This window comes from Sapajus apella, unplaced genomic scaffold, assembly GCF_009761245.1.
Source record: "Sapajus apella isolate SASKATOON/1434 unplaced genomic scaffold, GSC_monkey_1.0 scaffold160, whole genome shotgun sequence".
In the NCBI taxonomy this organism is placed as follows: domain Eukaryota; kingdom Metazoa; phylum Chordata; class Mammalia; order Primates; family Cebidae; genus Sapajus; species Sapajus apella.
The window spans coordinates 1,965,252-2,033,758 of NW_022437100.1; the positions used below are offsets into that span (position 1 = coordinate 1,965,252).

The window sequence follows — 68,507 nt, forward strand, 5'->3', positions numbered from 1 at the left end:
GAGCTTGGGGTGTGTGGGTCAAGTTATCTTTGGATCTGACACCTGTGCACTGGAAACTGTATCCATCTTTGTATTATCTGAGACTGTTCGTATTTGGCAATTTTTTTCTGTTGAAAATATCAGCCTGATGGTGGTGGCAGAGATAAGGGGCTCTGCTCTGTTGGACCAGTTCCAGCTACCTAAGAGACTTAGCGTTTACCTCAAAGCAGCAATTCCATTTCTGGAAATCTCTCCCAAGGAAGTCATGCAGAATACCCGTTCATTGTGGAGATCTTTTTTTTATTTTCTTTTTTCCTTGTTTTTTTTTGAGATAGGGTGTCACTCTGTTGCCCAGGCTGTAGTGCAATAATGTGATCACAGCTCACTGCAGCCTTTGAACTCCTGGCCACCTCAGTCTCCTGAGTAGCTGGGACTACAGGTGAGCCCCACACCTAACTAATTTTTCTCCTTTGTAGAGATGGGGGTCTCTGGCCGGGCGTGATGGCTCATGCCTGTAATCCCAGCACTTTGGGAGGCAGAGGTGGATGGATCACTTGAGGTCAGGAGTTCAAGACCAGCCTGGCCAACATGGTGAAACCTCATCTATACTAAAAACACAAAAATTAGCTGAGTGTGGTGGCACATGCCTGTAGTCCCAGCTACTCGGGAGGCTGAGGCAGGAGGTTAGCTTAAACCTGGGAGGCAGAGGTTGCAGTTAGCAGATATTGAACCACTGCACTCTAGCCTGGGAAACAGGGTGAGACCCTGTCTAAAAAAAAAAAAAAAAAGAGAGAGAGAGATGGGGTCTCACCATGTTTCCCAGGCTGGTCTTGAATACCTGGGCTCAAGTGATGCACCTAACTCAGCTTCCCAAAGTGCTAGGGTTACAGGTGTGAGCCACTGCGCCCAGCCCATTGTGGAGTTCTTTATAATGGGGAGGGTTGTGGCTAGTCTAAGTGCCCAGACAAAGGGGTGGATTAACAGAGCAAGCGCACAATGGAACATTATGCAAGCATTAGGTTATGTTTACAAACAGCTTATAATAACATGGAGAAATATGTTACAATAGTAAGAGAATAAAAGCAGGTTGTCAGTGTGTGGTGACAGCAGGGTCACAGCTGTACTTAAAAGTAAGACTATGCACAAGGAAGAGTCTGGAAGGAAAATGTTCACTGGGACTATTTCCGGGTGGTGGCACTATGAGGCTTTATTTATTTATTTATTTTTAAGTGAATAAGATGGGGCTTCACTGTGTTGGCCAGGATGGTCATGATCTCCTGACCTCGTGATCCACCTGCCTTGGCCTCCCAAAGTGCTGGGATTACAGGTGTGAGCCACCGTTCCTGGCCGAGGCTTCTCTCTCATCCTTCTGTTTTCCTGCTTTTTAATATCTAATGGGCTTATATCACTTTGATAAAGTTTCTTCATTTCTTAAAAAGTTCCCATTTACAGGGCGTGGTGGCTCACACCCGTAATCCTAGCACTTTGGGAGGCCAAGGCAGGCGAGTATCTTGAGACCAGCCTGGCCAACATAGTGAAAACCCATCTCTACTAAAACTACAAAAATTAGCCGGGCATGGTGGCGAGCACCTGTAATCCCAGCTACTCGGGAGACTGAGACCGGAGAATCGCTTGAATCCGGGAGACAGAGGTTGCAGTGAGCTGAGATTACACCACTGCACTCCAGCCTGGGAGATAGAGCCAGGTTTCGTCTCAGAAACAAACAAGCAAACAGCAACAACAAAAGTTCACATTTGCTACAAACCACAGTGCTTCCATTATTCATGTTAGAAAAAAAAAGTTCCCATTTGCAGTGCACGGTGGCTCACACCTGTAATCCCCACACTTTGGGAGGCCAAGGCAGTGGATCACTTGAGGTCAGGACTTCGAGACCAGTCTGGCCAACATGGTGAAACCCCATCTCTATTAAAAATACAAAAATTAGCTGGGCACGGTGGCATGTGCCTGAAATCCCACCTACTCAGGAGGCTGAGGCAGGAGGACAGCTTGAACCTGGGAGTCAGAGGTTGCAGTGAGCTGAGATGGCGCCATTGCACTCCAGCCTGGGCAACAAGAGCAAAATTCCATCTCAAATAATAATAATAATAAAAAGGTAAAAATAAAAATATAAAAATTAGCCAGGCATGGGGGTGGATGCCTGTAATCCCAGATACTCAGGAAATTGAGGCAGGAGAGTGACTTGAACCCAGAGGGTGGAGGCTGCACTTCAGCCTGGGTGACGCAGCAAGATTCGAGACTCCTCTCAAAAAAAAAAGTTCCCATTAGTTGAGCATCTACTATAATCTAGAATAAGCCCCTTTCATGTAATCCTTGCAATAGCCCTAGCGTAGGAATTTTTTTTTTAATTTGGTGCCATGACTCAGATTAATGAAAGGTTATTATTTTATTTATTTAGTTAGTTAATTTGAGATGGATTCTTGGTCTCTGCTCTGTCGCCCAGGCTAGAGTGCAATGGCACTATCTCGGCTCGCTGGAAACTCCTCCTCCCGGGTTCAGGCCATTCTCCTGCCTCAGGCTCCCGAGTAGCTGGGATTACAAGCATCTGCCAACATGCCTGGCTAATTTTTGTATTTTTGTAATTTTTGTATTTTTGGTTTCACCATGTTGGTCAGGCTGGTCTTGAACTCCTGACCTCGTGATCCACCCAGCTTGGCCTCCCAAAGTGCTGGGATTACAGGACTGAGCTACTGTGCCTGGCAGGAATTATTTGCTTCATGTTACAGATGAGGAAACGCAGGTCTGAGAGGTTGATTCCCAAGGTCACATGCCTAGAAAGGGCCAGACGCCTTTCTGCTCTAAGCCCAACGGGGCATCTTAGGTGGACTTCTGTTTAGACACCAGGCTAAAAGGCCACCAGCCTCTGTCTCCTGGGTTCAAGCAGTTCTGCCTTAGCCTCCCAAGTAGCTGGGATTATAGGCATTCACCACCACGCCCAGTTAATTTTTGTATTTTTAGTAGAGACAGGGTTTTGCCATGTTGGCCAGGCTAGTTCTTTTTTTTTTTTTTTTTTTTGAGATGGAGTTTTGCTCTTGTTACCCAGGCTGGAGTGCAATGGCGCGTTCTCGGCTCACCGCAACCTCTGCCTCCTGCGTTCAGGCAATTCTCCTGCCTCAGCCTCCTGAGTAGCTGGGATTACAGGCACGCGCCACCATGCTCAGCTAATTTTTTGTATTATTTAGTAGGGACGGAGTTTCACCATGTTGACCAGGATGGTCTTGATCTCTTGACCTCGTGATCCACCCGCCTTGGCCTCCCAAAGTGCTGGGATTACAGGCTTGAGCCACCGCGCCCGGCATAGTTCTTTGGTAACTTTTTTTTTTTTTGAGACAGTCTCACTCCGTTGCCCAGGCTAGGAGTACAGTGGTGCAATTTCGGCTCACTGTAACCTCCGCCTCCTAGGTTCAAGCAATTCTTGTGCCTCTGCCTCCCAAGTAGCTGGGTTTACAGGTGTACACTACCACCCCCAGCTAATTTTTTTTTTGTATTTTTAGCTTACACAGGGTTTCACCATGTTGGCCAGGCTAGTCTCGAACTCCTGACCTTAGGAGATCCACCTGCCTCGGCCTCCCAAAGTGCTGGGATTACAGACATGAACTACCACACCTGGCCAACTTTTGAATTTTGATCTATGTGAAAATATTTTCCATTCCATAAATTGAATTAAATTAAATGACAGATTTCCCCATTTTACAGAGAAGGAAACTGTGGCTGGGCGCGGTGGCTCACGCCTGTAATCCCAGCACTTTGGGAGGCCGAGGCGGGTGGATCACGAGGTCAAGAGATCGAGACCATCCTGGTCAACATGGTGAAACCCCGTCTCTACTAAAAATACAAAAAATCAGCTGGGCATGGTGGCGCGTGCCTGTAATCCCAGCTACTCAGGAGGCTGAGGCAGGAGAATTGCCTGAACGCAGGAGGCAGAGGTTGCAGTGAGCCGAGATCGCGCCATTGCACTCCAGCCTGGGTAACAAGAGCGAAACTCCGTCTCAAAAAAAAAAAAAAAAAAAAAAAAAGAGAAGGAAACTGTGGGTCAACAGCGTCTGCAGGTGTCTCTTCCACAAGGCCCAGGGTGATGGCAGAATGGTGAGGAAAGGGGACCCACCACCAGGCATCCCCAGGAGGGCATGCCCCTTGGTTTCCCGATTCCATCCTCACAGCAGCCTCTCAGTTTGCAGATGTGGAAACTGAGGCACACAGTGGGAGAAGGACACCCAGGCTCACTGGCTGGGGTGCAGTGGGGAGCCAATGCCCTCCCTGAGCCCTGTCACCACACAATGCCACCTCCAGCTAGGTGTGACAAATTTCTCATTTAACTGGAGAGGGGCCTTACATAGCGTGAACTTTCTGGTTGTTTGACAAAAGTGGACCATTGTTCCCCTAAATTACACTTTATTAAAAAAAAAAAAAGGGCTAAGCCGATGGAATGAGAGGTCACAGGACTGGACGATTTCAAAGCAGAGCTATTGGGGGCTTGACTCCGCTGGCTGTCCCATTCATTAGATTATCTGGGGAGTTGACTTTAAATGGAGTAGGCATTGAATTCACTGGCTTTCTGAATAGGCCTGGATTTGGAAAGAAATTCAATTAACTGGTTCTTTGACTAAATTAACAGGGTTCTTTTTCTGACGGAGGTATGGCAGTTTCTTGCAAGACTTCACTTGCCTCTTCCCTGAAGCTGCTGTGGACCTTACCAGGGAGTCCTGGGGGCCATAGAGGAGTCCCACAGCTTCAGCGACTGATTCAGAAGGCTGCTTTTTTCTCTTCTCCTGGGAGTCCCTTCTTCATGGTCCACACTGGGTGTTAGCAAGGTCTTTCTTTTTCTTTTTCTTTTCTTTTCTTTTTTTTTTGTGGGGGGACGGAGTTTCGCTCTTGTTACCCAGGCTGGAGTGCAATGGCGCGATCTCGGCTCACCGCAACCTCCGCCTCCTGGGTTCAGGCAATTCTTCTGCCTCAGCCTCCTGAGTAGCTGGGATTACAGGCACGCGCCACCATGCCCAGCTAATTTTTTGTATTTTTAGTAGAGATGGGGTTTCACCATGTTGACCAGGATGGTCTCGATCTCTTGACCTCGTGATCCACCCGCCTCGGCCTCCCAAAATGCTGGGGTTACAGGTGTGAGCCACCGCGCCGGCCTGCGTAGTGTTTCTAGGACTGTTTCCCCAGCAGGTTCTCAGCTCTTTGGGGACAGGGACTGTGGGTTCACCTGGGTGCCTGGCAGAGGTCCTAGCTCAGAGCAGGGGCCAGGCCAGAGTAGGAATGAATTCAGTGGAACTGACCCCAGGTCCTCTGATTCCAAGGCTGAGGGACTCACGCTTTCGTCCCACTGGGACATCGAGCTTAGTTCTTCTCTCAGAAAAGGGAGATGCTTCCCAGCTGACTCCAGCCATCCACCACCCCACCCCATTCCGGCCGGCATGGCGCACCCACAAGGACAGATCTCCAAAGTGCACCATGCTTTACAGTTTACAAAGAGCTCCCACCTTCTCTCTGTAATCCTCAGAGCAGCCCATGAGGGCAAGGGGAGGGGAATCTCTTACCTCTTTTACAGCAGAGGGGCCCAGGGCTCCCAGAGGTGCGGGGCCTTGCCTAAAGTCACATGGCCAGTGGGCAGGGAATGTCAGGACTCCAGGCTGGGCCCAGAGGTGTGCAGAGATCATAGCGGGGGCCTCATCCCATGCTTGAAGCAGGTAGGGATGAGGGCTGGAAGATCTCAGCTCATGGAGCACGAGGCTCAGCTGAGCTGGGGTCAGCAGAAGGTCAGAGAAGATGCCCAGCACTCCTAGGAGGTGAGAGGTGCCCACGGGAGTGGGAGGGGGAAATGGATGGGGACTTGCTCACTCAAGCGTCAGCAGATCTGAGGGCCTTCCATGGGCATGAGCAGGCCTGGCCAGACACCCTAGACTGCTGCCCTCAAGAGATGCAGGGCAGGGCTGGGCATGATGGCTCGTGCCTGTAATCCCAACACTTTGGGAGGCCGAGGTGGGCAGATCATGAGGTCAGGAGTTCGAGACCATCCTGGCTAACACAGTGAAACCCCGTCTCTACTTTTTTTTTTTTTTGAGACGGAGTTTCCCTCTTGTTACCCAGGCTGGAGTGCAATGGCGCGATCTCGGCTCACCGCAACATCCGCCTCCCGGGTTCAGGCAATTCTCCTGCCCCAGCCTCCTGAGTCGCTGGGATTACAGGCACGTGCCACCATGCCCAGCTAATTTTTTGTATTTTTAGTAGAGACGGGGTTTCACCATGTTGACCAGGATGGTCTCGATCTCTTGACCTCGTGATCCACCCGCCTCGGCCTCCCACAGTGCTGGGATTACAGGCTTGAGCCACCGCGCCCGGCCTAACCCCGTCTCTACTTAAAAATACAAAAAATTAGCCGGACGCGGTGGTGCATGCCTGTAGTCCCAGCTACTCGGGGGGCTGAGGTAGGAGAATCACTTGAATCTGGGAGACGGAGGTTGCAGTGAGCCGACATCATGCCACTGCACTCCAGATGGGGTGACAGAGCAAGACTCTGTCTCAAAAAAAAAATAAATAAATAAAAGACGCAGGGCCAGGGGCGAGGGGGAGGCAGGGAGGCCACTCACTCTTGCCTTGCAGGATGAGAAAATCTACAGAGGAGGGAGGGGGCAGCTCTGCCTGTGATGATGTCTGGGAAGGCTGTATGGGAGGAGGTGGCGTTTGCCCAGTGGGGAAATGATCCTTCTCCTGGTCAACCCGTACCGCTCTCTGTCCTACATGATTTTTACACTCTGCCCCTGGGAGACTGGTGCTATTAATATCCCCACTTAACAGTGGCTGGAGAATCCTGGTGGCAGGGTCAGTGACTTGCTCAAGGTCACATGGCTAGCCTTGAACCCTCACAGGGGGGTTCCAGGGCCTGGCTCTTGACCCCAGCTGCCTCAGAGCACAGAGGACCCCCAGGCAGGGGACAGCAAGAGCAAACCCATGGGGCTGTGAAGGGGCAGCTCTCGGAGGACAGGATTTTCGTTCATTTTTGCTTTTTGCCTAGAAGCAGAAGGAAGCCCAGCTTAAGCCCCACCCTGTGAGCTCCCAATGGGGCAACTCCACCTCCCCAAGCCTAGTCTTCCAGTCTGTAAGATGGGGCTAAGATTCCTGCCTTGAAGTTTATGGAGACAAAACCCAACACCTGATATACCCCAGCTGCTCAGGAAAGTGGGTCCCTATCCTCCTTCACACGACTGGGGAGGTCAGGGCCACCTTGTATACAGAGAGCAGGCTTGTCACTGACCAGAGGCACCCTCCAGAGAAGGAAATTCTTTGAATCTTCAGATGCTGATGGCATGGGGGTGACGGCAGGGATGAGGAGGTTGGGGATGAATATGAAGGTGATGACAAAGAGGGTGATGCTGGTGACTAAGTTGTGGCCACTCCCTGACATTGAGGCAGGCCAGGACAGGCTCGGCTAAGCACTGAGCATAGCTCTAGGGGGCGGGAGGTGGTGAGTGAGTGTGAGCACCCAGGTAACTCTGCTATGGGAACGATGCACCTGTCACTCTGTCACCTGACCGTGCCCCACCCTTGGGTCGTGGCCTTGATAATTCCCTCTGTCCTCACCTTTGCTACTCTGAGGGAGCACATACTGTGGGATTGGCTATCCAGGAGGCCACATTTCCAAGAAGGGTACCCCAAGCCCACGGAGGGGAGACACCTCCCTGAGTTCACACAGCCAGGCTGGAGCAGGACGGGAACCCAGGGCTCCCGACTCTGTTGGGTTGTCCCTACCAGTCCCACCTTCTCCATGGGGTTCAGAGGTTGGACAGGAAGCTGCAATGAACCAACCCCTCGGCCGATTCCAGCTCAACCTCTACTCCATGCTGGCACCAGGAAGGCCTGGACTTTGTCAAGACAGGGCCTTCAGAGGATGCCCCTGCGAGCCATCCAGGAGACAGAGGAGGGCGCAGGGTCAGCCTGCCAGGCTGGGGAAGAGCATTCCTAGAGGAAGGCAGGGCGAAGGCCAAGGGGAGCAGGGACGGGCAAGGCATGGCGGTCTAGATGGAAGCAGAGGCTGCTGCAAGGCTGCTCCATGCCTGCTCCTTGAGCTGGGCACAGGTGCCACAGGGCTAGTGCAGGGCCTGAGCAAGGAGTGCTGGGAGAGGTCAGCAGGCCTAGTGCCAGGAGCCTTAAGTGCCACATCAAAGCATCTGGATTGTGTCTTGTAGCCCACAGGGGTCCTAGGAGGTTTTTAGCAGAGTGCAGAGCTAAGGGCCTTCCCAGATGGCAGGGGTGCATGACAGCTGCGGCAGGGCACGGGGACTGTGAGACTCTAAGGCCCTCTGAGTCACAGTGACCAAGGGGCCTTGTGAGCGAGTGGCATCTTGTCCCCCACGACTGCGTGGGGAGGGCTGGGAGGTGCCGGGATGATGGGCCCCTGGGCAGAAAGACCTCATCTCTCTTTTGTTGTTTTTGAGACAGGGTCTCGCTGTCACCCAGCCTGTGCAGTGGCGCGATCACAGCTCACTGCAGCCTCATCCTCCCAGGCTCAAGCAATCTTCTCACCTCAGGCTCCCAAGTAGCTGGGACCGCAGGCACACACCACCACACCCAGCTGATATTTGTATTTTCTACAGAGACAGGGTCTTACTCTCTTGTCCAGCCTGGTGTCACACTTCTAGCCTCAAGCAATTCACCCACCTCAGTCTCCCAAAGGGCTCGGATTAAAGGTGTGAGCCACTGCACCTGACCTCTTTTTAATTTTTCTTTTTTTTTAGATGGAGTCTCACTTTGTCACCAGGCTGGAGTGCAGTGGCTCGATCTCAGCTCACTGCAACCTCCACCTCCTGGGTTCAAGCGATTCTCGTGCCTCAGCCTCCCAAATAGCTGGGATTACAGGCACCTGTCACCATGCCCAGCTAATTTTTGTATTTTTAGTAGAGATGGGATTTCACCATGTTGGCCAGGATGGTCTTGATCTCCTGACCTCATGACCTGCCTGCCTCGGCCTCCCAAAGTGCTAGGATTACAGGCATGAGCCACTGCACCCGGCCAGCCTGGCTAATTTTTTAAAATTTTTGTTGAGATGAGGTCTCACTATGTTCCCCAGGCTGGTCTCAAACTCCTAGCGTCAGGGAATCCTCCCACCATGGCCCCTGAAGTGCTGGAATTATAAACATGAGTCACTGTGCCTGGCCAGGAAGTAATTAATTTTGTGAATTGCAGTAAAATGCCTATCATACAAAATTTGTCATTTTAGATGGTTTTAAGTGTAGGTTTTGTGGCACTACTGTTTTTTTGAGATGGAGTTTCGCTCTTGTTGTTCAGGTTGGAATACAATGGTGTGATCTTGGCTCACTGCAACCTCTGTCTCTCAGGTTCAAGCAATTACTCCTGAGTAGCTGGGATTACAGGTGCCTGCCACCACTTCTGGCTAATTTTGTATTTTTAGTAGAAAAGGAGTTTTACTGTGTTGGCCAGACTGGTCTCAAACTCCTGACTTCAGGTGATCCACCCTCCTCGGCCTCCTAAAGTGTTGGGATTACAGGCGTGAGCCCCCGCGCCCGGCCAGTACTAAGGATTAACACAATCACATTGCTGTGCTTCGCCCCCCACTGCCCGCCCATCTCCAGAACTTACAGGGAACCACACAACCAGTCCTTCCTGAAAGCTCAGAGGACAAGCTGCCTCCTCCAAGGAGCTGTGCTGACTTCCCAGGCAGAGAATTCCTGCAGTAAGCTTAACGCCTTACCTATCCCCAGATTCCTGCCCAGAACCCAAACACGAGTGGAGCCTTGACAGGGCTTCCCACTCAGCCTCCTGCTTCCATAGAACAGGCTTCACTCTGGCCAGAGGAGGAAATTCCTTGAACTTCTTTGAAGTCCATGATGGTGATGATGGTGATGATCATGGTGTGATGATGACGGAGATGGTGATGATGGAGAGAAGGAGGAATCTCTGGCTCTCCTGCTGATGTCTTTTTCTGACCCGGGCAGTCTCTGGAAGCCAGGATCATCTTTTCCCACCCTCAGCCAAAGCTGGGACCAGCCTGGGTTGGAATGCGGAGTGGCAGGAGCATACCACAGCTCTGTCACTATGATGGCAACAGCTCATCCCTGTTCCTCACAATGGCCCTGACTGTGGCCCTGGTTGTCTCTGCCTGTGTCCTTCCTTGTCCTCCCAACCTGGGAGCCCCTGGCAGACTAGCCTGGGGTGCTCCCATCACTGGCTCCCCAACATAGCCCCAGATCCAGCGTCTGGAGGGCCTTCCCAGCCTTGGTCTCTCCTCCCAGCTGAGGAAGCTGTTCACACAGGCTGGCTGAGCCCGGGCCCCAGGCTCTCCGCAACATCAGCACTGGAACTGGGGACCCAGGTGGGCTGAAGGGCCCTCTTCAGTGTTCCTTTTCGTGCTGTGAGTGGGGAGGGCTGGGGAAACTGAGGCATGGGACAGTGTCTTCATTTGCCCAGGTCTCCCTAGAAACCCACTCCCCTTGCAGCTCTCTGGACTCTGGGGCCACAAAGGGAGGCAGCCTGCAGGGCTCCTGCCCAAAAGCCAGGTCAGACCTGAAGCTCCATGTCGGGTGTGGAAGCCGAGGTGACCTGGGCTCAAATCTCATCTGCTCACTCCTGTGGTGGCCACAGCACCTTTCTCATCTGTCAGTGGGGTGTATGAGGGTGCAGCCTCTCACACTGGCTAGAGCAGCCAGTGAGGCAAACACCCCAGGTCGGGCCCGGGCTCGAGGTGGGGGCTCAGCAAATATCCCCTCTAGCTTCCTTTCCTGCCTGGAGGTCTAGAGAGGGCAGCCCAGTGGTATAGACCGGCCTGGAGACAGGGTGGCTTAAGCTGTGTCTCCGCCTCTGGCCCTCTCTAAACTTCAGTATCTGTCTCTGCCTCTCATGGCTACTGGATTGTATATGCAGGACAGCATTCATTCTCAGGGGCTGCAAAGGCCACCCCCAGCCTGGTCCCTGCCTCCTGAGAGGGTGGAAGGGGCTGGTGAAGGTTAGCCCTGAGGAGATCTTAGAGTGAAAGGGGCAGAAGGCCCAGGGCTGGCTGTGGTGGACCTTCCGGAGGTGATGAAGCAGGCGGTGTTCCCGGAGTCCAGGGCCTCTGGCGCCTCTCACTCCTGCTGTGTGCACGGGTCCATAAACAGAATGGACTGCCAGTTCTGGTTCCATTAAACATCAAAAAATCAAGCCGGGCGCGGTGGCTCAAGCCTGTAATCCCAGCACTGTGGGAGGCCGAGGCGGGTGGATCACGAGGTCAAGAGATCGAGACCATCCTGGCCAACATGGTGAAACCCCGTCTCTACTAAAAATACAAAAAATTAGCTGGGCATGGTGGCGTGTGCCTATAATCCCAGCGACTCAGGAGGCTGAGGCAGGAGAATTGCCTGAACCCGGGAGGCAGAGGTTGCGGTGAGCCGAGATCGCGCCATTGCACTGCAGCCTGGGTAACAAGAGTGAAACTCCGTCTCAAAAAAATAATTAAAAAAAAAAAAAAAAAAAAAAAATCAAAAAATCAGGCCGAGTGTGGTGGCTCACGCCTGTAATCCCAGCACTTTGAGAGGCCAAGGCGGGTGGATCACCTGAGGTTGGGAGTTAGAGACCAGCCTGACCAACATGGAGAAAACCCGTCTCTACTAAAAATACAAAAATTAGCTGGGTGTGGTGGCCGGCGTCTGTAATCCCAGCTACTGGGGAGGCTGAGGCAGGAGAATTGCTTGAACCTGGGAGGTGGAGGTTGCAGTGAGCCGAGACCGTGCCACTGCACTCCAGCCTGGGTGACAGAGTGAGACTCCATCTCAAAAAGAAAAAATCCAAAACACGTTAAGTGAAGGGGTTGCTGAGTCCTTAGACCTAGAAGGAGGCTGTGTGGGTCAAAGACTCAGGCTTGGCTCTGCCCTGTCCTCCGTGTGAGGGCTTGGACAAGTCCCCATATGGATTGGGCCTCAGTTTCCCATCTGTACATGAGGATTTCCACTGGCCCAGAGCTGAGCTGGGAGTCGCGTTGTGACCTCAGGGGACTCACGGTCCTCTCCCAGTTCTTGGTCTCCATCTGGGCCTGGACGCTTCTGTGGGACCCAGGGGGGACCCCACGCTGCCATTAGGGACACCCGGCAAAAGCCCCTTTGTATTCGTTTTATTACATTATTTGTTCGTTTGTTTTTATGTCTTTTTTCTATTTGTTAATAAAGCTCCCTCGGGGTCAGATTACTAGGACCAAAAAGGCCCTGGCAGACAGCCTAGTCCATTAGATAGATGGGGAAACAGGCCCTTGGGGCGAGGCGACCCACCAGCGCCCTCCTGTCCAGCCCAGGCAGGGGCCCGGAAACTGGCGGCGCTCGCCTGCTGCCCCCGTGTGGCCGTCGCGGGCGCTGCAAGCGGGTCGCGGTCACGCGGGACCGGGCTGCTTCCCGTTGCCAAGCCCAGGGCGGACATGGGGAGCATCGGCAGGGAGAAGGCCTGCCTTGGCTTCCTGAGCCTGCGACCCCGAGAAGTGCCCTGGACGAGTTCACCTCCCAAGGGAAACCAGGGACGCTTCCTGGAGGCGGTGTCCTTGAAACAGGTGGTCGGGAGTGCTCCGGGCGCCCCACCTGGAGGAGTCCAGCCCAGGGCTGAATGCCGCGCTGGCTGGAGAGCAGCGAGGGCCTTGGAACCTGGCAGAGGGGTTCCAGCGGCTTGGTTGCTGTGGACTCCAGAGAGTGCCTTAACCTCTCCGAGCCTCCTTTTTCTCAGCAAGAAATTAGCGTGTAACACACACACACACGCACACACACACACGCATGCACCCTTCACAGGCTGTTGTGACGATTAATTAAGTTGGTATTCAAAGCATCTGGCCCAGCTCCGGTTGCAGAAGGGATGTGCTTAGCCTCCCGTCCCTCCCTTGCAGGAGTTTGGGCTGGAACTGCACCTCCCAGAGGTGTCTCCAGGGAGAGAGCTGAAACTAGGCTGGCCACACAGTGGGAGAGCTTCCTGGCTTGTTCTGTTGCCCAGGATGGAGTGCAATGGCACAATCTTAGCTCACTACAACCTCTGCCTCCTGGGTTCAAACCATTCTCCTGCCAGCCTCCTGAATAGCTGGGATTACAGGTGCCTACCATCAAGCCCAGCTGTAGAGACGGGTTTTTCACTGTGTTGGCCAGGTTGGTCTCCAACTCCCGCCCTCGTGATCTGCCCGCCTTGGCCTCCCAAAGTGCTGAGATTACAGGCATGAGCCACCAGGGGTGTCCAGCTACAGCACCTTCTTACCTCCCTCTTCAACAAAGAGACAGAGGCCGGGTATGGTCCTGTAATCCCAACACTTCAGGAGACTGAGGTGTGCAGATCACTAGAGCCCAGGAATTACAGACCAGCCTGGGCAACATGGTGAAACCCTCTTTACAAAAAATACCGACAACAACAACAACAATTAGCTGGGCGTGATGATGCATGCCTGTGGTTCCAGCTACTTGGGAGGCTGAAGTGTGAGGATCACTTGAGTTCAGGGGTTCGAGGTTGCAGTGAGCCAAGATCGCACCACTGAACTCCAGCCTGGGCAACAGAGTGAGACCCTGTCCCCCAAAAAACAAAACAAAACCAAAACACAAGACAGAGAGGCAGGTCCAGGGCCTTGGGCTCAGCACTGACCAGCAGGAGTACCTGGCTAGAATAGAAACTGCTTGTTTGACTTCATTGTATTTTCTTTCATTTTGATCTTCCATATGTGGCAAGTTAGTCATATGGCTAAAAAGCCAGAATTTGGGCTGGGTGCAGTGGTTCACACTTGTAATCCCAGCACTTTGGGAGGCGGAGGCAGGCGGATCACCTTAGATCAGGAGTTCAAGACCAGCCGGGCTAACATGGTGAAACTCCATCTCTACTAAAAATACAAAAATTAGCCAGGCGTGGCAGCACGTGCCTGTAATTCCAGCTACTTGGGAGGCTGAGGCACAAGAATTGTCTGAACCTGGGAAGCAGAGGTTGCAGTGAGCTGAGATGGCACCATTGCACTCCAGCCTGGGTGACAGAGTGAGACTCAGTCTCAAATAATAAAATTGTTCAAGTAAAAAAAAAAGCCCTGTATTCAGCAGCCTCCTCAGGAATTTTGAGTGAGTGAATAAAGGCATATATGGATGACAGTCCAATTTAGGTACAACCCAGAGGCATTGCCCTAAGATGTAAAGATGCAGCGGATCTGAACAGCTGCTGAATTCCCTGAGGACAGAAGGACACACACAGTGGCTCACGCCTATAATCCCAGCACTTTGGGAGGCTGAGGCCAGCGGATCGCCTGAGGTCAGGAGTTCGAGACCAGCCTGGCCAACACGGTGGGCACCTGTAATCCCAGCTACTCAGGAGACTGAGGCAGAATTGCTTGAACCCGAGAGGCAGAGGCTTCAGCGAGCCAAGATCACGCCACTGCACTCCAGCCTGGGTGACAAAGTGAGACTCTGTCTCAAAAAGAGAAAAGAAAGGACACAACAAGGAATTGGCGCCGAGGGTTGCGTCTGGGAAAGGGGGTGGGAGGGAGACGTGCTTTTCTGTGTGAATGTCTGTGTTATATATTATAATGCGGTATAATTATAATGCATCACCATGCGCAGGTCCATGAATGAATGTGGAAGTCAGTCATCTCCCGGGAGCTCCCTGGGCATGTGAAATCCTGGACTCTGGCCCCAAAGGGAGGAAGCAGCGGGGCTGTGGGCGGCAGGGGCCAGGATGAGCTCCTGGACGATTCTGTCACAGGTGGCCCTGGAGCACACTTAGGAACAAAATCGCCAGCTGGGTCCTCTTCCCACCGGCCACCCAGCCAGGCTCATTTGCATGATCTTTTGCATATATTTGCATGACTTCTCTGGTTCCAAATAAAGCCTGTTAGTCCTTTATCCTCACTTCTGCTGGGTGCTGAGCAAAGCTTCTCCCATCCTGCCCTCCCCTAGCACTGCCCCCTACCACCCCGCAGAGCTGGCTGGCTTGGGCTAACCCTGTCCTCACCTCCTGGCCCCAGTCAAATATGTCATCTCCACCTTCTCTTAGTCTACCAAGACCTGGCACCCACACACATCACCTCCCCTACCCAAGAGCCGAAAGTCTGTTCTCAGTCCCATACTCGTTTTTTTTTCGTTTGTTTTGCTTTGTTTTTGAGACAGGGTCTCACTCTGTTGCCCAGGCTGGAGTATAGTGGTGCGGTCTCAGTTCACTGTAAACTCTGCCTCCAGGGCTCCAGTGATCCTCCCACCTCAGCCTTCTGAGTAGCTGGGACCACAGGCCCTTGCCACAACACCTGGCTCATTTTTTTTTTTTTCTTTAATTGAGACAGAGTCTGACTCTGTTGCCCAGGCTGGAGTGCAGTGGTGCGATCTCATCTCACTGCAACCTCCACCTCCTGGGTTCAAGAGATTCTCCTGCCTCAGCCTCCTGAGTAGCTGGGACTATAGGCGCATGCCACCACGCCCAGCTAATGTTTTTGTATTTTTAGTAGAGACGGGGTTTCACTGTGTTAGCCAGGATGGTCTAAATTTCCTGACCTTGTGATCTGCCTGCCTCGGCCTCCCAAAGTGCTGGGATTACAGGTGTAAACCACCTCGCCTGGCCATGCCTGGCTAATTTTTGTATTTTTTTTGTAGAAGTGGAGTTTCTCTATGTTGCTGAGGCTGGTCTCAAACTCCTGGACTCAAGCCATCTGCCCACCTCAATCTCCCAAAGTGCTGGAATTACAGGAGCGAGACATCATGCCGGCCCAGTCCCATAATCCCTCCTCTGAACTCCCAAAACACTGGTCCCCTCTTTTCAGTGCTTCTGTGTCCTCCTAAACATCCGCTGAGCACCCAGGACTAAGCCAGGCCCCTTGCCCATCTCATTCTCCCAAGTCCTCCAGGCACCCTGTGAGACAGGACCCCAAGAAACTCAGCCTCAGGAAGGTCCCATCACTTGCCAGAAAGTGGCGGCTCCTTCCATCCCACCAACCTGCCTCTTAAAATGTCCCTGTGGCATTTTCACTCATCTCAAATTAATGTCATTTGGATTTTCTTTTGCTTCATTTGCTGTAATTAGGTCTTTGAAATTATACAAGCCATACACACTTACTGTAAAAACATTCAAATGATCCAGAAATATTTGGGTAAAATATGAGTCTCCTCCTTGCATGCACCAGTCCCCCAGTAACACTTTCTAGGAAGAGCCACTGTGAAGAGTCAGGGTCTCCTTCCAGACCTCTTATCCACTTACATACAGACAAGATATATGCAAATATATAGACAGAATTTTTATTGTAAGATATGCATGCAAAAGAGATACAATTTTTAAAAAAACCAATGCAGATAGCCATGTACTCACCACCCATAAAAATTGCTGACACCTTAGAATTGCACCCTGTACGCTTCTATGCCTGCACCTCCTCCTTTCTCTCTCTCTCTTTTTTTTTTTTTTATTTTGTGACAGAGTCTCGTCTTGCTGCCCAGGCTGGAGTGCAGTAGCTCCATCTTGGCTCACTGCAACCTCCGCCTTCCGGGTTCAAGCAATTCTCCTGCCTCAGCCTCCCGAGTAGCTGGAATTACAGGTGTGCGCCTCCTTGCCCAGCTAATTTTTGTATTTTTAGTAGAGATGGGGTTTCATCATGTTGGCCAGGCTGGTCTCCAACTCCTGACCTCAGGTGATCCACCCACCTCGGCCTCCCAAAGTGCTGGGATTATAGGTGTGAGCCACTGCACCCAGCCATATTTCTCTTTTTTCTTACTTATTGGCCTCGTGTATGGTCCTTAAATAAGTTTCAGATGAGAATTGTATGGTTATCGTGTGTGCAACACGTTCAACTTTATTAGGCAAGGCTACTGTTTTTGAAGGAGATGGAGCCAATTCATAGTCCCACCCAAGGTAGATGAGTCCTCACGGGTCCACATCCATGCCGAATCTGAAACTGTTCAACTTCATAACATCTGCCAAGCCATTGTGACTTTAATTTGCATTTCCCTTATTGCTAATGATATTGAACATCTGTCTTGTTTATATCTTCTATGTCCTTAGTGATTCTTTCATCTTTTTGATGTGGCAGTCACTCAAAATTTGTCAAAAAATCTCTAATTATATTGGTACCAGCATTATCAAAAGAAAGGGAAAAAACCTGTATTTATAGCAATGAATTTGTTAGTTTCTCCTTGATTTGCTTTATGTAGTTTGAGGTTGTGTTATCAGGTGCATAAGAGTTCAGAATTACTGGCATAAAAATACTGAAATTAAAAAAACAAAGAGTTCAGAATTGTTCTATCTTCCTGGAATTATAAATTTCTTCTGTGTTTCTAATAATACTTTTGCCTTGAAGTCTAGTTTATCTGTTATTAATATAATGAAAAATCTTTTGATTTTAATCTTTTTTCCAGACAAAGAAAAACAACTTACTTTCTTTTTTCTTTCTTTTTTTTTTGTTTGTTTTTTGTTTTGAGATGGAGTCTCTCTCCGTTGGCCAGGCCAGAGTGCAGTGGTGCCACCTTGGCTCACTGCAACCTCCACCTCTTGAGTTCAAGCAATTCTTCTGCCTCAGCTTCCTGAGTAGCTGGGGTTACAGGTGCGCGCCACCACTCCCAGCTGATTTTTTTGTATTTTAATAGAAATGAAGTTTCACCATGTTGGCCAGGCTAGTCTCAAACTCCTGACGTCATGTGATCCGCCTGCCTAGGCCTTGCAAAGTGTTGGGATTACAGGTGCCACTGCACCCAGCTCCCCCTCTTCTTATCTGAATCAAATTAACTTCCAAACTATCGGTTGGCCTCAGTGAGAAATGACTCAATTTCTTATTTTTACTTATTTATTGATTTTTGAGACAGTTTCACTCTTGTTGCCCAGCTGGAGTGCAATGGCGTGACCTTGGCTCACCGCAACCTCCACCTCCCGGGCTCGAGCTATTCTCCTGCCTCAGCCTCCTGAGTAGCTGGGATTACAGGAATGTGCCACCACGCCCCAGATAATTTTTTGTATTTTGAGTAGAGACGGGGTTTCGCCATGTTGACCAGGATGGTCTCGATCTCTTGACATCGTGATCCACCCGCCTCGGGATTACAGGCTTAAGCCACCGTGCCCGGCCTTTTATTATGGAAACTTTTAAACATATACAAAAGTACAAAATAGTATAAAATAAACCCTCCACATGCCCATCAACCAGCTTAGACATACACCAAATCAACATAATTATCCTCTTTCCATATTATTTTGAAGAAAATCTCTTATGTCATGTAAATTAATTCTTAAATATTTGAGTATAATATTTTATGCTTTTTTTCTTTTTGAGAGGGAGTCTCGCTCTGTTGCTCAGGCTGGAGTGCAGTGCGTGATCTTGGATCACTGCAACTTCTGCCTCCCAGGTTTGAGTGATTCTCCTGCCTCATCCTCCTGAGTAGCTGGGACCACAGGCGCCCACCACCACACCCAGCTAATTTTTTTGCACTTTTAGTAGAGTGAAAGGTGTTTTGCCATGTTGGCCAGGCTGGTCTCAAACTCCTGACCTCAAGTGATCCACCCACCTAGGCTTCCCAAAGTTCTGGGAATACAGGCACGAGCCGTGATGGCTGGCCAGATATTTGAGTATATATCTCTAAAAGAAAAGGACTCTTTTTTTTTTTAATTTTTGTTTTCTTTTTCCAAAAAGGACTCTTAAAAAAATTCCATTACCACCTTATGACAATAATTCCCCAACATCATCAAATGTTATTTTTTACATTTTTTTATTCGAATCGGGATCTAAATAAGGTTCACAGATTGTGATTGCTCAATGTCTTTTAAATCTCATTCAATCTATAGGTTCTTACTCTATCTCTTTTACTTTCCTTGCAATTTTTTAATTGGGGAAACCAGGTCATTTTTCCTTTATATAAAAATATTTTGTTTAATGAAATTATATAGATAATGATCTTTAGAAATATATCTTGGACATAACAAGTGTTGGAGAGGATGCAAAGGAAAGGGAATCCTTGCATATGGTTGGTGGGAATGTAAATTAGTATCGCCATTATGGAAAACAGTATGGAGGTTCCTCAAAAACAAAATAAAAATAGAACCACCATATGATCCAGCAGTCCCACTACTGGGTGTGTATCCAAAAGAAGTGAAATCAGTATGTCAAAAAGACATCTGCACTCCATGCTCATTGCAGTTTTATTCACAATAGCCAAGCTGTGGGAACAACCTCAGCTGTCCATCGGTGGGTGAATGGATCAAGGAAACGCCGTACAGGTCGGGCAAGGTGGCTTGTGCCTGTAATCCCAGCACTTTGGGAGGCCGAGGCAGGCAGATCACTAGGTCCGGAGTTCAAGAACATTGTGGAATGACTAAATCTAGCTAATTAATGTAGGCATCACCTCACATACTTATTGTTTTATGGTGAGAACACTTAAAATGTACTCCCAGCCAGGCGTGGTGGCTCACACCTGTAATCCCAGCACTTTGGGAGGCCTAGGCAGGCAGATCATGAGGTCAAGAGATCCAGACCATCCTGGCCAACATAGTGAAACCCCGTTTCCACTAAAATATAAAAATTAGCTGGGCTTGGTAGTGCACGCCTGTAGTCCCAGCTACTCGGGAGGCTGAGGCAGGAGAATTGCTTGAACCTGGGAGGCAGAGGTTGCAGTGAGCTGAGATCGCACCACTGCACTCCAGCCTGGAGCCCCGCGACAGAGTGAGACTGTCTCAAAAAAAAAAAAAAAAGTACTCTCATCAATTTTCAACAACACAATACATTGTTACTAACTGTGGTCACCATGTACAATAGATCTCTTGTACTTATTCCTCTCATCTAACTGAAATTTTGTATCCTTTGACCAATATCTCCCCACTCCCCCAACTCCCTCTGCCAGCGCCCCCCCCACCCCCATTTCTCCTCTTTGCTTCTCTTTTTTCACCTTTTTTTTTTTTTTTTTTTTTTTTTCTTTTGAGACTGAGTCTCGCTCTGTTGCCAGGCTGGAGTGCAGTGGCGCAATCTCAGCTCACTGCAACCTCTGCCTCCTGGGTCCAAGCGATTCTCCTGCCTCAGCCTCCCAAGTAGCTGGGTAATTTTTTGTATTTTTAGTAGAGATGGGTTTCACCATGTTAGCCAGGATGATCCCGATCTCTTGAGATCTGCCTGCCTCGGCTTCTCAAAGTGCTGGGATTACAGGTGTGAGTTCAACTTTTTTGGATTCCATAGTATAAATGAAATCATGCATACTTGTCTTTCTGTGTCTGGCTTATTGCACTTAATGTCCTCCCAGTTCACTCATGGTGTTGACAGCGACAGCTCTATGGTTTTTTTTAGGCTGAGTACTATTCCATGGTGTACCTATACCACATTTTCTTTTTTCTTTCTTTCTTTCTTTTTCTTTTTTTTTTTTTTTTTGACAGCGTCTTTCTTACTCTGTCACCCAGGCTGGAGTGCAGTGGTGCGATTTTGGCTCACTGCAACCTCCACCTCCCGGGTTCAAGTGATTCTTCCACCTCAGCCTCCCAAGTAGCTGGGACTACAGGCACCTGCCACCACATCTAGCTTATTATTATTATTTGTATTTTTAGTAGAGACGGGTTTCACCATGTTGGCCAGGCTGTAATCCCAACACTGTGGGAGGCGGAGGCAGGCGGATTGCTTGAATCCAGGAGTTGGAGACCAGCATGGGCTACACGGCGAAACCCCCTCTCTGCTAAAATACAAAAAAATTAGTCAGGCGTGGTGGGGCGGGCCTGTAATTCCAGCTACTCAGGAAGACTGAAGCAGAAGAATCGCTTGAACTCAGGAGGCAGAGGTTGCAGTGAGCGGAGATCGCACCACTGCACTCCAGCCTGGGCGACAGAGAGAGAATCCATCTCAAAAAAAAAAAAAAAAAAAAGTAACCCGTAATTTAACGATAGTTTGCAATCTTACTACTGTCTCTACTGTCTCTGAATTCCGGTGTGTGTCTTGCACTCACAGCACACCTCATTTAGACTAGCCACATTTCAAGTGGGGAGGCTGATCCAGGTAACCTGGGGGGCCACGCCGCGAGCCGCGCAGGGCTGGATCGTGTCTGTGAAACTCACTTTGCAAACTCCAGTGCCCCAAACAAAATATGGGTACAAAGTCACACCCGGGCTCGAATTCCGCCTCCCACTCCTCGCTGTCTGCCCCAGGCGCTTCCGCCCCGTCCTGGCCACGTGACCTTGGGAGTCCCTTCGCCTCCAGAGCCTCCACCTGCACCCCTGAGAAATGGGCGTGGTGACTCCTGCTGGCGGCTGCGGTGGCTTGCGTGGGGTGACGCGTGCGGGGAGTCAGGCGCCCCCGAGTGCTCGCGGTAGGAAGGCGTGAAGCCTGCGGGCGGGTGTGGGGCAGGGGCTCAAGGTCGGGGAACCGGGTGGGAGGCTCCGCTGGGGGTCACAACCGCTCACCTGGGGCAGCCGGCATCTCTGGAGGCGGCCACAGGGTGGCGCTGTGGGGCAGGGACCCCGGAACCCGCAGGGTCCTGCAGAGAAGCGAGAATAATTAGTAGCCTGTCTGGGGGGCACTTCCCGGGGGAGGGGAGAAAGGGGTCACTGTGGTTCCTCTGTTACAGGAGAGAAAACAGGCGAAGAAGTGCATCCCCCACCCAATCACCCCCCCCATCCAAGTCAGCCAACACTGGGGCCATGGGAGCAGCCGGGTTTGGAGTGGGGGGTTCTGGGTGAGGTCCTGGTTCTGACCTCTGAGGGACCTTGGGCTGCTCGGCCTGGTCTCCCACCTGTAGAGGGGACACCTGTGCCTCCCTGCAGATGCCGACTGCAAAGGGGCGTTGCCACCAGTCTGGTGCTGAGCCAGAGTCACTGCGTGCCTGGGATGGAGAGGCGAACTTTGAGGGATGAGGATAAGAATAACAGCTGACGGTGCTGAGCTAAATGCCCACTCTTCTTTGCACTCTCTTAACAGCCCGCGAGGTTGGTGCGACTGTTGCCCTCCTCTGACAGATGGGGAGGCTCAGCCTCCAAGGTCTGGTGTGGCCTCACGTATCGCAACAGGGCGGGACCCTGACTCCAGGGTCAGAGAGGCCTTGGCTTAGATGGGTTTGGATGAACCTTCTCCTGCATCTCCCCCTACTCGCCCCACCTCTTCTTTCCTCCCTCCACTCCTGGACTTTCAGCCCCTCTGGCCTCCTCTCCCCTCTCCCCAGGCTTCCAGGACCCACAGCCAGGACCCCCAGTCTCCCCATTAAGATCAGAAATGTCTCCATGCCCACAGCTCAGGCCTGGCCAGTCAGAGTGGTCCTCTGGCTGTAATGGTGGTTTCGAGACAGGCACGGGCCAGCGTGGCTGGATGCTGGGACTCTGGCTGGAGTAGTTGGGAAACCTGCCTGGAGGCCTAGGGGCTGGGAGCCTGGAGCCCGGAGGCCTGGGGAGACTTGCTTGACTCTTGTCTTCACCTCCTATTTTGTATTTTTCTAGAGAGACAGGGTCTCACTATGTGGCCCAGATTGGCGAGTGGTAGCTATTCACAAGGCAATCAGACTCGAACTCCTGGCTCAAGTCATCCTTCCACCTCAGCCTTCTGAGTAGCTGGGACTACAGGTGTGCACCACCACGCCCCACTCGGCTTCACCTTTAACGGAGGAGCTGCTGACTGTGAGCTGGCTTGTGCCCTGGAATGCAGACAACACACCTCCAGCCTTCCGCCTGCCTCCCACACTCCCACCCATCTGCACCCCTTCCCCACACCGACTCACCAAATCCAGAATCTGATCACTGAAGGGTCCCTCACAACCCCTTGCCTCCAGCAGAAAGGAAGGCTTGGCTCCACTCTTTTTTTTTGAGATGGAGTTTTGCGCTTGTCCGCCAGGCTGGAGTGTAATGGCGAGATCTCGGCTCACTGCAACCTCCATCTCCCAGGTTTAAGTGATTCTCCTGCCTCAACCTCCTGAGTAGCTGGGATTACAGGTGTGCACCACCACGCCCAGCTAATTTTGTATTTTTAGTACAGACAAGGTTTTACCATGTTGGCCAGGCTGGTCTCGAATTCCTGACCTCAGGTGATCCACCCACCTCAGCCTCCCAAAGTGCTGGGATTACAGGCGTGAACCACTGCACCTGGCCGGATGAATACTACATTTTATGCCTCGAGTTCTAATTCAGCAGTCCTGTCTCCCTCCTCCTGCCCCTGGAAGAACTTCTGCTTTCCCTGAATGGGGCTGTGAAAGAATGGGTTGGCACATGAGCCCAGGCGACCTAATTTGAACAATGCGGAGGGGAGTTCTGAGATTCTGATACACATGATGGTCTCGGGCCCTACGCGTCAGGGGCAATGAAGACCCTGGATTGAAATTGCAATTGGAGGCCGGGCACGGTGGCTCAAGCCTGTAATCCCAGCACTTTGGGAGGCCGAGGCGGGTGGATCACGAGGTCAAGAGATCAAGACCATCCTGGTCAAGAGGCGAAACCCCGTCTCTACTAAAAACACACACACACAAAATTAGCTGGGCATGGTGGCACGTGCCTGTAATCCCAGCTACTCAGGAGGCTGAGGCAGGAGAATTGCCTGAACCCAGGAGGTGGAGGTTGCAGTGAGCCGAGATCACGCCATTGCACTCCAGCCTGGGTAACAAGAGTGAAACTCTGTCTCAAAAAAAAAAAAAAAGAAAGAAATTGCAATTGGACCCCAGCCAGGAGGAGCAGGCAGCACAGGGTTTGGTGGAGGGTTTTGGGTGACAGGGACATTACCAGGAGGCAGGAGAGGCCCAAGCACACCACTTGGCAGTGCCTGGCGGAGCAAGGCAGGGTGCGGGAGGGCGTGCGATGGTGTCAGGTGCTGGCTTCAGCAGCGAACACCCTCCTGCTGCGCTCTGGGCCTCCCCATGGAGAAGCTAGAAGCTAAAATAGGACTCTATTTTGGGGACCTGAGGCGAACAGAAGTCACTTCCCTGCCAGAAGGGAGATGTTGCTTCAGCCTCTACAAGGCCAGGCCCTCCCCTACGTGTGAGTGGCTCGGCTGCTGAGGGGCTAGGGGCCTGGTACGCAGACATCACCTCCCTCCATCTTCAGGGCAGCCATGTGAAGTGGGGCTGGGGCTTCCCCATCTTATAGATGAGGCTCAGAGAGACCAAGTCCCTTCTCCAAAGTAATTCAGTAGCAAGGGGCAGAGCCAGGATTTGTCCAGGACTGGATGATGCCTGAGATGTACCCCTAACCCCAGCAGCGGCGGCGGGTGGGGCCTCGACAGGCAGAGGAGCAGCCGTTTCCTGGACACCTGCGGGGTATCTGGCCCTCTGCACACGCAACGGCTCAGAAGCCAAGAAGGAAGACCTGGGAAGCTCCGGCCTCAGGTGGGCATCTGAGTTACTGCCCAACCGCAAGCAAGCCCTTTCCTCTTTGGGCCTCACTGTCCCCATCTATACTTCCAGGGAATGGGGTCACAGCCCCAACAGACCCATCCAACTCTTTTTTTTAAATTTGAGATGGAGTCTCGTTCTGTCACCCTAGATGGAGTGCAGTGGCACAATGACTCACTGCAACCTCCACCTCCTGGGTTCAAGTGATTCTTCTGCCTCAGCCTCCTGAGTAGCTGGAATTACAGGCACACGCCACCACACCCGGCTAATTTTTGTATTTCTAGTAGAGACAGGGTTCCGCCATGTTGGCCAGGATGGTCTTGAACTCCTGACCTCAGGCAATCCGCCTGCCTCGGTCTCCCAAAGTGCTGGGATTACAGGCGTGAGCCGCGGTGCCTGGCCAAGGCCCATCCAGCTCTGATGTTTATGACACGTCCCTTGGGGAGGCTGGCGGAGAGCCGGGCTGGGAGGCAGCTGCAGTGACTAGGGGCTTTCCAAGCCTGCCTTCCCTGGCAAACCCATTCTCCAGATCTTTCAGTGAAGCCCACCTGTGGCCATGGGGAAGAGAAGGAATGTCTTTCCTGATGCTGACCCTGCTCCATGCTTTGGCGGGATCCATGTAGAGAGGGACTTTTATCATCCTGTTTTTACAGCTGAAGCCCAGGGCGGGGAAGCCGCTGGGCCCAGGACCACCTGAGACTGGGGCCATGGTTGGGCCCCTCACCCAGGCTGCAGGCCCTGTCCTTCCGCCACCCCCTTCTTGACGCTGAAGCCTGATTTCATGATCTTCCTCTGCCCCTCAAGCTGGGTCCTTGGCTACTAGGAGGTGACAAGGCCATTTTAGGCCCCCTCCGTACCCACTCCTTCCCTGTAGTGACTGGGCTGTGAACAGCCTGGCCTGCCCTCTCCATGGCCCCACCTCTGCCATCGCCATGCTCAATTTCTCATATCTGCCCTTCTCTCACCTGCCATGTCCCCCTCCTTCACCTGTCTTGCGCCCTCCTCCCTGATAGGTGCCTCTGGCAGCTTCCCAGCTCCTCCCTGCCTGGTTTTAGAACCCCAAAAGTGGCCCCTTCTGTTCCTGCTGTGCCATTCTGTGTCCCTCAGCAGCGCCAGAGACCTGGAGACTGGCAGAGGCTGCGAGAAGGCTGGCTCCATCCAGGCTGCCACTCTGCCCACCCGGGCCTGCCGGCTTCCTGTCCCTGCCCAGCCTCTGCTCCAGGCCACTTGGCTGCACCTACAGGAAAAGGCCCCAGGTCATTAGCATGTCATCCTCACCTGGCCCAGATCCCAGTGCGGCCCCACCCATGCCATGCACCACTTTTCAGCCTCGCTCACCTCCCTGCCAACCTCTGCCAGGGTGCAGAGGCTGAAGAGTTCAACCTTAAGGCCTGGGAAAGCCTGGGCCCCTCAGAGCCTCCTCATCTGTGCGATGGGGGAATCATAGGACCCCCCTCACTGGGTAGATGAGGGGGTGTCAAATGAGAAATCAGAGAGCGAGGGCTCAGTCACCTGGAAAGTGCAGGACTCACTGTGACCCTTATCCTGGGGGATTGCTCAGATCTCCTCCAGCGGTGACAAGAGACTGGGGATGGGCCTGACAGTGTGGGAGTCAGGGGAGGTGAGGGAGATCTTACAGCCAGGACAGAGTCACCACCTGCTCCAGCCCACAGGGCAGAACATCAGGGTCCCCATCTGCAGGGACAAAGAGAGGAGGCTTGGAGGGGCACATGGCTGCCAAGAGAAACTGGCATGGGCGACAGGCCTGTCCTTTGCCCCAGCGCACACAGTGGGGCTTGTCTCCTCCAGCCTCTGGATTTTCTTCATCTCCAAATTTTTTTTTTTTTTTGAGATGGAGTCTCACTGTTGCCTAGGCTGGAGTGCAGTGGTGCGATCTCGGCTCACTGCAACTTCTGCCTCCTGGGTTCAAGCGATTCTCTTGCCTTAGCCTCCCAAGTAGCTGGGATTACAGGCGCCCACCACTATATCCAACTAATTTTATATTTTTAGTAGAGACGGGCTTTCACCATGTTGGCCAGGCTGGTTTCAAACTCCTGACCTCAGGTGATCCATCCGCCTTAGCCTCCCAAAGTGCTGGGATTGCAGGCGTGAGTTACCCGGCTCGGCCTTCTTCTCCTTCTTTCGGGAGTTCGAAACCAGCCTGGCCAGCATGGTGAAAGCCCATCTCTACTAAAAATACAAAAATTAGCCAGGCGTGGTGGCTGGCACCTGTAATCCATTTGGGTTTCAGTGGCCAGGGCCTCAGCTGGAGCTCCAGCCGCTCCATTTCTTTAATGCCCACCTTCCTCTCTGGCCGCATGTGGGCCTCGGGTTTTGCCATCCTGGGGTCCCCGAGCACCCAGCGGCTTCCCCACAGACATGCCAGTTCTTGCAGGGAGTAGGAGGCCATCATTCCCCCTCCTTCTGTGCCCCCGCGCCTGTTCCTGTCCACCTCTGACTCAGTGTGGTGTCTCCGGCCCAACAAGCCGGTGCCTCCTCGGCCGGAGCTCTGCTTGATCTGTTTCTCATTCTCCTCTGCCTCCCTTAGGCTGACTCTCGGCCCCTGGTGCTCCGGAGGCCTCCCTCTCGCAGCCCTTATCTCATTCTCTCTGTCTCTGACTCTCGGTGCCTCTTTCTGTGTTTGTCCTCTCCCTCCCCATCTCTGTCACAGCCTGTCCCTGTCACCTCCTCCCACATCAGCGTGAAATGTCCCTTCCATGCTCACAGCTCTGTCACCTCTCCCTGAACCCTTCCCGCCTGTGTGCACTCACCCTTAGGCCCTGCACCAGGTATAGACGGTGGCCCGGAAGAAGGCGAGGCAGGAGGGGCTCCGACAGGCCTGGGGGGGAGGTTCTGGGGGTGGCAAGGGGAGGACGACGAGCTGAGCCTCTGTCCTGCTTAGCAGGAGCCCCAGGAGGCCAGAGGTGCTGGCCTCCAGACCCTCATCCTAAGGGGCCACATCCCGGGAGAAAGTGACCGTGGTGACAGGCAGAAGGTCAGGAGCTCTGACTCTGGATAGGGCTCTGTGGCTGTTCCTCTGTGTGATATCTCTAATTCCCCCACCCTATCCCTGTCTTCCTCTAAACTGGGGATACCCAAGGGTCTCTTCTTGGCCTCCCTCTCGCTGCAGGCAGTGTGAGAGCTGACAGCAGCCTCCGCCCAGCAGGGGCTCTGGCTTACTTGGCCTGTGACCAAAGCCCCTGCAGCTGCACAGGCCGGCTCCAGTGACCATGGCCAAGGAACCCCGGCTGCTGTCCCAAGCCTGAGCAGGGAGTGGCAGGGATTTGCCCATGGTCCCACCAGGCGTCGGTGACAGGGCCCAAGCCAGAAGCCAGCTTCGGGACTCTCAGCCCAAGGCTGAAGGGCGGGGACCCACGTGCCAGTGACATCTTTGTCGGTTTGGTTCAGTGCTGAATGCTTTCTGCTAAAACAAGGCCTTCCTTACTCACAGAAGATGCTCAACAGGTATTCATTTCATGACCTTGAGACGACCTTTAGAATCTCTAGGGGGTGGGGCCGGAGTGTGAGCTGAGGGCCAGGATCCAGGCACCGGCTTCTGGCTGTGGGATTCCCACAGGGCTGTGTGAAGAATGTCCTTGCAGGCTCCAGGAAGTCAGTGGAGTGAGGGGTGGCCAGTGATCGGGGGAGGGGCAAAGCTCGGCTTGGCCAATTTTGCCAAGTGCCCATTCTGTCCGTCCTCACCTCTCCTCCAGACCTCCTGCCAGCTTCTGAAGGCCACATGAACAAAATCCTAGCCACCGCACCTCGCCTGGCCAACCTCTTTATGAACAGTCTGTAGTCATTAAAAATTGAAGGCTGGCTGCCGTGGCTCACGCCTGTAATCCCAGCACTTTGGAAGGCTGAGGTGGGTGGATCAAGAGGTTAGGAGTTCAAGACCAGCCTGGCCAACATAGTGAAACCCCGTCTCTACTAAAAATACAAAAAATTCACTGGGTGTGGTGGCGCATGCCTATAATTCCAGCTACTCAGGAAGCTAAGGCAGGAGAATCACTTGGACCTGGGAGGCATGCCACCACACCCAGCTAATTTTTCATAGTTTTAGTAGAGATGGGGTTTCACCATCTTGGCCAGGCTGGTCTCGAACTCCCGACCTCGTGATCCACCTGCCTTAGCCTCCCAAAGTGCTAGGATTATAGGCATGAGCCACTGTGCCTGGCCCTTCCTCCCCACCTGTCTTCCTCCCTTTCTTCACATGCAGGATACTCTCTTCATTCTCTCCACCCGGTCCACCACTCCCGTTCCCCCAGGTGCTGTGACCGAAGTGAGGAAGAGAGGGAAGGGCAGGGTAGAGGGGTCTCCCTGCCCTGGCTCTGCAGGGATTCTGGTGTGGGATGAGGAGGGCTTGGCAGCATTTCTAAGGCCCCTTCAGCCCGCCCGTTTGCACGATTCCAAGCTCTGTGACATCTAAGGTTCTTACACCCCCAGACGCAGCAATCCCCAAATTTCAGCGCCGCAGGAGCCAGCGTGGAGTGAGGGATCAGAGGAGCGGCACGAGGAGGGAGGCAGGTGGGAGGGCTGTGAAAGAGGAACAGGTGGGAGAGGGAAGGTGAGTCAGCCCCGAGCAGAGCTGAGCCAGCAGGAGTTTGCAGCGCAGCCGGTGCGGCCTGGGAGCCTCCCTGCAGCTGCGGGCTCTCAGCACCCGTGGCCCCCTCCCCCACACTGGCACTGCCCTTTGGCACTCCAGAAGTCCTGACTTTGGGCCTTCACTTGCCTCTTCTGTGTGACCCTACAGGGGTCACCTTGCATGTCACCAGAGAGACCAGGCCCCTCCTAAAAGAACAATTTCCCCGAGTACCTGAGCAAGCCGCAAACTGGCGAAGTCCCTGGAGGGACCTTGGAATGCCCCATGTTGCTCTGGGTGGTGGATGGCAGGCCCTCTTGGGGGTAACCCCACGGGTACCCCTTCCTTACTGTGTATCCTGGCCTCTCGCACATTTTAGAGGAGGGCGGACATCCCCTAAGATGTTCTCCAGGAGAAAGGTTCTGAGTCTGGGGCGCCTGAGCCTGAGTCCTCTTTGGTTACTGCTCATAGCCCAGGGAACCGTGGCATTCTGGGGAGGAGGGAGGAGACCTGGTGAGAGCCACCCAGGACCTGCAGGGCTGGATAAAACGACATCTCTCATGACCCTGGGGTGTTCTCACCCAGGAGGCAGACCAGGGGTCCTTCCGGATGTGAATGGATGCACCACTGAATTTCTTTCTTGCTGAGTGGCCCCCACAGGCTCTTGGGCTGGGGAGCAAAGACCACAGGTGCACTCTGGGAAATCTGGGAGGGGGCAGAGGAGGAAAGGAAGCAGCCCCTCCCCCTCATCAACTTCCACCTGGGAGAGGATGGTGTGAAGGAGAAGCAGGGTCCTGGGTCTCTGACCGTTCTCACTTTGTTTCCAGCCACCACCCACCTGGTTCTCTGGGCCTCCATTTATTTCCTCATCAGTAAAAGGAGGCCATAATTCCTGTCTGGTTTCCCCTCGGAGTTTCCTAAGAGTTCAATGAACCCAAGGACTTGAAAGGTGTTATGCAAATGAGAGACATTATGAGTTATCTATTGGGAGCCTTGGATCCCAAGCGAGGCTCCTTCTCCAGGAGAGAGGCCGCCAGTTTCCCTGCGCAGCATCGCAGCATATGGGGCGCGCAGTGATTTACCCACACAGAGGCCATGCTGCCAGGGCTGGTGAGACGTGGTCATTCCCAAGGCAGCCTGCTGTGCTTCACTGCAGTTCAGCTTGTGTGCCGGTTCGCTGTTTCCCCCGAGGCAGCTGGCACCTTTGTGTGGGAGATTCCTGGGACTCGGGAGGGTGCCTTCTGCTTCCTTACGTGTAGAATAGAAGTAGAGTGGGGGGCCTCAAACGCCAAGGCTCTGGGATAGATGACCAACTATGGCCGCAGCAGCCTCCTGGTCAGCAGGTCCTTGGCAACGTGACCTTGCCTCTTTTCTAAAAGGTGAAGTTTAATTTCCCAACCTTAGAATCTGGGCTGCCCTTGTGACCTGGATTGGCCGATAGACTGCAGTAGAAGTGACGTTATGTCCAAGTTCAAGGCTAGGCCTCCTGAGACCTTGCAGCTTCTCCCTTCACCCTCTTAGGTTGCTCCCGAGTCGCCATGAAGGAATGTGACACAGCCTATTGGAGGAGAAGCAAAGCCCCCCCAGAAAGCAGCCAGGCCAACGGCTGACATACGCGTGGGGCCATTGAGGGTCCTCCAGGCTCGTTGACATTCCAGCTGAGCACAGCTACCGGGTGAGCCCAGGAAAAATCAGCCAGGAACCCCAGCCCACCCACGGGAACCTAAGAGAGGAGAAATCATTGCTCACCGTTTTGCACTGGCTTGTCACGTAGAATAGGCCAACTAAAGCCAGAGAAGGGAAGGGACTTACCCAAAGTCCCACAGAGAGCAGGGACCAAGGCTGTCTTGGTCAAGTCTGTGACCAGGTTTCCTGGCCCCTGTGCCCTTCGCACCAGCGCTGTGTGCATCTGCATGTATGTAGGGAGGTGTTCATTGGGTGGGCCCTTCCCACTTCCACCTGAGTTAGCAAGGGTTGGCTGACATCCACACAGGGCTGTCCTGCCCATCATCACAGGAGGGAGGCGTGATTAATCCCATTCTGCAGATGATGAAACTGAAGCCAAGAGCTGACAGTCGCACAGCTACTAAATAACAGAGCTCTGACATCAAAGGTTTTGGTTCTTTGATGCCAACTCCAGATCCTTCTGTTGACTGGCAGGAAGGAGAATGGCAGGTGATAGAGTTCCCTCCAAGGGTCTGTCTCTCAGAAATGGCCAGATACACAGGCACACACACTACACAGGCAGACACATAACACACACAGGCACAATTACACATGTGCTTGCTCGCTCTTTCTCTCCTCACCCCTCCATCTTCAACCAGTTTACCCGTACTGGACCATATAATTTATTAAAAATATATAGTTACAGCCAGGCGTGGTGGCTTACACCTGTAATCCCAGCACTTTGGGAGTCTGAGGTAGGTGGATCAGCTGAGGTCAGGAGTTTGAGACCAGCCTGGCCAACATGGTGAAACCCCATCTCTACTGAAAATACAAAATTAGCTGAGTGTGGTGGCCCATGCCTGTAATCCCAGCTACCTGGGAGGCTGAGGCAGGAGAATCGCTTGAACCCAGGAGGCAGAGGTTGCAGTGAGCTGAGATAGCGTCATTGCACTCCATCTGGGGCAACAGAGCGAGACTCCATCTCAAAACAACACACACACACACACACACACACACACACACACACACACACACACGCAGAGTTACAAACTCCATTGTCAATCTGGGCGGCCCCCGTGCCCAGAGGGACTGCAGGGAGAGAGGGAGGAACAGTCCCTCATCCTGCCCCTCGGCGTCCCACCTGTGCAGTCAAACCCAACACCATCCAAGTCGGAGGTGGCTGGCTTTGAGGGCCTCTAGGGGCCAGCCAGCTGAGCAGGGGACAGGGCTAGGCTTGATGGGCGGGGTGGGGAGGGGTGCTCAGAGAGGGACTGCATCTCCTTGTCCTGTAGGTAAAAACAGCAGAAGGTGAATTTGGTGTCTCCATCTGTCTCCATTTATAGATATTTACAAAAGAAAGTCATGAGCAACAGGCCACAGTCATGCAAAAGAAACGCACCCCCCTCCCTCCCTCCCCAAACTCACCCCCTGCCCGCCCTGAAACCCCGAGATGTCCCTCACCCAGTGGTCCAGCCACCTTCCCCAAGGTTCTGAGAGCAAAGAGGGCACGTCCGTGAAGAGTCAGTGGGGGAAGGGTGGTGGGTCCGGGACCCAGAGCCACCAGGAGTAGGCGCTGGGGGAACTCAGGCTGATGGGGCCGAGCTCTTCCCAGGCCTGGGTGCTGGGGTCAGGAGGAAGGGGTCCCCCAGTCTTTGAAACCCCACCTTCCTCCAGAAGGTCCAGGGAGCCAGGGTCAGCTCTGTCCTGAGTGTGGAGGGGGTATCCTGGCATCCCACGCCCGGCAGAGGCTCTTGCGGGCAGTGGCGTGGCTGGGCCTGGAGGTCAGATGGCAGATTCCCTGCGGTAGGAGATGTTGTCCAGCGGGAGGGAGGCCTGCATGCGCTCCAGGTCCAGGTGGCTGCCCAATTCCAGCATCCGGATGATGCCCGCCTCCTCCTTGGAGCCCGCCTCCAGGCCCAGGCCCGCGGCCACTGCAGCCGCTGCAGCCGCCTCCTCCTCCATCTCCTCTTCCTCCTGGCTCATGAGGGCCAGCTCGTTCTCGTAGCAGAAGGCACTGGGAGGCGGTGGTGGGGCGGGCAGCACGGTGATCTTACTCTCCTGCAGCTCCCGGGCCGAGCAACAGGGCGTGCCGGCCACCTCGTAGGTCTTGTGAAAACGCGAGTAGTCCACCTTGTAGTGGCTCTTCTCCTCGAAGACCACGGGCTCAAAGCGGTGGCCCCACAGGATCTCGCTGGCCAGGTAGGAGCTGCGGGCCTGGGTGGTCATGGCGGTGGCCTCCACCATGCCCTCCAGGATGACCACGATCTCGAAGTCCTCCGACTCCAGCTCCTCCTTGCCCATGCCGTAGAGCGGGCTGTCCTCGTCAATCTCGTGGACGATGATGATGGGTGACACCAGGAAGATGCGGTCCAGGCCGATGTCATAGCCCACGTTGAGGTCCCGCTGGTCCAGGGGCAGGTACTCGCCCTCCTGGGTCATGTAGGGCTTGATGAGCTGGGCCCGCACATGGGCCTCCACGATGTGGCTCTTGCGCAGGTTGCCCACACGCCACATGAGGCAGAGCTTGCCATCGCGCACCGAGATGACCGCGTGGTGGCTGAACAGCAGCGTCTGTGCCCGCTTCTTGGGGCGTGCCATCTTGGCCATGATGGTGCCAATCATGAAGGAGTCGATGACGCAGCCCACAATGGACTGGACCACCACGGCGATGACCGCCAGCGGGCACTCCTCCGTCACGCACCGGAACCCGTAGCCGATGGTCGTCTGTGTCTCCACAGAGAACAGGAAGGCACCCAGGAAGCCATTCACATGCATGATGCAGGGCTTGGGGGCTGCTGGGGCCGCCCCGCTGCCACCCGCTGGGCCCCCCGCCGCGGGCACCCCTGGACTGGCCTCCAGGTCACCGTGGAAGAAGGCGATGCACCAGAAGAGGAGACCAAAAAAGAGCCAGGAGACGAGGAAGGCCGCGGAGAAGATCATGAGCATGTAGCGCCAGCGTGTGTCCACGCAGGTGGTGAAGATGTCCGCCATGTAGCGCTGCGACTTGTTGCTCAAGTTGGCAAAGTACACGTTGCATTGGCCGTTCTTCTTGACGAAGCGGTTGCGGCGTTTCCGCCGGGGCACGTGGGCCTGGCCGTTGCGGCTGTGTCCGTGCATGTCCTGAAGCCGGCGTGGTCACCTGGGAAGACGCAGGGCCTGTGGAGGAGAAGCCGGACAGGTGAGACGCTGGGGAGTGAGGGGCCCCCAGGGGGCCACCCAGACTCAGCTCCAAGATGCTCAGAAGCAGGTGAGCCTGGACCGGGACCGAAGACTTCCTCTGCCCCGGCAGGTGGAGGATGGCACTGGAGGTGATTCTGATGACAGGATCTGAGCCAGTGCCCCCGAGCCTGGCCCAGCTTCAAGATTGGGGTCCACAGACCAGGAAGCTAAAGCCATAGGATCCAGGTCCTAATCCCTGCCCCTCAACACTGTCCCTCCAGCCTTCCTATGCTCACTGTTCTAGAAGCTTCCTGATGCCCATCTTGGTTCTCCCTGTCCTTCTGCCCTGCTTGCCCTGAGCATAGGGAGCTGCAGAAGCTCTGGGCCTGCTCCCCTCCCTAGATTCCATCTCTGCACTTTTCAAATTCTTGAGGGCTAAACTTCCTCCTGTGCGATAGCTTCTGGCCACGTGTGGCTCTTTACATTTAATTAAAACTAAATAGGCAGGGCATGGTGGCTCACACCTGTAATCCCAGCACTTTGGGAGGCCAAGGCAGGTGAATCACATGAGGTCAGGAGTTCAAGACCAGCCTGACCAACATGGTAAAACCCTGTCTCTACTGAAAATACAAAAATTAGCTGGGCGTGGTGGCTCAAGCCTGTAATCCAGCTACTCAGGAGGCTGAGGCAGGAGAGTCGCTTGGGAACCTGGGAGGCAGAGGTTGTGGTGAGTCAAGATTGTGTCACTGTCCTCCAGCCTGGGCAGCAGAGCGAGACTCCATTTCAAAAAAAAAAAAAAACTAAATAAAATGTTACTGCAGCTCCTTCCTTGCACGAGCCACATTTCAAGTGATCAGGAGCCACATGTAGTCAACAGCCACCACACTGGACAGAGAAGACACAGGAGAGTTCTGTCACTCAGAAATTTCTGGCTGCGCACAGGGGCTGAAACCTGTGATCCCAGCACTTGGGGAGGCTGAGATGCCAGGATCCTTTGGGCCCAGGAGTTCGAGACCAGCCTGGGCAACAGAGTGAGACCCCATCTCCACAAACAATAAGAAAATTAGCCAGGCGTGGAGGTGCGTGCCTGTGGTCCCAGCTAGTTGGGTGACTGAGGCGGGAGGATCTATTGAGCTCAGGGGGTCAAGCCTGCAGTGAGCTGTGATCACGACACTGCACTCCAGCCTGGGCCACAGAGCCAGACCCCATTTCAAAAAAAAAAAAAAAGAAAGTTCTACTGGGACCTGCAGCCCCACCTGGGTATGAGCTCCTTTCTTAGACTCTTCCCTCCCACAGTTGCTTTGAATCCTTCAGCCCAAATTCCCAGCCAGGACCCCAAATTGTTGGAGCAGCAGTTGGGAAAGAATCCGACTTGACAGTCAGGATGGAGGACGGGGGAGCCCTCATCTTCAACTCCTCTGTAGACATCGATATTCCCATGTCCCAGGTGGCTCAGAGAGGGAAAGCGACCTGCCCAAGGCCACGAAGCTGACAGTGGATAAGAAGTCACGTGGTACCAACACTGATGAGTGGATGGCGGGGAGACAGGGAGTGGGAGGGGAGGACAGACCTCGGGAACCTCTGTTCACCTCTATCAGCCTCGATGTCCTCATCTTTAACATGGGGACCAAAACTCCCTACCTCATGGGACCTATGGGGACAGTGGGCGCTGGGTTAAAGCCATCATCCTGCTGCTTTCCTTCCCACACTTCCCAGGAGCTGGTGACAGGCAGGATTTGCCTGTCAAGCATCCCCAGCTGTTGCAGCAGAGGGGGCCTCTCCCTCCACTGGGTGGCAGGATGTGCACAGCACCCGTAGAGGACAGATGCTCTCTTTGCCCCTCCCAGCCGTTGGGTCCCCAGGGAAGACACAGTGCTGCCCCGGGCGCCAGCAGCTGGCAGGGCCAGGACTGGGCCTGGGTTCCCAATAACATTTTGGCCCAGAATTACATAAGGCTGGAATTTCTATTTTCTGTTCTATTCTTCTTCCTGATCTAATTGTGCATCTGTGGCAATGTTTATACACTTCCCCGGTTCAGGACAACTCGGTTGCCGCAGCAACTGGTACGCGCCAACGCTATAATTTAGAGATCAACAGCCTCAGAGCCTGCCTCTTTCCCAGAGAAACTCCCTCTCCCGGCCCAGGGAGAGTGAGCCCTGCCCCCCCCCTCCCCCGCAGTCACCCACCCTGACTCGAGTTCTTCCCCTTACTCCCCTGGTTCCCAAAGAGCTCCCTGGCTCCTACAGTCCTGGGTTGAAGCCCCAGATTCTCATTAACTTTTTTTTTTTTTTTTAAGATGGGGTTTCACCATGATGGCCAGGCTGGTCTTGAACTCCTGACCTCAGGTGATCCACCCACCTCAGCCTCCCAAAGTGCTAGGATTACAGGCGTGAGCCACCGCACTCGGCCAGAAGCCCCAGATTCACTGTGAGACTTGGGCAAGCTATTGACTACTCTGAACCTGTTTCCTCATCTCGAAAACGGGGCTGACTGGGCACAGTGGCTCACGCCTGTAATCCCAGCACTTTGAGGGGCCAAGACAGGTGGATCACCTGAGGTCAGGAGTTCAAAACCAGCCTGGCCAACATGGTGAAACGCCTTTTCTACCAAAAATACAAAAATTAGCCAGGCATGGTGGCACATGCCTGTAATCCCAGTTACTAGGGAGGCTGAGGCAGGAGAATTGCTTGAACCTGGGAAGTAGAGGTGGAGTGAGCCAAGATCGTGCCACTGCACTCCAGCCTGGGCGACAGAGTGAGACTTCATCTCTAAAAAAAAAAAAAGAAAAGGAAAGAAAATGGGGCCAATGAGATATGCGGGAGACAGGCAGGGTCACGCAGGCGTGGCCTCTAACATGATGCTGGCTCTTCACAGCTGGGAGGCCCACACCCTCCGTGTCCCTCCCACAGCATCCCAGCAGCCAGGGCTCCAGGGGGAAACCCTGGGGTCTGGGGCCATGAGCACCTTCTGCTCTGTAAATAGAGTTTTCAGGGAGGCTTTACTTGGCTGAAGATCTTCCCCCTGTTCTATTCCACTGCTTGAAATGCCTTGAGGACTGTCAGGGCAGGAGCATCAGGTCCCCGAGTTCAGGACCCTCATTTTATGTCTGAGGCCCAGGAGATCCAGAGATAGGAAGGACTCGCTAAGAGTCCCAGAGTGGGGCCAGATGGGCCAGCCCTGAGCAAGGCCTCCTCATCCCCCGCACCCCAAGAGCTCCTCATCCACTTCCTCCCTGGGGTGGGTTTTGGGGCAAGAGAAGAGAAGAAACCAGCCAGTCCAAACGACCACCATCCACAGGTGTGCAGGAGAGAGGCAGAGGGGACAGGGTGTGGCGGCCTGGGGCTTTGATGGGTGAGGTCACTGAGCTCCAGAGAGAGCAGGGGGCCTTGCCCAAAGCCAAATATAAGCCCAGGGTTCCAGGGGATCCCTGGTTCTCTGCCCGGGGGATTGGCTCCTGACCTAGCGGGTTCACCTGGTGCTGCAGACAAGGGAGCAAGGGAGCCGATCCCCTGATGGGATACCGAGATTGGGCATCCCCTCGCCAACAGGGCCTGCTCCTCCCCATTAGCGAGTGCCCAGGGTCAACCCTGAGCTTCCACAATCCCCAGCCCCCACCAGCCCACTGGGCTCCACAGTGCAGCCCGATGGGGACATAGTTTACCCCTCACCCTGGCACCTTCTCCAGAGCCCACAGCAGGTGTCCTGAGCCCTTGCTGTGTGCTGGGCCCTGTCTGGGGTTCCCAGTGCTTCCAGCACATTCTGGAGCTTAGCAGGAAAGCTACCTCCCTGGCACTCCTCAGACCTGGCACCCTTCCCCATGGAGCAGTCCCTGTGACACCCCATCCCCCTGAAGACCCTTGGTCTGCAGCGACCTGCTCAAATACGTGCACGCTGCTGCCACCACAGATGGTTTTAGAAGGAGTGAGAGGTTCAGCTACTAATTTGAGACTGACCCATGCAAGGCCTGGCAAAAAAGTGAAAAGTGGCTGGGCTTGGTGGCTCATACTTGTAATCCCAGTACTTTGGGAGGCCAAGGCAGGTGGATCACCTGAGGTCAGGAGTTTGACACCAACCTGGCCAACATGGTGTCTCTACTAAACTGTCTCTACTAAGCATACAAAAAAGTAGCCGAGTATGGTGGTGTGAGCCTGTAATCCCAGCTACTTGGGAGGCTGAGGCAGGAGAATCCCGTGAACCTGGGAGGAAGAGCTTGTAGTAAGCTGAGATGGCACCAATGCATTCCAGCCCGGGGGACAAGAGTGAAACTCCGTCTCAAAAAAAAAAAAAAAAAAAGAAGCATATGAACTTGGCATTGTGTTCTCATGTGACAACCACCAGGGGATGGCCAGGTTTTCTTTTCCTTGTCACATGGGCTTCCTGGGGAAGGCCAGTGATGGCAGGAGAGAGTTAAGAGGCCTTGACAATTCAGCACCATCCTCGTCTGACTAGCGATATTCTTTTAAAAAGAGCCCTGCCAGGTGCGGTGGCTCACGCCTATAATCCCAGCACTTTGGGAGGCCAGGCAGATCCCTTGAGGCCAGGAGTTCAAGACCAGCCTGGCCAACTTGGTGAAACCCCATCTCTACTAAAGATATAAAAAAATTAGCCAAGCGTGGTGGCAGGTGCCTGAAATCCCAGCTTCCCAGGAGGCTGAGGCATGAGAATTGCTTGAACCCAGGAGGCAGAGGTTGCAATGAGCCAAGATCACACCACTGTACTCCAGGCTGGGTGACACAGTGAGACTCCATCTCAAAAAAAAAAAAAAAAAAAAAAAAACGTCCAGGTGTGGTGGCTCATGCCTGTAATCCCAGCACTTTGGGAGGCTGAGGTGGGCGGATCGCAAAGTCAGGAGATCGAGACCATCCTGGCCAACAAGGTGAAAGCCTATCTCTACTAAAAATACAAAAAAAAATTTAGCTGGGTGTGGCGGTGGGTGCCTATAATCCAGCTACCTCGGGAGGCTGAGGCAGGAGAATCGCTTGAACCTGGGAGGTGGAGGTTGCAGTGAGCCAAGATTGCACCACTGCACTCCAGCCTGGTGACAGAGCTAGACTCCACTGAAAGAAAGAAAAGAAGGAAGGAAGGAAGGAAGGAAGGAAGGAAGGAAGGAAGGAAAAATTGAGAGGAAGGCAGGGAGGAAGGAAGGAAGGAAGAAGGAAGGAAGAAAGAAAGAAAGAAAGAAAGGAAGGAAGGAAAAGAAAAGAAAAGAAAGAAAGAGAGCCTTGGTTGTTTAGATGTCTGCTTTAACCCTTTGTGGATGCAGGGAACTGGACTAATTTGCTTGTGTGGAATGTGCACTAGGAGAACGTAGTTTCAGGCATGTTTCCTATGATAGAGGCACTGGGAGGTGGAGAGGTCCTCTGTCACCACCCTGGCATATGACCTTGAAGAAGTTCTTCCTCTCCCTGGGGTCCGTTCCTCCTATAGCTAAGGGACTACTCACCCTGCCCAGCTTTTTGGTTGGTCACAGAGCTTGGCATAAATGATAAAACCAAAGGGATTGGTGAGGTGGGGCCTGGGGTTTCCCAAACCCCCAGTGCGGGCCACTAGCCCATGGCAAAATAAGCCAAAGAAGGATCAATGGGCTGAGCATGGTGGCTCACACCTCTAAAGCCAGCATTTGGGAGGCTGAGGTGGGCAGACTTCTTGAGGCCAGGAGTTCAAGACCAGCTTGGGCAACATGGCAAAATCCCGGGTCTACAAAAAATACCAAAAAATTAACCAGGCATGGTGGCACACGCCTGTAATCCCAGCTTCTCGGGAGGAAGGGGCATGAGAATCGCTTGAACGCAGCCAGCAGGGGTCACAGTGAGCTGAGACTGCATCACTGCACTTCAGCCTGGGCAACAGAGCAAGACTGTCTCAAAAAAAGATCAATGGTGCTGCTGTCCTTTATATTCTGGGACTCTTTCAGTGGCAAACATTTCTTTAGGAAGTGATGAGGATGGGAGATACTGATTGCTTTTTAAATGTTAATGTATTTTCTTGGCAAAATGAAGACGTGACAATGCTATACCAATTACCAGACTTCTATTTTATTTATGTATTTGTTTATTTATTTATTTTATAGAGACAGAGTTTTACCATGTTGGTCAGGCTGGTCTCAAACTCCTGACCTCAGGTGATCTACCTGACTCAGCCTCCCAAAGTGCTGGGATTACAGGTGTGAGCCACCACACCCGGCCCAGACTTCTCTTTTAATTTTTAAAAACTTACTATTTTTTTTTTTATTGAGGTACGGTCTTACTAAGTTTCTTAGGCTGGCCTCAAACTCCTGGTCTCAAGCTAGCCTCCTGCCTCAGCCTCCCAAAATTCCAGGATCACAGGCATAAGCCAGTGTGTCCAGCCTTCTTTTAATTTCACTGTGCTGTAAACATCCAAAATCTGCAAGTCTCCAGTCCAGACTTCACCGGCCAGCTGCGGAAACGGAGGCCAAGAACAGGACCCGGCGCCGTGTTGGAGGTGGTGCAGTAAGTCAACAGCTGTGGCAGGAAGCTCAGGCCTCAGGGGAGCCATGCAGGTGCCCAGCAGGCTGTCACCCCTGACACCAGCCATCCTGCCCCATCCTCAGGAATTGGGAAGGGGCTGGAGATTCTGCCTTCTGGGGGTCCAGAGGAGGCAGAAAGACCACCCCAACCCTGCCAACTTTTAGGTTTTCCTGACAATTTTAGGACACTAACTTCTCTGTCCTTGCCCACAACCCCCTTTGCAAATGAAGAGCTGACCATCTTGCAGCAGCCTCGGCGGGTCTCAGTGACATGGAAGGTTTCCAAGGCAAATCCCCCCTCCCCGAGACCCGTGCCACTGACCAGAAACACGGTGGCTGCTGCAGGGGCACCTCCACCAGGCCCTGCCACATGCAGGCAGCAGCTCCAGCCCTGCCTGAAACTCTGCTCTTTTAGACAGGAGTGGGCAGCTCAAGCCTCGGGAGCAGTGGCCAGTGCCAGCCTGCTGGGTGGTCATGCGTCTCATGTCATCCCACCACCAGCCTTCGAGGTGACTGTTATTGGGTGAGACAGCCAGGGAGGCGATGTGACTTGCTGGAGGTCACAGAGCTCAGCCCTGGGGCCCTGAGGAGCCAGTCATCCTCTCTCCCCAGCCCCTCAGAGAATTTCTGCCAACTCCATGCCAGGCGCTGCCTCCTCTCGCTCACTGAAACATCACTGAATCCTTTGTGTATTTAACAAGTATTTATTAAGCACCTACCACAGCATCAAGAAGGGTTGTTATTTCTCTTCCCCAGCTGAAGAACTGCAGGCTGCAGAGCTGCCGGGGGGTTGGGAGGCTGCTGAGCTTGGGGGTCACACAACAGCAGTGACAAAGCTGGAAATCTAACTTGAGTCTGACTGGCTCCAGGTCCCTGGCTCACCCGGTCCCCAGCCTCTGGCTTTGAGTCTCCTTCTCCTGCCATATCACCCTGCTCAACTTGGGACCCCCAGGCTCTCCCCATCCCTCCAGGCCTACACTGAGCCCCCGAGGCTCTCTGACCCTGCTCCTCGGAGCTCTCAGCCCTCACTGGCTATCGGCAGTGCCTGGCCTCTGCATGAGGCCATGAAAAATGTGCTGGTTAAACCTGTATGTTTGGGGTGGCAAGGCCTGGCTCTCAGCCTCAGCTCTGTCACCTCCCAGAATATCCCTTTTGAACCTGTTTTCTCATCCGCAAAATGGAGATGACAATACTGGTACCTTCCTCACCAGGCCACTGCTGAGTGATCATGGCAACCACCACGAATCATTGCATTGCAGGTAAAATGCAAAAAACTGATGTTGATGACGGTGATGACAAAGATGCAGCTGCTGATGACGGGAGAACGCTGGCCGGGAGCTGGGGACCCCTTCCACTCCTGCCTCCACCGCTCACGTGCTCAGCCCAGAAGTTCCTTCCCTCTGCCTGTGAGGTGGGGTTGGGGGAGCCACCACGGTTCCCTGGCAGGAGAGCTGGGAAGATGTACAAAATAAGGCACCCAGACACAGCTTGGAGTCAGGTAAGAGATGGGGACGTTCCTGAGACTCCTCACCCCCAGCCATCCCTGAACCCTCCTGGGGCTAGAGGGGGAGGCCAACTCTCCAGCAAACATCCTACCAGAGGGGGCCAGCGCAGGGTAGTGGGGGTGCCCTGCGTTGCCCTGATGGGGCCTACAGCATAATTCAGCACACACAGGACAGGTCCTAAAGGGTGAAGGATTTCCCTGGAAGAAGTACTGAATTAGCCAGGCGTGGTGGCTCACACCTGTAATCCCAGCCCTTTGGGAGGCCAAGGTGGATAGATCACCTGAGGTTAGGAGTTCGAGACCAGCCTGGCCAACATGGTGAAACCCCATCTCCACTAAAAATACAAAAATTAACCAGGTGTGGTGGTGGGTGCCTGTAATCCCAGCCACCTGGAAGGCTGAGGCAGGAAAATCGCTTGAACCCTGGAGGTGGAGGCTGTAGTGAGCTGAGATCGCCACTGCACTCCAGCCTGGCAACAGATTGAGACTCTGTCTCAAAAAAAAGGAAAGAAAGGCAGAAATAGAATTAACACCACTGCCCCATTTCCCAGCCTTTGTGGAGCACAGAGTCTGTTCCACACCAGCTGAGGCCCTCAGGTCTGGTTTGATTGGAGTACAGGGGCTTTCCATGCCAACACGTGGACCTTTTCAGGGAGGAAGAGAACTCAAGACCCCAGGTCCACGGCTCTTTGAGCTGTGCCCCTCAAAGAGTAAGGGGTGCCAAAGACAGACTGAGCCACAGGGGAAACTGTGGCAGGGTCCCCACCTGCCATGGCCCTCCACAAGCCCTGCAGTCCCTTGTCCTTGGGAGGCCTGACTCCCTCCTCTTCTTGAGTCTCGGGAGCCCCGCTCCGGGTGCAGTGGCTTCAGCTCTGGAGCCTCTAAACAATTTTGTGCCCGTGTGACCTTAGGTGAGGCACTTAACCTCTCTAGTCCCTGCACGCCCCATCTTTAGGAGAAGCTAATAATAGAGCGACTTCTTAAGACTGTAATGAGGATAAATGAGATCATGCACGTCACGTCCCCAGCCCAAAGTAAGTGATCGATAAGGTGCATTTCACTCAAGGCTGAACATGGCTCCCTCTTGATTTCCTCCCCTGAATTTCAGATGCAGCAGCCCAGAGCCCACCTGGCCCCCGGCCACAGGGCCCTGCCCAGTTTGTCTTCAGTCAGTGCACCAGGGAGCAAGTGGGCAAGATTAGCAGCCTCGGATCACACAGAGCTGGGCTGGAACCGGGCTCAGTCCTGCTCGGCTCTAGCAAGTCACCAGATTCTCTGAGCCTCGGTGGCTCCATCGGCGAACGAAACATTGCGATGCCTGCCCGCAGGGCCAGATGTGGATTGTCACAAAAGCGCATGCCACATAATGGGTGCTCAAGAAAGCTGTCCCCCTCCCCACCTTCTTCTGGACCCTGAAATCCCATGGCACTCCCAGTCCCTCCCTCACCAGGCAACCCTCTGACATCGAAAAAATCCAGGCTGAGCACCTGAGCATTTAGCAAGCATTTACCCAGTGCTTTACACTGATTGATTCCTGTCACCCTCACAATGACCTCAGAAGAAATCATTATTACCCCTGTTTTAGAGGAAAACCAAGGCACAGAGAGGTTTGGCAACGTGCCCAAGGTCACACAGCTTGTAAATGGTAAAGCCATGATGTGGACCTGGGCAATGGACATCAAAGCGCACTGACAAGGCATGCTGCTGTCCTGTCTTGACAAAACTGTCACACAGTTGTTTCCACCTGGTAAATATCCAGTCCTATTACGTGTCAGGTTCTGTGAAATCAGTCATACAGGGAAGGAGAAACTGGATCACAGGGCAAGTTGGAGCCAGGACCCAGGTCCAGCCAAAGCCTGGAGACCCAACAAGTTTCGGTTCCACAGGGGCTCAGAGCAGCGGGTGAGTGTGGGGGTGAACCAGGTCATTCCTCCCACTCTGCACCCCGCTGGGCCCTCCCAACCACTTGGCCAGCAGATTCAGGGTAGGGAAGCAGGCTGACAAGCAAATTCACCAGAATGTCCAGAGGGGCCTTTGATCCAGGCCAAATCACAGGCTCTGGGGGCTGGAAGACCCAGAGGCCACCTGTTCCGACCCACAGGAGCGCCCTTTGCTGAACTGCTGACGCCAGGCCTCTGCCCTCGCTGGAGAGCTTCCCCCCCTCCACAAATACCTGTGCCCATTTTCCCAACAGGGAATGTGAAGGCCAGTGGATCCCCGAAGCTTCTCTTTTCCAGAACACCCTTGGCTCCCTCAGTGGTGGTGGCTGAGGCTTCAACACCCCACTGCCTCGCTGGGGCTTCAGCTTGTAATGACCTACCCTGAGCTAGCATCACTGACTCCATCTTAGCTGTAAACTCCAACCTACCTTCCCCCTCCCTACCGCCGCCCCTTTGGGTGCATAACGGGACCACACTGACGCTGTGCTTATGTCATGCTGACTCCATCCCACCATGTAACCAATGTAACTGCGTCCTGCTTGGTAGGCACACCTGCTATTGTGTATAACTCTCTTTGAACCCCTCCTTTGGGGATTGTTTGGAAATACCCTTAGTAACCAACAATCCTGGGAACCTCCTCCCGCCTGGTTACTAGCTAACTTGCCTGTTCTGCTTCTGTAAAATTCCGATTCAGCTAGGTACCCCCTCCCCTACCTAAATCAAGGTATAAAGGGAAATCAAGCCCCTTCCTCGGGGCCGAGAGAACTTTGAGCATTAGCCGTCTCTCGATTGCCAGCTAATTAATAAAGGACTCTTAATTTGGAACTCAGTGTGGGGCGCATTCCTTCTAACTCGCTCGTTATTACAAGCTCAGTTACTACTGACTGCACACTAGCTGTGAGCCAGACCCAGGCCTTGGACTTGCCCAGCTTATGGATGAGCTGGGGTGAGATGCTCTGGGTGGTGGGTATCTGCCATCACAGGCGGCCAGATGTGCATGGCATGAAGCAGTTTGAAGGAAAAGGGCAACCAGGAGTGAGACAGAGGACGGGACTCTGGTTTGATGGGCATCTCCAAAGGCCTCCATGAGAAAGCGGCAGAGCCAAGACTTGGGTGGTCAGTGGGAGGTGGTCAGGAGAACTATATGTCTGTGTAAAAGTGGGGTGTAGACTATTTCAGGAGGTCGGGCGCAGATGTTGGCACTTTGGGAGGCCGAGGTGCGTGCATCACTTGAGGTCAGGAGTTCCAGATGAGCCTGGCCAAGATGGTAAAACCTTATCTCTTAAGCTTCATGTATAGTTAAAAATTAAAAAAACAAAAACAAAAACCTTGTCTCCACTAAAAATACAAAAATTAGGCCAGGCTCAGTGGCTCACACCTGTATTTTGAACACTTTGGGAGGTCGAGGCAGGCAGATTACTTGAGGTCAGGAGTTTAAGACTAGCCTGGCCGGCCGGGGCATGGTGGCTCACACCTATAATCCCAGCACTTTGGGAGGCCGAGGCGGGTGGATCATGAGGTCAAGAGATCGAGACCATCCTGGTCAACATGGTGAAACCCCGTCTCTACTAAAAATACAAAAAAAAAAACAAAACACAAAACACTAGCTGGGGATGGTGGCACACTCCTGTAGTCCCAGCTGCTCGGGAGGCTGAGGCAGGAGAATTGCTTGAGCCCAGGAGGTGGAGATTGCGGTGAGCTGAGATTGAGCCATTGCACACCAGCCTGGGCAACAAGAGTGAAACTCTGTCTGAAAAAAAAATTTAAAAAAAAAAAAAAAGACTAGCCTGGCCAACATGGTGAAACCGCCGTCTCAAAAAAAATTTTTTTAATTAAAAATTAAATAAGTAGGCCGGGCGCAGTGGCTCAAGCCTGTAATCCCAGCACTTTGGGAGGCCGAGGCGGGTGGATCACGAAGTCAAGAGATCGAGACCATCCTGGTCAACATGGTGAAACCCCGTCTCTACTAAAAATACAAAAATCAGCTGGGTGTGGTGGCGCGTGCCTGTAATCCCAGCTACTCAGGAGGCTGGGGCAGGAGAACTGCCTGAACCCAGGAGGCGGAGGTTGCGGTGAGCCGCGATCGCGCCATTGCACTCCAGCCTGGGTAACAAGAGCGAAACTCCGTCTCAAAAAAAAAAAAAATTAAATAAGTAGGGCTGGGCGTGGTGGCTCATGCCTGTAATCCCAGCACTTTGGAAGGCCGAGGCGGGTGGATCACAAGGTCAAGAGATCGAGACCATCCTGGTCAACATGGTGAAACCCCGTCTCTACTAAAAATACAAAACATTAGCTGGGCATGGTGGCACGTGCTTGTAATCCCAGCTACTCAGGAAGCTGAGGCAGGAGAATTGCCTGAACCCAGGAGGCGGAGGTTGCGGTGAGCTGAGATCGCACCATTGCACTCCAGCCTGGGTAACAAGAGCAAAACTGCATCGCAAAAAAAAAAAAAAAAAAAAAAATTAAATAACAAATTAATTAAAAATAAACATTCCCTATACAATCCCAGTGGCACCCTGGCCCTCACCTCTGCCAGCCTTTGAAGCCTGCGCTGTCCAGAGCGCAGCGCCAGTCACTGTGATGAGGTCTAGTAGGCTGGTGAGAAGACCATGATGGTAGCTTGGAGCTCCCAGGATGGTGGCCGTGGAGCTCAAGAGGAGACGGATTTGGGACACTCGCATTCTGGGTGAAGAGTCCGCAGGGCTTGGGGGTGGACTGGAAGCGGGGATGGAAGGGGGTTGTGGAGCATGGCCAGCAGTGGTGGAAGACTGAAACAGGGCCAGATTTCAGGAGCAACGGTTTCTAGTGTGCAGTGGCCTTGAATGTCCAAATGCAGATGTCCACCCAATGTCAGATCCCGAGCCTCCAGAGAGAGCGCGCGAAGATGGGTGCATGAGACGTGAACGCTGGTGACAGGCTGAGCCGTGAGAGTGGGCAAGACTGCCTGGGCAAAGGCTGTGCAATAAGGAGAGAGGGTGAGCCAGGCACGGCGGCTCACACCTGTAATCTCAGCACTCTGCAAGGCCAAGGTGGGCAGACCACAAGGTCAGGAGATCGAGACCATCTTGGCTAACACAGTGAAACCCCGTCTCTTCTAAAAATACAAAAAATTAGCTGGGCGTGGTGGCAGGCGCCTGTAGTCCCAGCTACTTGGGAGGCTGAGGCAGGAGAATCGCTTGAACCGGGAGGCGGAGGTTGCAGTGAGCTGAGATTGCGCCACTGCACTCCAGCCTGAGCAACACAGTGAGACTCTGTCTCAAAAGAAAAAAAAGTGGAGAGAGGATCTCAGCCCCAGCAGCCCCATAGATGGGAGAGAAACTGCAGAGCAGATAAGGAGGACCAGCCAGAGAGCAGGAGCAGCAGGGGCCGGTGGCCGGCTCATAGCCAGGAGAGGGAGTTCTTGCTGGGTAGGCCCTGCCCAGCCTGGACTGCCTGAGGACTAAGCATGGTGGCCACAAGTCCCCCCTCTGCTTGGCTTCCCTCCCTCCCCAGCCAGAAAGTGGGAAAGCTGCTCATGGGCCAGGACGGAAGGGGGTGTGCTAGGGAGGGGCCGGGAGCTGTGCTCAATGGGGGTCAGGGAGGTTGCAGCAGAAGTGACCTCGGCACATCTGACCCTCAGCCCCGTGCTCCAACCTGGGTGGGGTTGGGGGTGGGGGTGAGGTGGTGTTTGCTGCCCCCATCCCATCGCCTCATCCTTGGCTCTCGGTAAATAAGACTCTAGAGTTGGCGCTGCCGGCTGCTGGGGTGTCTCCCCGAACCTCGGGGGATGGGGCTAATGCCCCCCAACTCACACTCTCACACACACACACACACACACACACACACACACACACACACACACACACAGGATTTCCCTGGGATGCTCGGCCGGGCCCAGCAGGTGCCCAAAAGAAGTGGTGTGGGAGCAGGGAGGAGTGAGGAACAGAGTCAGGGCTGAGTTCAAGCCCCATTCCCTCCTTTACCCGGCAGAGGCCACGCAGGTGGTACTGCCTGTGACGCCCCCTGGGCCCTCCTGGGACTCCAGCCTGAGACTCATACGTGGGGAATGCGCAGCCTTGCCTTCAGCGGCGCCGTCTGGAAGCAGCCCAAATGCCCATCCACGGACGGCACAGCACGCAGACATAAAAAACTGGGAGGGAGCTCTGCGAGGAGCAATGTAGGTCTTCAAGATGTATTTTTAAGTGGTGAGTAGAGTAGCTACCATTTGTGTAAAAAAGGAGAGAGAAGAAATTTATAGATACACATATTTGCTTGTCTCTGCTTGTCTGTGGATGGAGACCCAGGAAGCTGGTGACATTGGCTGCTCCGGGGAGGGAAAGCAGGAGGCTGGGGACAGGGTGGGAGGAGGAACCGTCACTGTATTCCCGTTTGTGTCTTTTTAAAATTTTAGAACCATACGAATGTATTACCTGTGGGAAAATGCACATGAAAAGTTTAAAAATTAATGTGCACACATGCATATTTTCCAGAGAAGCATCATAGCATTCATAAGGTTGTCAAAAAGGACTGTGAGGCTGAAAGGCTGAGAACACTTTACCCTTGTACTGCGTGGCTTTGGGAAAATGTCTTAACCTCTCTGAGTCACATCCATAAAATGGGAAGGAATAACACTCAGTGTACAGGCAGGCTGCCAAAGAGAACACTGCGAGCAGGGGTTTGTAAACTGTAGCGTGCAGAAGCCTGCCTGCCTGCTTCCTTCCTTCCTACCTCTCTCTCTTTCTCTTTCTTTCATTTTTTGAGACAGGGTCTGGCTCTGTCACCCAGGCTGGAGTGCAGTGGTGCTATCACAGCTCACTGTAGCCTCGATATCCCAGGCTCAAGTGGTCCTCCCACCCCAGCCTCCCATATAGCTGGGACTTCAGGTGTGCACCGCTGTGCCTGGCTAATTTTTTAATATTTGGTAGAGACAGGGCCTCCCTAGGTTACCGAGGCTGGTCTTGAACTCCTGGGCTCAAGTGATCCTCCTGCCTCGGCCTCCCACAGTGCTGGGATTACAGGTGTGAGCCACCTCACCTGGCCTGCAGCCTTTCTTGAGGGGATTACTCAGCTCTCAGCGGTTCCGAGGGAGGCTCCGGCCTGGCCCTCATCTTCCTCCTTGAGTCCTTCAGGCCTGAGGGCCTCTCTCCAGGTGGCCCCTCACTCTTCTGCCTCCGTCCTCTCCATGCCCCACCTCCCTTCTCTTCCCCCAGTCCTCCCAGTGATCTCATCCGGTCCTGTGGCTTAAAATACCACCGGGCCTGCATCTCCCTCCCAGGCAGCAACAAGCCCACTCGGCTCCTGCTCCCTGTGGCCGCTGGAGGGCGAAGAGACAGAGACGGCGGGAGGAACAATCAGCCCCTGCCCATGACCCAGCACTGCACACGGCCTCAAGGGGCTATCACTGACAGAATGCCTACCACGGCGGGGCGGGGGGACCACGGGCTACGTGCCCCTCTTCGCTTTTGACCAACTTCTCACTGGCTCCTCAGGCCAGAGTCTCCATCATGAACCTGGCACTGCCAAGCCCAAGCGATACCCCAGTCCCCTCTCCTGCCTTCCCCATCTCCATCTGTGACTCCTCCGAGGGGGTCACTCAGGCCCAACACCTGGGCGTCACCCTCCAGACCTTCCTAACCCCAACTGCAATAATAATGGGATAACAACTAACATGTGCTTAGTGTTCACTGAGGTCCCAGCGCTGGCCCACACCTGCCAGGCAAGTGTTGCTATCATCGTGCCTTGGCAGGCTCCGGAGCTTGCCCAAATCGGGTGAATCTCGGTGCCCCAGATGTGTCCCCTCACTCAGCCATCCATCCCAAAGATCCATATCACTATTGCCGCAGGCAGCCTCTGCCCAGACGAAAGCCTGGCCTCAGAGAGGTCCTGACCTCTTTGACCTCACCTCCTCCACTCCCCAGCCAAGGGAAAAGACCTTCTTTCCCGTCCCTTTTTTTTTTTGAGATGGAGTCTCGCTCTGTCGCCAGGCTGGAGTGCAATGGCAAGATCTCGACTCATTGCAACCTCCACCTCCCAAGCTTAAGCAATTCTCCTGTCTCAGCTTCCCAAGTAGCTGGGATTACAGGTGCACGCCACCACACCCGGCTAATTTTTTGTATTTTTAGTAGAGACGGGGTTTCACTGTGTTCCCCAGGCTGGTCTTGAACTCTTGAACTCAGGCAATCCGCCCGCCTTGGCCTCCCAAAGTGCTAGGATTACAGGCGTGAGCCACCGCGCCCAGCCCCTTCCCGTCCCTTTAAGGCACCAAGTTTACTTCTATCGCGGGGCCTTTGCACTGGCTGTTCTTTGTGGGAGAAATTCTCTTCCCCAAGACTCCGCCGCTCAGGGCTTCCTACCATTCAGGTCTAGATTCAAAGGCTGTGTGTCCCAAGAGGCCCTCAGCCCTCCCTCCCCATCCAGCTCTGGGATCTTCCTGGCAGCACTTAGCAGTCCAACCAATCTCATTTGCAACAGCACCAAGGGCAGGAACTTTGCCTCCCTACTTCGCCCTGACTCCCAGAGGCTGGCAGAGTAGCTGCTTCCTAAACATCTAATGCCTGACAAACAAGATCACCCAGCCTGTCACAATTCCCCGGAAGGGTCTAGCTGAGCCATGTGACAGATCCTGACCAAGGTGAAGCTATTTCTGACACAGAAGTCAGGGAGAACGTCCCAGCAGAAGTGGCCTCTGAGCAGTGACCAAGATACCCTGTGTGTCACTGGACATGAGCACAGTGGTCATAAGCAGAGGAGAGAGAGGACAGGAAGTCAGAGGGTTCAAGCCTCTGCCCCACCCTCCACGGAGCACAGGCTTCTCTTCCCAGGTGTCCCCCAGGTGTCAAGGGCTCGGGGGAGGACGTCCTGGCTTCACCCAAGGATGGGTGGCAGGGATGTGTATACAGGACCTAGTGGGAGAGGGCACAGCAGACAGAGGTCTCAGAAGGGCCAGAGACAGCGGGAGGAACAGTCAGCTCCTGCCCATGACCCAATGCTGGGCCACAGCCCCGGGGGACTGTCACTGACAGAATACCTGCCATGGGGGGGCCACGTGCTGTGTGCCCCTCTTCACTTCTCACCATCTCCCACTGGCTCCTCAGGCCAGAGAATCTTCAACTCCAGCCAACCCCCATCCATCCATCCATTCATTCATCACCCTACATGTCCCCTGTGCTGGAACATGGTCTGCCTTCCTGCTGGGCACCAAGTGTGACTCAACACAGCCCAGTGCCTTGCGTCGGAGGGTGCTGTATAAATAAGTAAATGATCATGCATTGAGCACCTACTGTATGCTGAAGGGAAGCAGGTAAGTCACAAACCTGCTTTGTTGAGGTCTGTGTGCATGTGGGTGTGTGTGTGTGTGTGTGTGTGTGTGTCAGGGCACAGAGAGAAGGTCCCCAGGAAGATGGGGCAAGCAGGAGAGCACAAGGACAGAGCAGGGCTGGCGTAAGCTGAGCGGAAAGCAGAGAATTTGGCCCAGCCTGGGATCTAGCCCTGGGGAGATGTAGGGGCCCTGGAGGAGCGTGGGAGCCTGGACCTGGGTGGTCCTCTGAGCAAAGGACAGGTGGCTGCTTCTGAGGGCGGGACAGCAGCAACCCGGAAGTCGTGGCACTTATTATCACTAGGAACCAAACATCCAGGAAAAAAGGGAACCTGTACGTCACAGCCTCTAGGATTTCTATACAGGACAGTAGCTTTCAAACTTTTTGACTAAAATCTGTAGTAAAAGCAAATATCCTGTTTGTTATTTCAACTTATTATTTATTTATTTTTGAGACGGAGTCTCGCTCTGTCCCCCAGGCTGGAGTGCAATGGCCAGATCTCAGCTCACTGCAACCTCCGCCTCCCAGGTTCAAGCAATTCTCCTGCCTCAGCCTCCTGAGTAGCTGGGATTAGAGGCATGTGCCACCACTCCCAGCTAATTTTTGTATTTTTAGTAGAAATGGGGTTTCACCATGTTGGTCAGGCTGGTCTTGAACTCCTGATCTCGTGATCCACCTGCCTTGGCCTCCCAAAGTGCTGGGATTACAGACGTGAGCCACCATATCCAGCTATTTCAACTTATTTTATATTTATCTTTTAGAGATAGAGTCTTGCTCCAATGCCCATGCTGGAGTGCGGTGATGCGATCACAACTCAACTGCAACCTCCTGGGCTCTTGCCATCCTCCCGCCTCGGCCTCCCAAAGTGTTGGGATTACAGGCGTGAGCCACTGCACCCGGCTATATATTTAAAGCTGAAGTAAGAGTGTCACAAAATAATATTTATCCTCACTACATGCATAGTATTTTGAAATCTTCTTTTTAATTTCATTTTTGGAAAATAAGTAGTGCAACTAAGTAAATCAATTTACCAGCCCACTAACAGGCCAGGACCTATATGCAATTTATTTTATTTATTTTTTTTTAGGCAGAGTCTCGCTCTGTTGCCCAGGCTGGAGTACAGTGGTGTGATCTCGGCTCACCACAACCTCTGCCTCCTGGGTTCAGGCAATTCTTCTGCCTCAGTCTCCTGAGTTGCTGGGACTACAGGTACATCCCGGCTACTTGGGAGGCTGAGGCAAGGGAATCGCTTAAACTGAGAGGTGATGGTTGCTGTAAGCTGACATCGCACCACTACACTCCAGCCTGGGCAACAGAGCAACAGAGTGAGACTCCATCAAGAAGGAAGAGAGGAAGGAGGGAGGGAAGGAGGGAGGAAGACAGAGAGTGGCGGGGGGGAAGGCACAGAGGCTCACGCCTATAATCCCAGCACTTTGGGAGGCCAAGGTGGGCTGATCACGAGGTCAGGAGTTCAAGACCAGCCTGGCCAATATGGTGAAACCCTGTTTCTACAAAAAATACAAAAATTAGCCAGGTGTGGTGGTGCTCGCCTGTAGTCCCAGCTACTCAGGAGGCTGAGGCAGAAGAATCGCTTGAATCAGGGAGGTGGAGGTTGCAATGAGCCAAGATCATGCCACTGCACTCCATTCTGACAGAATGAGACTCTGTCTCAAAAGGAAAAAATAAAAAAGTGGGGGTGGGGAGCTAGGGAGAGATAGCAAGGGGAGTGATGCCAGATGTAGGTGATGGGGAGGAAGGCAGCAAATCACACTGCCACGTGTGTACCTATGCAACAATTTTGCATGTTCTTCACATGTACCCCAAAACCTAAAATGCAATAAAATAAATATATGGGGGAAAAAAAAAGGAGAGAGGGAAGGAGAGAGGGAGGGAGGGAGGGAAGAGAGGCAAAAGCCTACCCTTATGGGGCAGGGGATAGAGGCTCAGAGAGGTGGGAAAGCTGCCCAGGTCCCACAGCTGCTCAGGGGTGGAGCTGGACACGAGCCCAGATCTTCTGTTTCCCAGTCATGGGCCTCACCTGGGACCACTGAGGCTGGAGGAGCCTTGGGGCAGGGAAGGGGGAGGCCGGCCACTCCTCCTGTCTTGCTGAGAGCAGGCTGGGTCCCCGTGGCCCAGAGGGCAGGGTGAAGGACCGAGAGGGAGGCAGGTATCAGCTGGCAGAGCCTTCCAGAGGCCAGTGGGCTTCCCAGGAGATGGTGAACTTGCCGTGAGGAAGTGAGGAGGGACTTGAGGCCCATTTGTAGGGATAATTGCAGAAGAGCATCTTACATGGGCACGAGATTTGAAGGATGCCCAAAGCCCCTCTGCCTGCTCCCTTTCACTCCCAGCCAGGGCCCCTCCAGCCTGTGCCCACCACTTCCCCTGTATGGCCCCTAGGAGCCCCCTCATTGTGGACCCCATCCCATCTGTCTCCCAGGCTGAGTGATACCTTATCACTCACAGGGAAGAGAGTCCTGGGCTTTCAGGCCTATGTGGAGAAGGGAGGCTCCTAGGGGAGTCTAGGGGAGGTGAGAGAGGAGCTGCCGGGGGCTGGGAAGACTTCACTGAGGTGTCCCAGGGGCCAACTCTGCCACCAACTTGAAGATGGGTATACCCCTCCGCTAGACCTGAATCTTCCCATCAGTAAGTGGGGTCAGCTCTCCACAGCACATGCGCTCCCATCATCCCTGCAGCCCAGGTCACCAGTGGCATGGGCTTCTCCCACGACAGACAAAGCAGGAAAAGGCTGAGCACGCCCCACCATCCCCATAGGGGCCCCCCGATACACAGAAGGGTAAAGAGAGGCCCCTTGATGGACAGTGGCCTAGTCAAGGTCATGCGGAGCCAGTGAGGGGCTGAGCCCCTGATTCAGGCTGCAACTCCTACTGCTGTGACCAGGGTCTGCTGCCCTTCCCCTCACTCCGATCTGGAGATTTTCTTGGGAGACGAAGCTTAAAGAGACCCAAACCCTCCTCTCTGCCTCCAAACCTCACAGCTCTGGAGTGCGTCAGGGAGAGAGGAGGGGGCAGGCTGCCCTGGGGGCCATCAGGACTCAGAGGAGAGAGGAGCAGCCCCATGTTGAGAGGCTCTGCTGCCATTGCTGTGTGACCCTGGGCCAACCCAGTGGTCTCTGGACTCTGTTTCTCCATCTCCCAGGAGAGGTAATGGAGAGAAGGCCCATGCAGGACAGACAGGAGCTGCTGAGTGGAGCGTGGTGGGGACTTCTCCTCTATCCCAGTCCCAGGGAGCTCCTTTGCCCAACTGCACCTCCCATGCCCAGCTCCCCTCTGCCCTGCTGGGGCCCACCCCGCTGGCCCCACCCAGGCCTAGACCAAAGCTACCAACTGACAGATCACCATGACAATGCTGCCTTCTCCCTCCACAGCTCCTGCTGGGGTCGGGAACACTAAGGACCCCCTTTCGTGGTAGTCCCTAAGCACCTCTTGACCTGCCAGTGTCTCTCTGGGGCACCTCACCCTCCCCTGCCTGCCCAGGCCAGATGTCCAAGCTGTTGGCACCAGGGCTGGTCAGGGACTGGCCAGTAGGCACAGGGAGGAGTAGGTGAGCTGTCCAAGGGAGGGAAAGGGGAGCCCAGGCTGGCAGACATGTACCCACCTCCCTTCAGGAGGCCAATGAGGGCTCTGGAGGGGCTGGCACTGGGTGCACAGTAGGACAAAGCATCTGTGGCTGTTTCTACCCAGGGCCTCACACCAATCCTTACTTCTCTAAGCCTCAGCATTCTCATCTGAGAAGTGGGGGTGATGGTTCTCCCAGGGTGGTGGAGGATTAGTGAAATCATGGCTATGAAGCCTAGCACAGAGCCTGGCGCTCGGGGACGAGTCTCCCCTCCTGCAGCAATGCCCCGGAGAACATCTCTCTCACCCAAGCCACCAAGCATCCGCACCAGCCATCTGAGCAGCCCTCCTGCATGCCTGAGTGTGCATTGGCAGGCTGAAAGGGGGCTCTAAGCGGGGGGTGGGGGGACCAGGGGTGCAGAGGGAGGGGCAGGGGCCACACCCCAGAGCTACTTCCCACCTGCTCCCCAGCCTATGTGTCCCCACACAGAACAGTGGTCTTAGAATCAGGCAAAACCCATCCATTCAGATCCAGCCTGTTTCCAGCCAGACACTTCCCCTTGCTGAGCCTCAGTTTCCCCTTCTGTAAATGAGAGCCATCTATGTCCCAGGTCTTCCAGGTTCACCACAGGGACCCTGCGTTGGGCCACAGGGGCAGGACTGCTCAAGACCTTTGGGAGTGGGGGGCCAGGACTCAGAGCAAGCCAGAGTGTGAGCCCACCCCTGCTCCCCATGCTGCTCCCCACGCTGCACCCCACCCACCACCCCGTGAGCGCCGGTGTGCGCGCCTGCAGGAGCGCGCGTGTGTGACTCAAGGTCTATTCATAGCCGAGCTCCACCAGCTGCAGCGTCACAAGCAGAGGGGCCTCAGCCCATATTATTATTTCAATTACCATCTGAATTAAAAGTTTGAGCAGCGATCAGCCCACGTAGCGAGGGGATGAGGGAGCAGGAGAAAAATAAAGATGAAAAGGAGAAGAAGGGCTGTGCCTGGCGATCCCCCACACCCCAAGGAGGGCTGAGTCCGCAGAGGAGGTTTAAAGGTTACACCAACCCCCAGGATTCCCGCCTGCCCCTTGCTCAGGACCCAGAGTCCTCCCATCGTAGGGAGGAGTGCTTTGCGACGGCAGCCCAACCACAGCCACTCTGGAAATAGATCGTTCAACTCGGGTTCACATGGATGGGTGAACACTGCTCGGAGAGGGTGAGGGACTGACCTAAGGTCACACAGAGAGCCACCCACGGCAACTGTCTCCAAGACCCTCTCCTGCCGGCCTGGTCCCACTGACCTCACCAGGCTCTGTAACACATGCGCCATTTCCCTTCTGCTCCCCTCTCCCTGCGCCCTCGCCTGAAGCCAGCTCTCTCTCAGTCCCCTGCATCCCCGACTCCATACCTCATGCTACCGGCAGCCCAAAGGCCCCTCCTCATTCACTGGTACAGGGGACAGAGCCCTGGGCCAGGAGGTAGGCAGTCTGGCCCTAATCTAACTCTCTGGGCACCTACAGGCAGATCACCCCTTGTCTCTGAGCCTCAGTCTTCCCACCTATGAAATGAGTTCTCCCCTAAGATACATGGCAGTATCTGTCTTCAGAACAGAGCCCCCAAAAGGAGCCAGACTCCCTGAGGGGGTGTCACGCTGTGGGGGCGACTAGACCATCTCCTGGCAAACCCCAGCCTAGGGGAGGAAGTTTTCCACTCTTTCCCCAGGGAAGGCCCAGAGACAGCCCCGAGAACCAGACTAGTTTGAACTCGAACCCGGGCTCCTCTGCTTCTTTGCTGTGTAACCTTGGACAAATCACTAAGATGCTCTGAGCCAGGCTCTCCCTTCTGTAACACAGGGACCTCAAATCAACATTGCTGTGGAGAATTCAATGGGAATTTGCAAAAGCTCCTAGCCCAGTGCCTGGTGAGCAAATGTGTTTCCTCACTAGGAAGCCGGGAAGTGTTGAGCACTATTTCCCAGCTCCTCTTTGGGAAATACCAAAGGCTCCTCGGATTTTGAAAGTGGGGATGACATTCAGCCTCACCTGTAAAGCAGGAGTCACCTGGCAGATGCTTATCTGGCTCTGCTTGAATACCTCTGGGATTGGGGAGCTCACTAACTCACAAAACATCCACAGCTGCTCCCTTTTTCTCCACCTCCAGCTCTGGGAATTTTCTAGAATGGAGCATAAGCTTCCAGTTTAACCCCAAATCCAACCTGTCCTTGCCTGGGACTGCCTGAAACTGGCTTTAAAATGAGACTGAAAGGAGTTCTTCAAAGAGACCAATTGAGGGAGGGGATTCATGCCCAGGGACAGTGGGGGTGAGGGGATCTGGAGAGAAGGGAGGTGGCTGAAGTCAGAGCTGGGCTCTCAAAGCTCCTGGGTCCTTGTCTGGGCTTGCCACAAAGTTCCACAGGGACATCTGTCTGTCTGCTTCCAGGTGGGGCTGGGAGCCCAGCAGTCCTGGATTCAGGTCCTGGCTCTGCTTCCTCCACCCCAAACCATCACTGTGACCCTGGTGGGTCCACTTCCCCCACAGCCCCAAGGCATCAGAGCAGGGATGTAAGCGCCAAACCTTCTGTCTGAATCCAGGCACCCTCCCACTCCACCTTGTCCACCCCCAGCCCTGCATGCTGGGAGCCACGGGCCCCTGAGTGTCTGTGGTTTCAGGGTCAGAGGCCCTATTTCTATCCCTGTCTCCTGCTTTCATAGCTGCTGCCTTTGAGGATTCTGTCATCCCCATTTTACAGGTGGGTAGATGGAGTCATGAGGCAGTGAAGCCACTTGATCAAGGTCACAGAGGATGATTAGAAACCGAGGACTCCCTCCTCTGGACCCAGGAGAGCCGCAGAACTTAAGGGAACCTTCTTTCAGGAAAATCGCCAAGATGTGGCCGACCGTTCTCTATACAGATGTGGACTCCGCATGGGGCAGGGGGCTGCCCAAAGTCACACAGTAAGGCACTGACAAGCCAGGGTCCTGAACCACACCTCCCTGCACCTGGGCTGCACCCAGACAGCGGACTGGCAACATGGAATGACTATCTGCCCCGGTCCTGGGATCTCCCCAAGACTGGAGCCTATATCCTGCCTCTATCCCCTGCTTGGCTGCCCCAGGAGCCCCCCAACACCTAGGACTGAGGTGGGAAGAGTGAGTAGGTAGACAGGAAAGAAAGCTGAGGGCTGGCCACTTGCCCCTGGCCCTCTTGCCCTCCCCTCCGGCTCTTCTCGTGCAGGGGGAGCGGCGGCGGTGGTGATGTAATGCACTCGGCTTTCGTCCCGGTGCCAATCTCAGAAGAGAGACGACAGATTGCGTGAGCCAAATTTGGCATCCTAGGGGGAGAGGCATGAAAAGTGGAGACGTGGAGGAGCAGAGAGGAGCCTGGGGTGGTGCAGGAGAAGCCCCCTGCCCTGCAGCCCCGAGGTGTCTTCCCTCCCTCCCCTCAGGGCCCCCATCTCTTCCCCAGCCCACCTGGCCCTGGGGCCTCCCCTCCTCACTCTGAGAGGCCAGCTGGGCTGCTCCCCGGCCCCTTGAGCAGCCCAGCGCTGCCAGGCCTACCCGCCACCCCCACCCCACACTGCTCCAGCTCTGTTTCCCACCGCCGCTAGTTTCCTGGTTACCATGTTGCTGGTTGTCATGTCGCTTACATGTCCTCGTGACTCAGTGGTCCCCGCAGAGGGGCCCCCTCCTCCTCACACCCCCCTTAGCACTCGCCCCCGCCTCCCCCAGATCCACATTAAGAAGCAGCCCGCCCTGTAAGCCTACACTGTTCCTCCTCCCCTTCCCTCTTATCCTGAGCTAAGACATCTCACAGCAGCTCCCAGAGCTACTTCATTCTCTCTTTCGCAAATGTCTACGAACCTACTATGCTCCAGGCTCGCACACACGGCTTTCACAGACCTGACACAGTCTGCAAAGTGCTTAACACCCCGATGAAGGTGGTAGTGTCATCCCTATTCTCCAGTTGAAGAAGCTGAGGGTCAGAGAGGTCAGGCCGCCCACCCAAGGTCACCCAGCAGAAACTCAACCAGCTCTGTCTGGAATCCGCGCCACTCCAGAGGATTTTCTGAGAAGAGCTTTCTGTTCAAGGGTAACCAAGGGGCCATGAATAGTACCCCAGACTCCCTTCTAATCCTGGACTCTCTTCCTTGGTAGTTCTCTATTTCCACCATCTTCCCATCGCCCCACGCCCACCTCCACCCACTAGCTGTTCATCTCTCCTAAGGTAAAGTGAGTCCTTACTCCCATCTGCCCAGCGCTTTCCCCAGCCTGTGAATAACCCTCTGCTCATTGAGCCCAGGGCCCTCCTTGGAGGTCACTGGGGCAGGGAGTGACGTTCCCATACCACAGACGTGGAAGCTGGCAGTTGGGAGGAGAGTGACCAGCCCAGGGGACTGCTCTCCCCGCCAGCTAAGCTAATTTCTGGAAGGTTGAATGGAGCACATATGACACCCGCTGCCCAGTGTGGAAAACCCCAGAAAGAGTCCTTCCTCCCAATGAGAATGGAGTGGAATGTTCTGGGCTCAGTCCTTCCAACTCCAGTTGGGATATGGGTCAGCTCAGTGGCCAACAGTCTCTGTTCCCTCCCACCACGCTCACTCATCTCTTACCCCGGCTGCCCTGGTCCACCTTTGGCTCCTGTCATCATAGTCCAAGCCAGGGCCACAGTGAGACTCTTGGGACCCGAAAGTCCTAATAAGGCCTGAAGCCATGGAGGTCATCGGACTGGACGTAGGGGAGAAGGGGAGTAGATGTTATACACACACACACACACACACACTCGGCTCCAGCCCTTCTCTGGGCCTCCCTTCCTGAGTTCCCCACTTCCCCCAAATCTGCTGCTGGACATTCTACTGCTCTTGAAGCCCTGCTCTGTCAGCTGGCCAGGCTGCCCTGGCTCGAGCCACCCCCCACACCACCCAGCTTGCACCCCCCACCTCCCCGCATCCTCTCCATCCTGAGGCCGGAACACTGGGGGCAAAAGTGCGGGTGGGGGGCAGGAAGGCTGACACTGGTCGGGGGACATTTGGCAGATTGCAGGGGAAGTTCTCCCTGTGCGAGCCTCATTCAGACCTCTCTTGCCTTGGGGTGCTCCCTGCACGCGGTGGAAAAAGCAGTCTCTGCCTCCCTCCCCAGCCTCAGTTTCTATCACTGTGAATGTGACAGAAATACTCCTCTACCAATCCCTGCCCCCTCGCCCTGGTGTCGTGTGGCACAAAGTAGGTGCTCAAAACATAAGAAGTGAGATTTCGTTCTTCCTCAGATCACAGGGACATTTGCAACGATGCTGCAGCTAGGGAGGCGGAAAGGCAGCACCCCCCCCCACCTTGGCACAAGTCACCTGCCTTGAAGCTCCCTGGCATGACAACTGGGGTGGGTGGAGGCAGGGAAAGGTCACGGCCGGGGCAGGAGGTCAAGATCCCTTCCACCCACCATTCTCCCCTTCCAGGACACAACCCAGACCGAGACGCTCCCAGACGGACAGACGGACAGAGCCCGCCCGCTCCCGGGAAGTCACGGGACCGCGCCAAACGCGCGCGGCGCCGGGCAGCGGGGACCCGGCTCGGGATCAGGTGCGGAGCGGGCGGGGCCGCAGCGGCGGCCCCGGGACACACAGACACTCAAGCGGCGGTACAGACTGACGGAAAGCGCCCGCGGTGGGCGAGCGCGGCTTACCGCTGGGCGGAGGGTCCGACGAGAGTCCGGGAGGCGGCGAGCGGGCGCTACATCCCACGGCGCGATCCGGCGGGCGGCGTCCCGGGCGCGGAGAGGGGAGTCCCGGCGTCCCCTGCCCGCGAACTCGGCCGGCCGGCCGGCCCGCGCCCCCCTCCCCGGCTGCCGCTCCGTCTGCGCCTGGGTCTCGGGGTCTTCCCGCGTCCGGGCCGTCCCGCGCCGCTCCCCGCGGGCCGCCCAACTTTCAGCGCTGCCTCGCGCCGCGCCCTCGGCGCCGCCTCGGCGTCAGCATCGTCGGGCCCGGCCCGGCTCAGAGCGCGGGGGTCCGGGGGCCCGGGGCGCCCTGCCGCCCGCGCCCCCCACCCCCGCCGCAAGCGCCCTCCCCGCCGCCGTCACCCCCGCCCGCTCGCGCGCTCTGCCCCCGGCCCTGCGCTCCGCTCCCGGCCCCGCTGCGCTCAGCTCCGGTCCCGCGACCCCTCGGCCTCCGGGCCCGGGGTCGCCCTCCCCGCCCCCGCCGGCCGGGCTATGCGGCCACCTCTCCGCCCGCTCCCGCGCCTCTCTCCCGCCGCCGGGATCTCCGCCGCGCTCGCGTCCCGGGGCCTCTCCCGGCCTCCCTGCCTCCCGCGGCCCCGCTCGCCCTCTGCCCGTGGGGTCTCCCGTCTCCGTCGCGGTCGCCCGCCGGCCTCCTCCCGCCTCCCTCCGCCCGCGCTGCCTCTCTCCCTGCGCGTCTCTGCCCGTCTCCCTCCCGGTCTCGGTCCTCCTCTGTCTCTCCCCCTCCCACTCTCCGTGCGGCCCCCTCTGTCTCGGACCCCGGCCCCCGCCTCGGCCGCGTCCCCGGCTCGCCCGGGAGCCCGAGCTCCCGCCGCCCGCGGCGCGCCGAGAACTCCCAACTCGCGGCACGCCGCCCCGCTTTGCGAGACTTTCGCCCCTCCTCACACGTGACCCGCGCCCCACTGCGGAGGCCGCGCGCCCCCCAGCCCGGGAGCCCCGGTGGCCCGCGGGGCCCCGCCCTGCCCGTCCCTCGGCCTCACCCGGCCTCAAGCCCCCTCCCGTGGGGCCCGCGGCGCGGAGCAGGGGCTGGGGCGGGGGGCTGCTTGTCCCGCTCCTGCCCTGGATCCTGCCCGGGTTTTCCTCCTCGCCCCAGGAGCGCTCCTCCCAGAACCCGTTCCTGGATCCGCTCCCGGGTTTTATGCCCCCCCCGGGGGCAGGTGGAGAGGGTTCCTCCGAGCCAAGCCGGGTAGCGGGTGGGTGAGAGCGGGTCCGTCTGGGGTCCCACGGAGTCAGGCCCCTCCCCTTGGCGGTCCTCGTACCCTCCCGAAGTACCGCTAGTTAAGGACCCAAAGCACCCCACTCTGGGAGTCCGTGGTGGCCCTACTGGAGGGACCCTTACGATTACCCAGTCACCACTGCCCCATTTTATAGACGGCGAGACTCAGTACCAGAGAAGGTCAGAAACTCGGCCAAGGTCACCCAGAGATGACACAGCCGGGCCAAACCCTAGTCCCCTGTTCTCCGTCGTTCTCCATGACCCTGAGCTGTCAGGCCTGGGCCCCACACTCTGGGGTGTCAGGGAACCCCCAGCGCCCACAGCACGGGTCGAGCCAGCTACTACCTGGCCCTCCTGCCACTTCACTCTAGCCCTCCGAGGAGACGGGAGGGAAACTGCTTCTCCCTCCAGGGAAGTGGGAGGAGAGAACACCTGCAGTTAGACAGCCAGAAGAACTTCCCTGGGAGTCTGGCTATCACTGACTAGACCCAGTGCAGAGAGGAAGAGACTGAGGCACCCCAAAGCCGGGTGGAGAACTGATGAAATCTGAAATCCCCCTGACTCTTCTGAGCCCCAAGGATGTCAGCATAGGAACAGCAACACACAAATCACCATAAGTGTTTCTCTTCCTCATGGGCTCACCCTACCCAAAAGGATCCAGTCCCAACTCCTCAGTGTGGTATAGCCAGGTCCCACCTTACCCGGCATCCGACATCCCATAAACCCACAGGTACTCCCTGATTCTACAGATTCCAGAACACACCGCAGGCCTCCGCACCTCTCTGCCTGCACTCACTGTTCCCTCCTGCCTGAAATGCCCCTCCGCCTTCTTTGCCCTGAGATTCCCTGCTGTTTCCCAAGCCCAGCCTCAGTGCCACTTCCTCGAGAAAGCCTCCTGATGACCCCAGCAGAAGTCATTCATTACCCACTCGTTCATTTAACCAGCATTAGGCACCCACCGCGTTTCAGCCCCTGGGCTGGGCACAAGTATGGTTCTTGCTTAGTGGTCTGAGGAGTCAGGCTAAACTAGGCTCAGCAGCACCTAAGAGATACTTGACCTTGAACATGTTTTTAATTTAACCTGCCTGTGATTGAGGACCCTGATGCCCCGCATTCCCCAGGGGCAGATTAAATGAGGTGGATGCACACGAAATGAGCAGTTCATGGTAGGTGCTTAATACACGTGACTGTCCTTTCTCAGGGATCTCTCTGTACGGACCTCCACAGTGCAAGTCCTGTTCCATGCCTCTCCCTGGTTACTCTGCTGTGTCCTCGCAGGCAGACAGCTAGGACTGATATTCCATCACATGAACGCTCAGTGTATGGATGCAGGAGAGGTTCAAGCAGCCTGAGTGCCCGGTCGGCAACAGATGTGTGCCTGGTCTTTCTCACCCTTTTGCATGGATTGAAAGTGGGAGGATGAGGGTGAGACAAATGACCTGCCTGGCCACAGACCTGACCTGGTAGCTGTCCTGGGAGTGTGGGGTGCAGGGGGAGGAGGAAGGAGCAGGAAAGAGGGGAACATGGAGACAGGGATGTCTGCAGATCCAAAGCATCTCCTCTCACAGGATCAGCCCCCTGATGCCAGGTCCCTAGGCACAAATTTGAAGATGAGATGGGGGCTCTGGGGCAAGGAGGGTCACCTTGCCAGGCCTGGGCTGTGCCCTGAGGCGGCTGCTCATCCTGCAAGAAGACTGGATTGGGAGGAGGTGGGGAGACGCAACCAGAGGAGCTCCAGGCAGGGAGAGATTCAGAGACCCCAGGAAAGAGTCCTTTCTCTCCTTTCCTGCCCTGTGTGACCCTGGGCAGCCCACCTCTCCTCTCTTGGCCTTTGTTTCCTCATATGTCAAGTGGAAAATATAACACCCACTTTGAATATCTGTGTGTGTTTGTTTTTAGTTTGGTTTTTAGATAGGGTCTGCCTCTGTCGCCCAGGTTGGATTGCAGTGCTGCCATCTCTGCTCACTTCAACCTCCACCTCCCTGGCTTAAACCATCCTCCCACCTCAGCCTCCTGAGTAGCTGGGACCACAGGTGTTTGCCACCATGCCCAGCTAATTTTTGTAGAGATGGGGTTTTGTCATGTTGTCCAGGCTGGTCTCAAACTCTTGAGCTCAAGCGATCCACCTGCCTTTGGCCTCCCAAAGTGCTAGGATTACAGGTGTGAGCCACCGGACCTGGTGGAGCAGCTGTTTTGTGGATAATTAAAGACTAAAGGAAAACTTCACATTATTCACCTTATGTGAGAGTAGCTTCTAGCCCTGTGTGAGGTTGGGGGTGGAGATGGAAATGAGCACGCAGAGGCCTGGGAGGTGTGTGAGGGGTTTGGGAAAGGCATGGATGTCAGAACCTGTGTGACCCTGGGCAAGATGCATGTCCTCTCTGGACCTCAGAGGCCTTGTCTGTAATGGGACAGTGTGGACTGGGTACCCTAATGGGCTTTGTCAAGATCCAGCACAGATGCGTCTCCCCCCAGCGGAGTAAGGACAACTCGAATCTCCCACGCTCAGGCCCCCAGCTCAGCACTATCCAGACGTTGACAGGCATTGTCTCCTTTCATTCTTGCAAGGACGCTCTGCTACAGGAACCTACTACTAATGGGGAAACTGAGGCACAATGAGTCATGGCATGGGTGGCATGATTGGGGTGGCCAGGAGCAATGGTCTGGAGAAGAGAGGTTTGCTCTGAAGCTTGGAGGAGAATGCTGGTAAAACCTCTGTCCGTCCATACACTTTGGCAAAGCGCCCTGCCCATCTCCTCTCCATTCTCTTCTTTGATCCTCACAGGAGCTCTGTGGGGTACGGGCTATGGGTGTCTTTACCCCACAGGTGAGAACTCTGAACTGACATGCAGAGAGGGGAAGGGCTTATCTGGGGTCAGTCAGGCAGTAAGCAACTGTCTGGGCCAGGATTTGAACCAGGCTCAACTCTCACTTTGTAGGGGAAAGGTCATTCCAGGCTTGCAGAGCACTCACTAACCGGCTTACTCTGGGGGGCTTCTCATGCCTCCTGGGTCCTACAGTAGCCCTGAGAGCCTCTGTAGGGGGCGGAGAGGAGCGGAAGGGAGGGCAACTTGGGACTGGCAGGCAGATAGCTGAGGAGGAAAGGGAAAAGGCCACTTCAAAGTGCTAGAGTCACAGAGTCCACAGGTTTTTGGCCTAGAGAGTTTCTAAAGTCCAGCCAGGGCAGGGTGTGGTGGCTCACGCCTGTAATTCCAGCACTTTGGGAGGCCGAGGTGGGCAGATCACATCACTTGAGGCCAGGAATTTGAGGCCAGCCTGGCTAATGTGGTGAAACCCTGTCTCTACTAAAAATACAAAAATTAGCCAGACATTGTGGCACACACCTGTAATCCCAGCTGCTCAGAGGCTGAGGCAGGAGAATCACTTGAACCTGGGAGGAGGTAGACGTTGCAGTGAACTTGCCACTGTGCTCCAGCCTGGGCTACAGAACAAGATTCTGTCTCAAAAAAAAAAAAAAAAAAGGAGAAGAAGTCCAGCCAGTCCATTCTGCAGATGAGGCAAACTGAGGAAGTCCAACTGCTTAGATTAGAAATCAGATCAGGACACACCCTTGGAGCTCTAAAATCCCAGCAGCTCCTGGGGGTAAGGTCCAGAGGCAATTAAAGCGTCACTGGGAGGGCAGAGGGCCAGAATCCATCCCAGCAGGCTGTGCCCTGGGGACAGAGGACTGTAGGGGTCTCTCCTGCCCTCCACCTCCACCCTCGTCCACCCCCCAGCACTCAGTAGTCACCAGGGTGGAATATTTTAGCACCTATAGAAAAACCGCCACAGACGGCCGTGGCAGCTGTTGCTAAGGAGACGCTCCCAAAATAGCCCCCCTCCGCCAACCTTTCCCGCTGCTGCTCCTGCTGTGGGGAGGGGAGGAGACCAGGCAGGGAGGGGGTGGCACATGAGCCCTCGCCCCAGGCTCACCCACCCACCCCGGCCCCTGATGCCCACCCTGGCCCAAGACCTGGGCAGCCACAGGTCTATGGAAGGGCAGGAGCTGTCCCATGCATGCCTGTGACCTCAGCCACAGTCCTCGGCTGGGGAAGAAGGTCACTTAAGTGATAGGAGATGGGGGAGAAAAAGCCCCCACACCCAGGACCCCTCAGCACACTCTCACACATACACGATCACAGGTTCTCCCAGTTCTCTACATCCACTTGTGCACACCACAAGTACAATCCCACGCATGCCCACCGAGGGGTATGCACACATCTGCAAAGACACATTAGATGCACGGGTAAACATATGTCACAACCGCACATCCACCTGCACACAAACACCATGAAGCCGTAAATACATGCTTTTACATCCACGTAGTCACACACCCATCCCAAATACACAGGTACACCAATATACGCATGTCAGGCACACAGACACACACACACCCTCCTGGCACATGGACACACATATTCACAGATACACACAACTGTTCCCAACAGAAGCCCAGCATGTGGCATCTAAAGGGCAGTCAGTGGTGTTACCCGGTAGGCTCTGTCCGGGGTGCTGTGTCTCAGGGTTTCCAGACATCCTCACTTAGTGGAGAACTTCCACAATCCAACCACAGGGCAGAGGGTAAGGAGGAGGTGGTGGGCAGGTGGATGGAGGGCTGTGTCTTTGTGAAGCTTTTTAAGTCTGGGGACCAGATGATGATGCCCGGTGTTCAGCAGAGCTGCCCTGAACCCACTTCTTGAAGGGGAGAGTGGAGTGGACTCTCACCTGCAGACTTGAAACCTCTGGGCATGGAGAGTTCTGAGCCCCAGGGGCTGGGATGATAAAGAAGACAAGATGGCAATTGGGTGGCAACTGTGATGGCACTTTCCAGCTGGTGAGCCGCTTTTATACTCCATTATTTCACACACTTGGTAACAGCTACTCTGGTGGAGGTGTCCCCATGTCAGAGTCTCAGAGGAGAGAAGACTCCACGACCACACAGTAAGTTACTAGTAGAGCTGGACCCAAAACCCAACGGGTGCCAGCTCCCAGCCCCAGTGCCTTGCACTCAGCTGCAGTGCACGAATTTGGAAGGAGGCCACGGGGTGCAGGGCCTAGCCCTGCCCCTGATGAGCCCGGAGTTTACTGAGGGGCAGCTAGGCCCTCCATCTTCCCACCTGGAAAGCTGAGAATGAATCCCCAGGGGTGTTTTCAAGTAGGCTTGTGGCCACTGTCAGGGCCGGGGAGTGGTGTTTGCCGGATGTCCTCGGAATGCCAGTGCAAGGATTAAGGGTGGCCCAGCGGCTCATCTCTTGTGGCCAACCGCGGTCTCTCTCCAGCCTCACTCTGTGGCTCCTAAATCCGGGCTCCGGGTCTTCGTTCGCGCCTCATCACTCTGGAGACGCTGCGGGCGGCTTGCGGTTGCCGTAGGAACCTCGCCAGGGCCTCCGCGCGGCGCACGACTCCACGCGCGAAGAGCCGCGTTTTGGTCACCGAGAGACACCTGTCGCCAGCGGCGAGGGGCGGGGGCGTCGCGGCCCAGGTTATTGTGCTTTCTTTTTAATTGAGGTGTAACTTACAAACAGTACAGCGTACATCTTAAGAGTTCAGCTCTGCGGAGCGCGGTGGCGCAAGCCTGTAATCCGGTACTTTGGGAGGTCAAGGCGGGAGGCTCCCTTGAGTCCAACAGTTTGAGGCCAGCCTGGGCAACGTAGCGAGAGCCTGTCTCTTAGAAAAAAATAACAGTGTAGTGGCATGCACCTGTAGTCCCAACTACTTGGAAGGCTGAGGCGGGCGGATGGCTTGAGCCCAGGAGTTCCAGGCTGCAGTGAGCAGTGATTCCTGTCACTGCACTCCTACTCCAGCCTGAGCAACAAAGCAAGACCCTGTCTTAAAAACAAACAAACAAACAAACAAAAAAACAAAAAAACCACAGTGCTAGAAAAAATAAAAATAAATAAATGAAGAAGGCCAGGCACTGTGGCTCACCCCTATAATCCCAGCACTTTGGGAGGCCAAGGCGGATGGATCACGAAGTTAGGTGTTCAAGACCAGCCTGGCCAATATGGTGAAACCCTGTCTCTACTAAAAATACAAAAAAAAAAAAAAAAAAAAAAAATTAGCTGGGCATGGTAGTGTGCACCTGTAATCACAGCTACTCGGGAGCCTGAGACGGGGGAATCACTTGAACCCAGGAGGTTGAGGTTGCAGTGAACTGAGATCACGCCACTGCACTCTAGCCTGGGTGACAGAGCAAGACTCTGTCTAACAACAACAACAAAAAAAAGATACAGCTTGATCAATGTTTCATACCTACTCATGAAACCCATGTTACCACTATGGTGATCAAGACATAGAAGACTTCTAGGTCCTAGAAATCACATCTCCAGGAATAAACCAGTGGGGGGGAGGTCACCATCCGAAACCCTGGAGTTGTCTGCTTTTGCCCCTCTCTGCTCTGGCCTCAGTTGCCTGTGAGGGGAACCAAGGAGCGGAGGTGACACGCATTGCATGGTTTACATCTTGCAAAAACGCTTTAGATACTTAGTTAACTTTAACCCAGATAATTATTGTATGAGGTCAGTACTTGGTTTATACCCGGGCTAACAATGTAAACACTGTAACTTGGAGAAATTAACTACGTGGTGGAGTTTGAGGGTCTAACTCAACTGTCTAAACTTGACGCTCATCTTTTCCTTCTTCCCTTCATGGGTCTCTTTGAAAGAATGATACAGACCGGGTGTGGTGGCTCACAACTGTAATCCCAGCACTTTGGGAGGCAGAGGTGGGTGGATCACCTGAGGTAAAGAGTTGGAGACCAGCCTGGCCAATATGATGAAACCCTGTCTCTACTAAAAATACAAAAATTAGCTGGGTTTAGTGGCAGGTGCCTGTAATCCCAGCTACTCACGAGGCTGAGGCAGAAGAATCGCTTGAACCTGGGAGGTGAAGCAGAGGCTGCAGTGAGCCTAAATAGCACCACTGCACTCCAGCCTGGGTGACAGAGTGAGACTCAGTCTGAAAAAAAAAAAATGTGTGTGTATATATCATGATATATATATATAATTGTGTATATATATATCATGATATATATATAATAGTATATATATCATGATATATATGATATATATATATATATATATGATATATATATATATATAAAAAATAGGCCGGGCATGGTGGCTCATGCCTGTAATCCCAGCACTTTGGAAG

General features: G+C 54.5%; 1 protein-coding gene across 3 annotated transcripts; it reads right to left on the reverse strand.

The window, feature by feature from the left end:
- Positions 1–31,781: 31,781 nt before the first annotated feature.
- Positions 31,782–60,315, reverse strand: KCNJ4 (potassium inwardly rectifying channel subfamily J member 4). 3 transcript variants are annotated; one of them, XM_032266609.1, is made up of 2 exons: positions 60,092–60,315; positions 31,782–33,624 (listed from the first exon to the last, which is right to left on the reverse strand). In XM_032266609.1, exon 2 carries the CDS (start codon positions 33,583–33,585, stop codon positions 32,251–32,253), a length of 1,335 nt encoding a protein of 444 aa, XP_032122500.1. In that variant the 5' UTR covers positions 33,586–33,624; positions 60,092–60,315; the 3' UTR covers positions 31,782–32,250. The 3 variants fall into 3 exon arrangements, with proteins under 3 accessions (XP_032122500.1, XP_032122501.1, XP_032122502.1); XM_032266610.1 differs by lacking the exon at positions 60,092–60,315 and adding an exon at positions 49,800–50,126; XM_032266611.1 differs by lacking the exon at positions 60,092–60,315 and adding an exon at positions 40,834–41,674.
- Positions 60,316–68,507: the final 8,192 nt, after the last annotated feature.

Coding starts and splice junctions, on each gene's coding strand:
- KCNJ4 (XM_032266609.1), bottom strand. CDS start 33,585: ATGCACGGACACAGCCGCAACGGCCAGGCCCACGTGCCCCGGCGGAAA.